The sequence below is a fragment of the Anomaloglossus baeobatrachus genome (assembly GCF_048569485.1).
Source record: "Anomaloglossus baeobatrachus isolate aAnoBae1 chromosome 5 unlocalized genomic scaffold, aAnoBae1.hap1 SUPER_5_unloc_19, whole genome shotgun sequence".
Classification (NCBI taxonomy): Eukaryota; Metazoa; Chordata; class Amphibia; order Anura; family Aromobatidae; genus Anomaloglossus; species Anomaloglossus baeobatrachus.
The window spans coordinates 692,223-764,311 of NW_027441794.1; the positions used below are offsets into that span (position 1 = coordinate 692,223).

Sequence of the window (72,089 nt, forward strand, 5' to 3'; positions counted from 1 at the left end):
GTACAAAAGAAGGGCAAGAATAGATAAAAGCAGGTGAAGGTATAAAAAGGAAGATGGAAAGAGATGGGATATAAAAGAGGGACGAAGGAGAAAAGAAAGAGAATAAAAAAAGAAAAAGAGCATTGCATTAGAGAATGATAGAAGGGAAAAAGGAGTATTCATGAAAAGGAGAGAGAGAAAAAGGAAGAGAAAGAAAAAGAGATAGAAAGAGGGAGGCAGGTGAGACTTTAGAGAGTTAAGGCACATTTATCACCATATGGCTCCCTTCAGCAGTCCCAAATTAAGTCTCTTCTTGTCCTGCTTGTTCACAAGCTGCTGCCTCTTTCTCCTCTTTTACCAGATGAAGTCACCATCTGTCGTTCCTGGCTGGTCTGGATCTCAATTGACTCCATGATGTTATGTTAGCAGGATCTGCATGTTTCGGATCAGTGGAAGTCTTTTTTTCCATTCCTCTCCTGTAATCCCATTCTGTAGTATCCTCTTCTCCGCTTCCGAAGGATCCCGGAAAGGGGTACTTTGCACGCTGCAACATCGCTAGCCGATGCTAGCGATGCTGAGCACGATAGCCCCCGCCCCCGTCGCACATGCGATATGTAGTGTGAGCTGCCGTAGCGAACATTATCACTACGGCAGCTTCACACGCACTTACCTGCCCTGCGACGTCGCTCTGGCCAGCGACCCGCCTCCTTCCTAAGGGGGTGGGTCGTGCGCCGTCACAGCGACGTCACACGGCAGGCGGCCAATAGAAGTGGAGGGGTGGAGATGAGCAGGACGTAAACATCCCGCCCACCTCCTTCCTTCCGCATTGCAGTCAGGACGCAGATAAGGAGATGTTCCTCACTTCTGCGGCTTCACACATAGCGATGTGTGCTGCCGCAGGAACAAGGAACAACATCGTACCTGCGGACGCACCGACATTATGAAAATGAACGACGTGACACAGATCACCGATTTTTGACTGTTTCACGCTCGCTCATCTTCTCTCCTAGGCTTTACACGGTGCGACATCGTTACCGGCGCCGGATGTGCGTCACTTTCGATTTGACCCCGACAATATTGCAGGTGCGATGTCGCAACGTGCAAAGTATCCCTTAGTATTGCTGGGTATAAAAGCTGAAATTTAATGTTTTTGTGATAGAGGGCAGTGCAGATCTGACTAAATGCTTTTCTTTTTTGTGTGACTTCTGCCGAATAATCACCAAATAGTAGAATCCTGTGTCCCTGAATGTGTAGTGTCTGTCTCCTATTCCTGAAGGCCCATAGAATTTCTTCTTTATCTTTGTATTCCAGGTATTTAATAATAACCTGTCTTGCTCTGGATATTTTACTTTGCCTGGAGGTATTGTCATTATTACTGTGTCGATCTCTTTGCTCCCTTATGGGCCCCACTCTGTGTGCTCTTTCTACCCAGCAGCTGTGTGGTAGACCAAAGGCCTGGGGTAATTCTTTATCAAAGATTGAGTTCAGATATTTTGTCGTCACTGACTCAGGCAGGCCCACCATCCTTAGGTTATTCCTCCTAGACCGATTTTCAAGGTCTTCTATTTTATCCTTCATGAGCTGAGCATTAGTGTCTAGCTCCTTAAATCTGCCCTCCAGTCTTGTCAAATTTTCTTTGGCATCAGAGACTCTTTGTTCTACCGCTGTCAGCCTCTTGTCAGGATGTTCCACGTCCTCCTGCATCCCCACCATAGCCTCTTTCACTGAGACTGCTAGTGCCTCCCTAATGTCTGCAGTCAGGTAGTCTGCCACTTCTTTTGCCAGCCTTGGGTAATTAATCTCCCCCCCTCACCCAGGCCCAGTGTCTCTGTACCGCTCTGATTTCTCTGGGTTCTTCTGTTATCCTGATTTCCTGCATCGACATGCTGCTGCAGCTGCCTTTGGTGTTCCACTCCCTCCTCCCCCTCGGTGACATCTTATCTCCACTCACTCCCTCCTCCCTCTGCTCCAGGCTTGTACAGCGTTCCTCCGCTCCTCAGGAGATAACGATCCATGCACTGACAGCTGGTGAGTTAGTGCAGCCTCTCTATGTCGGTCTGGGGTGTCTTTCGCTCCTTAAGGGTGCTTTACGTTTTAACCACTCGATCTAGCATTGGTGTACTCGGGTATGCGCAGTGCTCGGCACTAGAGTTGAGCGACGTTTGAGGTTCGCCAATTTCATGTTCGAGTGATTTTGGGGGGTGCTCGAGATCGAACTCGAACTCAAGCTTTTTGCTAAAATCTCGGCAGCTCAAGTTACGTTCGATAACGGTTCGATCAGCAAAAAGTCTAGCTAGTTACTAGCTGGCTTTTCACTGTAATAGTGTGAGTCACTCTGTGATTCACACTATTATCAAATTTCAGCATATAGTGTGCGGGAGGTTGGGGGTTTAGATCTGCGTTGCTGAGAGAATACCGATCGAATTTTTATTTTTTTCCCTAAGCGCGCGTGCAGTGGGGTGGGCCAGCATATCAGCCAATCCCACACACATACACAGCTAAGTGGACTTTTTGCCAGACAAGCAAGGGCATGTGTCATAGGCTGTGAATGTCACATGTCCTGGCATTATAAATATGGCCATTTTCCCTCACGGTGCCATTATCTGCCTCCTGCGTCTGGGTGACAGTCAGCGCTCACGCAGCTCCTGTCGCCGCTCCTGCTGTGTACGCTACACACACAGCGCTTTACAGATTAGGGACAGAAGCTTATTTCAGCCCTTTTCAGGGCTTATTAACTGGGGTTCAGAGCCATAGCTGACAGGCAGGTCCGTGGAAACGCTGTATACAGCTTTAGATAGCGTCTGTATACCTAAGCTCAGGGAATCTCTTGCTGCATTTCACCATTAGGAGGGATAGAAAGTGAGGCTTCCTTTCCTGTCCACTGACCCAGAGAACCCGGCCAGTGTACCCACCTCCCCACTTTTGCCACACTATTTTTATAGCAAACAGTCCTGAAAGTTAGTGGCATTCAAAAAGTGGCTGCTATACTCCATTAGTGTCCCACTAGTGCCAAGCAAGTTCCACCACCTCTGCATCCTACCCTCTAGCACATTTTGCTACGTTTTTTTATAGCAAACAGTGCTGAACATAAGTGGCATCCAAAAAGTGTCTGCTATACTAATTTTGTGTCCCACTTGTGCCAAGCAAGTCCCACCACCTCTGCATTCTACCCTCCAGCACATTTTGCTACGTTTTTTTTTTTTTTTATAGCAAACAGTCCTGAAAGTTAGTGGCATCCAAAAAAAGGCTGCTATACTCCATTAGTGTCCCACTAGTGCCAAGCAAGTTCCACCACCTCTGCATTCTACCCTCCAGCACATTTTGCTATGTTTTTTTATAGCAAACAGTCCTGAAAGTTAGTGGCATCCAAAAAGTGTCTGCTATACTCCATTAGTGTTCCACTAGTGCCAAGCAAGTCCCACCACCTCTGCATTCTACCCTCCAGCACATTTTGCTACGTTAGTTTTAGAGCAAACAGTGCTGAACATAAGTGGCATCCAAAAAGTGGCTGCTATACTCCATTAGTGTCCCACTAGTGCCAAGCAAGTTCCACCACCTCTGCATTCTACCCTCCAGCACATTTTGCTACGCTATTTTTATAGCAAACAGTGCTGAAAGTTAGTTATATCCAAAAAGTGGCTGCTATACTCCATTAGTGTCCCACTAGTGCCAAGCAAGTTCCACCACCTCTGCATTCTACCCTCCAGCACATTTTGCTACGCTATTTTTATAGCAAACAATGCTGAACATAAGTGGCATCCAAAAAGTTTCCGCTATACTAATTTTGTGTCCCACTTGTGCCAAGCAAGTCCCACCACCTCTGCATTCTACCCTCCAGCACATTTTTCTACGGTTTTTTATAGCAAACAGTCCTGAAAGTTAGTGGCATCCAAAAAGTGGCTGCTATACTCCATTCGTGTCCCACTAGTGCCAAGCAAGTCCCACCACCTCTGCATTCTACCCTCCAGCATATTTTGCTATGCTATTTTTATAGCAAACAGTGCTGAACATAAGTGGCATCCAAAAAGTTTCTCCTATACTAATTTTGTGTCCCACTTGTGCCAAGCAAGTCCCACCACCTCTCTATTCTACCCTCCAGCACATTTTGCTACGCTATTTTAATAGCAAACAGTGCTGAAAGTTACTGGCATCCAAAAAGTGTCTGCTATACTCCATTAGTGTCCCACTGCTGCCAAGCAAGTTCCATCACCTCTGCATTCTACCCTTCTGCACATTTTGCTACGCTATTTTAATAGCAAACAGTGCTGCCAGTTTTAGGGCCATAATTGCATAGTCAGGGATAGTCAGTGTTGGTTCTTCAGCTGTCAATAAAGCTAGACCACCTCTCAATTTTTGCTACCACATTTTAAGTGTCCAATCTTGTCGCTAATAAAATGAGTGGCAAAAGGACAGATGCTGGTGGAAAGAGGAACAGGCGTGTTGGAAAAGGAAAAAAGTTTGTGTCCGTGGGGAAGGTGGGAAAGCTCCATTAACATCTGCTGAAGATAGACCATCTTCCAGCAAAAGTAAGATGTCTACTACTTTCTGTGGACAATCCGATGTGCTCCCTTTTTTACAGAACAAAACAACTGGAACAAAGGTACATGATGCACAAAAAAAAGCACATGCTTGAATGGATCTCAAGTGCTCCAACAAGTGCCCTCCTCCACCTCAACTACCGCATCAAAAAAACAAAACAGTCCTCTGAGTTGTCATCCCAATCACACTTGCTTTCTCCCAGCTCTCAAGTCTCCACCCGCCCTGCACAGTATGGTGTAACAGAGATGGCTGAGTCTGCAGAGCTGTTCAGTCACACTATAGCCTGGGAATCAGAGGTCTGCTCCCAAGCTACAGTGAGTACAGACCAGGAAATGGTCTGCAGTGATGCCCAGAAGCTTTGTGACTCAGATTCAGGCTCTGATGACCAAGTTTCTGAGCATAATATAGACCCTCATTCACAAACTGTAACACCTGTTGGTGGAGACAATGAGGAACATACTGATGACGATGAGACGCAGATACCAGATTGGGATGACAACTTAAATATTCGGTCAGGGCAGGAAGAGGCTAGGTCTGAGGGTGAGGGGAGTGCAAACACAACGCTTGATGATCAAGTTCTAGATCCCACTTACTCTCAACCCACAGTCAGGCACTTGAGGAGGTCAACAGAGGCGGTGGAGGAGGATGCAACTGACGACGAAGTTACCTTGCGCCTTCCTGGACAGAGTCGGAGTACTGGTAGCACGTCTACAACTGCATCCTCAGCCACCACTCTGCCTCTGAGCACCAGTCGGGGTGGCTCTGCAGGTCGCATGTCCTCTAAGCCTTGCATAGCCTGGTCCTTTTTTGACCTTGCAAAGGATCTCCCAAATCATGTGATCTGTAAAATTTGTCGTGAATCTATAAGTAGAGGCAAAAACCTCAGCAGTTTGACAACTTCTTCCATGAATCGTCACATGAATAACAAGCATAAGTCCCAGTGGGAAACTCACCATGCTGCAATGCGGCCTAGCGGAGCGGGCTAACCACCGCCTGCCCTTTCCAGTGCATCCGCGCGCTCTTCATCTTCTATGACTGTGGGGACAGCTGTCACACCTGGTTTTCCACACACAACTGCAACCACTGTAACCGCAACAGGCAGTTTGCTTAGTAGGTCGTCAGTTGGTTTGGAAGGTGAAACATGTGCGGGTGTACAGCTCTATCAGACATCGATAGCACCAACTTTGGATGAAGGCAACATCATGTCTCCGCCTGCACTTTCCTTACGAACCTGCATTTTTCCAGGGACACCCTACTCACCACCGTCTCCACATAGCAGCCAGATCTCTGTCTTTCAGATGTGGACAAATAAAAGGTCATTTCCTCCGACCCATGACAAAGCTAAGAGGTTGACTTTATCCCTCTGTAAGCTCTTGGCTACCAAAATGCTGCCTTTCCGCCTGGTGGACACACAGGATTTTCGAGACCTTATGTCTGTCGTTGTGCCCCAGTACCAGATGCCCAGTCGCCACTACTTCTCTAAGAAAGGTGTGCCTTTGCTACACCAGCATGTCGCACACAACATCACCGCTTCCTTGAGAAACTCTGTGTGTGAATGGGTGCATTTAACCACCAATACTTGGACCAGTAAGCATGGACAGGGACGTTACATGTCGCTGACTGGGCACTGGCTAACTCTGGTGATAGATGGAGAAGGGTCTGCTGAACAAGTCTTGCCATCCCCACGACTTGTGCGTCAATCCGCTGTCTGTCGAAGTTCCTCCACTGCTTCTGCCTCCTCAACCTCGTCAGGGTCCTCCACCTCCGCCTCAAGCCTGCCTGGTCAGGCCACCAGCGTTGTAACTGCGCACAAGGAATCACGCACACCTCATTACTATTCTGGCAGTAGAGCGCAACGGCATCAGGCGGTCTTTACCTTGAAATGTCTTGGAAATAAGAGTCACACAGCAGCTGAGTTGTGGGCAGCTCTGGAGACCGAGTTTGGTAAATGGTTGTCTCCATTCAACCTGCAGCCAGGTAAGGCTGTGTGCGACAATGCTGCAAACCTGGGCCTGGGCAAGGTGACACACGTGCCTTGTATGGCTCATGTGTTGAACCGTGGTGTCCAGCAATTTTTAACACACTATCCCAGCCTAGATGGCCTTCTGCACAGGGCACGAAAACTGTCTGCTCACTTCCGCCGTTCAACCACCGCAGCTGACCGACTTGCATCGCTCCAGAAGTCTTTCGGCCTGCCGGTTCATCGCCTGAAATGCAATGTGCCGACACGCTGGAATTCGACTCTCCACATGTTACAGCGACTGTGACAGCACCGCCGAGCACTGGTGCAATACGTCATGATGTATAGCCTGGGCCAACGAGATGCAGAGGTGGGGCAGATCACCCTGATGGAGTGGTCTCAGATCAAGGACCTATGCACCCTTCTGCACAGTTTCGACATGGCGATGAATATGTTTAGCGCTGACAATGCCATTATCAGCATGACAATTCCAGTCACTTACATGCTGGAGCACAAGCTAAACACTATTTGTAGTCAGGGGGTGGGACAACAGGAAGGAGAGGAACTACAGGAGGATTCATATGCGCAAGGGACAACAACATCACCAAGGTCCAGACGTTCATCATCACCAAGGCGGCAGTCAACTGTCCATGGACATGGAAGACTCAGCAGATGAGGGAGACCTTGGTCAAATTTCAGTTGAAAGAGGTTGGGGGGGAGATGTCAGATGAAAAAGCACGGTTAGCACCTCTATGCCACAAACACAGCGCGGACTTGGTCCGCATGGATGCGCAAGACACATGAGCGCCTTCTTGCTGCACTACCTACAACATGACCCTCGTATTGTCAAAATTAGAAGTGATGATGACTACTGGGTTGCCACACTATTAGATCCCCGGTACAAGTCAAAATTTTGTGAAATAATTCCAGCCATAGAAAGGAACGCACGTATGCAGGAGTATCAGCAGAAGCTGTTACTCGATCTTAGCTCGGCTTTTCCACCAAACCCCAGTGGTGCACGGAGTGAATCTCCCAGTTGTAACTTGCCAAATATGGGACTGTCTCGTCATCAACAGTCTAACCATACCAGCAGCACCGTATCTGGTGCTGGTAACAGCAATTTTATTGAATCGTTTCATAATTTTTTTTAGACCATCCTATGGAAGGCCACCAGAGACCAGAAGTCTGACACATTGTCAACGGCTGGAGAGGATGATACAAAAGTATCTCCAAATGAACATCGATGCCATGACTTTGCAACTGGAGCCTTGCTCATTTTGGGCATCAAATCTTGAAAAATGGCCTGAGCTCTCCACTTATGCCTTGGAGATCTTGTCGTGTTCTGCAGCCAGCGTTGTCTCTGAGCGTGTCTTTAGTGCTGCTGGGTGTGTGCTGACAGATAAGCGCACCCGTCTGTCCACTGACAATGTGGACAGACTAACGTTCATCAAGATGAACAAGTCATGGATCCGTAAGGACTTTACTACCCTTGTGTCATCCTGGGAAGAGTAAAGGCTTGTGGATTTGGAATGTGCTTGATGCAAATCTACCTGTGAAGTGTACAACTGGGGCACAAGTGCTGCCACTGAAGGGTTGTCTGTCTGGCCCAATTTTTGGAAAAAAAGGGAGACTCCGCTTGGAGTAACCCTTGCATTGCTTTTAAAAATGATCCAAGATGAACAGATCTGGGATCAGCAAAGACATTGCTACCTACCCCGGTTTCATCCTGGGGAGAATAAAGGCTTGTGGATTTGGAATGTGCTTGATGCAAATCTACCTGTGAAGTGTACAACTGGGGCCCAACTGCTGCCACTGAAGAGGTGTCTGTGTGGCCCAATTTTTGGAAAAAAAAAGGGAGACTCCGCTTGGAGTAACCCTTGCTGTGTTTTTAAAAAGGAGCCAAGATGAACAAGTCATGGTTCAGCAAAGACTTTGCTACCTACCCCGGTGCCATCCTGGGGACGGTTAAGGCTGTCGTATTTTGAATGTGCTTATGTGCTTAATGCAAATCAAAACTGTGACGACATGGACTCTCATGGGTTAAAGTTTCTTAAAATCCAGCCAGACAGCATGATAGATTGTCTATAGACGGGGGAGAAGTCCCTCATTGTTTTTACAAGACTCTTGTTGACTCAATGTAATTATGTTGGCCACTGAAAGCCAAACATATTGTTCTCCAGACATTTCCAGTAACCATTGTATTGTAGTTGTGTATTGATAATCTAATTACCTTAGTAGCCATTGTCTAGTCGGTGACTTCCCGAATCCATGTAGATATACTGAGTCTTTCTATGCACATCATTTAAATGAACATTATCCATGCAGCTTGAAATTCATCCAATGGGAGAAGCAATCTTGTCCAACCAATCGATGAGGACGCAGTGTATCCTAAGGGAAGGTTATGGCTATAAAAGGGACTTCTGTAAGCCACCAGGGTTGATGAAGGTTGATGGATGCTGATGGATCCAGTCTAAGCTCTTTGGAGCTGACTAGAGGATCAGGATAGCTTATGGCTTCAATCTAGGGGCTCCGGTTCCGGTTGGAGACCATATCCACAGCCTAGGGATTTCGACCCCGGCTGCCAGGACTGTATTATCATACCAGGACTACCTAAGGAGGACACTCAGGTTGGGACAGTTCAGTCACCTGTTACAGACTTTGCAGACCTCACACAGCTTCCTGAATCTGGCATTATTCCTTTCTCGGTGGGTGCCCGCCAAAAGCGGGGTGCTGCTGGACTTGAGTAAGTGGCCCTGGAAGCTCTGAGGCATGGACATTCTAAATCCTTGTTGAGCCAGCGGAAGGGTGAGACACTGTTGCCTGTTACATTTGTGTGTTTTGCTGGTTATGTGTTATGTGCCGTTAATTGTTTGGGGATCCAATAAAGTCTAATTATTGTGGTTCCCTCACCCTGTGTTGTCTGAGTAGTGTTACGCCCACGGTTAAGGAGGCCGGCGTTCAGTTGGGATGAGCCCTGAGCCACGCTGTCTTTCTAAAGGCGGCGGGTTTTAGTGGACGAGAGCACCCACTGAGCCCCGTGTCTCCACAATTGGTGGCAGCAGTGGGATACTACTCTGCCTGGTTTACCCAGGGGAGCTGCAGCGGACTGGTGTTTTCGGACACCGTCCAGGGCTCAACAACCAGGGAGGCACATAAGCATACCCAGCAGGCCATAGGGGAGGCATTCAGGTTTCGGACGCTGCCATGTCCAACCCCACCAGCTCAGCCATGGGACAAGGACAAGAGAGGAGTTACGACCGCTGCAGTAAATGGATGCTGCAGGATCTGTGCCAGAGGCGAAAGATTATCTACTGGAACGCTGAGACTCGGTCAGACTTGATCCGGAAATTAGTACGTTGGGATGCCCAGAATGATGCAGAGGACGATGAGGATCCCGCCGATATTGACCCAGAGGATTTAGACTATGTGCCACATCATGGATCTAGTGACAATCGGGAATCAACTTGGTCCAAAATGGCCCAAGCCACAGCGTTGTTGGATGCATTGGGGCCTAGATCCTCAAGAGAAGAGAGGGCTTATGTTCTGGAATATGTTTATGGGATTCCAGCTGCAGTACTGCTAACACCAGCCGGTCGACAAGGATGGTCTCGCTACCCAGCAGAAGCTGCGCCAAAACAAAGGACTACAATCAGGGCCTGTGACTCGCCCAATCTATGGCGCTGTTATACATGTGGGCGCCATGGACATATAGATAGAGATTGTCTCCAAAACCGAGGCTGCATGCTTGGAGCCCATCTACCAGGTCAGCCGGTCAAGAGCCAGGGACTACGAGACACTGTTTCCTCCATTACCCTGGTAAGTCCAGTTATTGTTTCCCCAGAAGACCCTGTACCAGATTCCCAATTATCCATCTCCCTGGCTGAGGGCCAGCGCTCAGACATTCCTCTGGCATGTGTGCAGTTGGACCTAAGGACCGACCAGGGAGAGGTCGAGGTGGAGCTTGTGGAAAGCCTCCCCGCACCTGGTATTTTGGGGACCAACCAGGAAGCGATCGATGTGGGGATTGCGAACAGCCTCCCCATACCTGACATTGTGGAGACTGACCAGAGCAAGGCTGATGTGGAGCTTATGGACAACGTCCCCACACCAGTTATTTCGGGAAAGGACCAGGGAGAGGTTGATGTGAGACTTGTGAACAGCCTCCCTATACCTGTCATTGTGGAGACTAATCAGAGCAAGGCTGATGTGGAGCTTATGGACACCGTCCCCACACCAGTTACTTTGGGGTCTGACCAGGAAGAGGTCCATATGGAGTTTATGGACAGCCTCCCCACACCTGTTGTTTCGGGGACGAGCCAGGAGGAAGTTGAAGTGGGGTTCATAGATGGCCCCACCAAGCCTGTTGTTTCGGATACCACTCAAAGGGAAGTGAAAGTGGGGCTTGTGAATTACCTGCTCACACCAGTCATTTTGGAGAATGACCTAGGACAAGGACTATCCAGTCAGTTTGAAGCAGCCATCACCCACCTCCAAGCCAAGCAGGACCCTGATGTGGATCTTTCTAACATCTTTTCCAGGGATGGTTTGCATTCCCGGTCTCCATCATTCACTTCTGAGCCAAGAACCGTGAGTAAGCCTAACCACACTGTGGCTATTGACTGGGGGAGGATTGATAGTGGGAGATTTGTGCAGGCCCAACTCATGGACCCCACCTTAGTGCTTGTCCACAATATGGCTGCTCAACTTGTGGGAGGTAATCAGGGGGAGGTGTATAGATGCAAGCCTCTGTTGCTGACCTCACCATTAAAAAGGACAATGCCGTCAAGAGGAGAAGGATGATCAGAAGCCTATCATGTCTGGCTAATATTAAGAAGGGGGAGGAATGTGACGACATGGACTCTCATGGGTTAAAGTTTCTTAAAATCCAGCCAGACAGCATGATAGATTGTCTATAGACGAGGGAGAAGTCCCTCATTGTTTTTACAAGACTCTTGTTGACTCAATGTAATTATGTTGGCCACTGAAAGCCAAACATATTGTTCTCCAGACATTTCCAGTAACCATTGTATTGTAGTTGTGTATTGATAATCTAATTACCTTAGTAGCCATTGTCTAGTCGGTGACTTCCCGAATCCATGTAGATATACTGAGTCTTTCTATGCACATCATTTAAATGAACATTATCCATGCAGCTTGAAATTCATCCAATGGGAGAAGCAATCTTGTCCAACCAATCGATGAGGACGCAGTGTATCCTAAGGGAAGGTTATGGCTATAAAAGGGACTTCTGTAAGCCACCAGGGTTGATGAAGGTTGATGGATGCTGATGGATCCAGTCTAAGCTCTTTGGAGCTGACTAGAGGATCAGGATAGCTTATGGCTTCAATCTAGGGGCTCCGGTTCCGGTTGGAGACCATATCCACAGCCTAGGGATTTCGACCCCGGCTGCCAGGACTGTATTATCATACCAGGACTACCTAAGGAGGACACTCAGGTTGGGACAGTTCAGTCACCTGTTACAGACTTTGCAGACCTCACACAGCTTCCTGAATCTGGCATTATTCCTTTCTCGGTGGGTGCCCGCCAAAAGCGGGGTGCTGCTGGACTTGAGTAAGCGGCCCTGGAAGCTCTGAGGCATGGACATTCTAAATCCTTGGTGAGCCAGCGGAAGGGTGAGACACTGTTGCCTGTTACATTTGTGTGTTTTGCTGGTTATGTGTTATGTGCCGTTAATTGTTTGGGGATCCAATAAAGTCTAATTATTGTGGTTCCCTCACCCTGTGTTGTCTGAGTAGTGTTACGCCCACGGTTAAGGAGGCCGGCGTTCAGTTGGGATGAGCCCTGAGCCACGCTGTCTTTCTAAAGGCGGCAGGTTTTAGTGGACGAGAGCACCCACTGAGCCCCGTGTCTCCACAAAAACATCCTGTTTGCAACTAGGGCACAAGTACTGCCACTGAAGGGGTGTCTGTGTGGCCAAATTTTTGGTAAAAAGGGAGACTCCGCTTGGAGTAACCCTTGCGGTGTTTTACATGATTTTAGAAGGGCATGCCATGCCTATATCTGTGTCTCGTCCTCTTTTTCCTCGTCAAGCTGTTTTGTTTTCGCATAAGAATTTGTTCTTGTCACTTTCCCATGTGTTTGTGTTGTCTTGTGAGTTGTTTGTCACCTTTTGGACACCTTTGAGGGTGTTTTCTATGTGTTTTTATGTGTTTGTGATTGCCTCCCATTGTTTTCAATGGGGTTCGAGAGGTTCGTCGAACGGTTCGCCGAACCGAACTGGAACGCGGCCTCCGTTCGACGAACCAACTCGAACTCGAGCCTCTAGAGGTTCGCTCATCTCTACTCGGCACAGTGTGAGCCGCTTTCAGTGTCTCAATGGTTTTCACGGGGTAAAAACATTGCTAAATGATGTACTGTGTACAAAAAAGAAATCCCACTCTCCCTCCCCTGGAAATGCTCTGTTTATGACCGGTTGCATGTGGACGGAGACCCAAATTGCCCAATCAGTGACTTCCAATGGTGTTCAGGTCAAGTCCGGTTCACAAATTGAACTTTATCTAAAGTCCATCTGAAAAAGCTGAACCCAAACTTCAACGGGTCCGTATATCTCTATGCGTGGGTAGCCCCATTAAAAAAATAAACACTTGGCTATCAGACATATAAAATCCTTTCGTTTTTCAATTACACCATTTATACTTTGTAAAGGGATCATTTTTATGACATAAAGGGTCCAAATTATGAATCTGGAGCGTTTAACAATTGGCATATGTCTCCTTGTGCCATGCTAGAAATATTACTCCCTTCAGGGACTGGAGTGAGATTTCTGGCATAGGGAACACCACAGCTTGTCATGAATTTAAAGGAGGTGTGCTGTCACACCCCCTTCACACCTAAGCTCTGCAAATTTTGGAGTTAAAAAGCCAAAAGCCGCCAAAATTTGGCACAACTCAATTTATCCAAATTGTTGTGACTTTTCAAAGCTTTCGTACCACTTTTTTGGCATAAAAGCTTTGATGAATTGGGACCAGAGTGTTAACAACTTTCACATATCTAGGATGTATAGTGTGATTCAATTCTCCCCTGTCCCTGCTGTGGATAGAAGCAATACTGGCCGTATAATACAATACAAAGGGAAGGGGAAAAGAATGCCCTATCACTAGGGAAAGGGGGAAGTGGTGGCCCCTGACAACCTGCAGCTCACCCTCACTGTCCTCACCAACCCTATACAAGTTCCGCACCTGTCGCCGAGCAGGAATACCTCACCCTAGGAAAATCCTGATCTGGGCCCAAAGTAAGAATGGCAGGTATGAGCTATTTGTCAAAACCACTAACGCTAAGGGAGACAAAAGGAAACAATACAGGGGAAACACAATGCTACCACCTGAGCCCAGGTAGATATCAAAGGTTAAACACTTATCTTAGGAGCAGCTACCACAGAAGTCTCTGGAACAACAAGAGGAGACAACAGCTGCAGACCACAACCAGACACAACTATAAACTGCACCCAAAGCACCCCAGGGTGAGGTTTATACAGGAAGTCAGAGACTGGTAAGTGAAGGGAAAAACTTAGTTTCTCAGGGTCATAGAGTCTGCTGCTGAAGAAACAGAAACCTGTCAGATAACAACACATGCTGCTAATCTCTGGGAATTTTTTAACACTCGCTGCTACCGGATTGTCTGCCGGCCATGATACCTCTGTGACATCCCCTCACTATTTTTGTGCAAAATGTCTACAGCTCTGCCTCAACTCCTGAGATTCTGAGGCAAAATCATCACAATAGGGAAAGATAGGCATGAAGAATATATATATATATATTTTACAAACATTTATTAACAAAACAAGTTTTGAAATGCAATTATATACACTCTGATATACTGCACTTATTAGTAAATAAACCAGTGGGTAAACTGAGATTAGTGAATTATTTAAATATAATCCAGTATCAAAACCTTTCACAAATGTTCCTAAAGGTTCTTAAAATACCCAACTAAGGCTATGTGCGCACTGGGAAATGGAATTTTCTTGAGAAAATTCCGCATGCTCTCAAAGATTACCGCACCCGCGGTAAAAAACCGCGTCAAACCGCACCCGAGAACCGCATGCGGTTTGCTGCGGTTTCACCGCGGTATTGTTTGCGGTATTGCCGCGGTTTTGCCGCGTGCGGGTTGGGATGTGCTTTATTGCATTCAATGCAATAAAGCACATTGAAAAAAAAAAAAAGTCATTTAATTCTGAGATAGTAGATAGATAGACAGAAGAATAGATAGAAGGATAGATAGATAGATAGAGGACAGATCGCTGCATTTCCCACGGTCGGCAGTGAGTTCACATTACTGGCCGTGGGAAATGACCGGTAATTACCTCTGCTGTCTGCTGCATTCATTCAGCGCTGTGTCTGTGACAGTCGCGGCTGGATGTAAGCAGCGCAGGACCTGTGGATTACGCCGGAGCTTTGGTGCGGGAGGGGTTAATAAAACGGTGAATGAGGCTTGTTTGTTTTATTTAAAATAAAGGATTTTTCGGTGTCTCTGTTTTTTCACTTTACATACGGGTTGATCATGTCAGCTGTCACATAGACGCTACCATGATCAAGCCTGGAGTTAATGGCGGTGATCCACCACCATTAACCCCTTGTATTACCCTGCTGCCACTGCTACACGGCGGCAGGAAGAGCCGGGGACACGCCGGTGCTGCCGCATAATGCATGCGACAGTACCGGGGCAGCTGCGGCTGATATTCTCGGCTGCGGGAGGGGGAGTGAGGCGGGGGACATTAACCCTGCCCCTCTCCCTCCCCAGCCTGAGAATACCGGGCCGCCGCTGTGTGCTTACCTCGGCTGGAAGGTAAATATACAGCGGAGCCCACGTTCTTTGTTTTCTATATTTCCGTTTTCTTTCTATGTATGTTCTATGTCTGTGTCTGTGTTCTATGTCTGTGATGTCTGTGTGTGAGTGTGATTTGTGTGTGTTTACTCTCTGCACGGCTATCTCTTCCAGGCATAATGACATCACTTCCCTGCAAAACCGCAGACAGGCGATGTACATTACCGGAGGTAAACCGCGAAATACCGCAGGGAATAACGCAGGAAAACGCAGTGAACCGCACAGAATTTGCTTCCTGCGTTATTCCCTGTGGGATTTCACGATTAACATTGGAGTCAATGGAGTGAAATCCCGCAGCGATGTGCGGAAAAGAATTGACATGCAATTGTTTTTGCTGCGGGAATCCCACAGCAAAACATGCAGCTGTCAAATTCCGTCTAGTGCGCACAGGATTTTTTTTGCCCATAGGTTTTGCTGGTGATTCACTGCAGAGATGTTATGAACATTTTCTGCAGCGAAACATGCAGCAAAACCGCAAAAAATCCGCGGCAAAATCCGGTAAGTGCGCACATAGCCTTAGGCATAACATCTCTGCAGTGAATCACCAGCAAAACCTATGGGCAAAAAAATCCTGTGCGCACTAGGCGGAATTTGACAGCTGCATGTTTTGCTGCGGGATTCCCGCAGCAAAAACAATTGCATGTCAATTCTTTTACGCACGTCGCTGCGGGATTTCACTCCATTGACTCCAATGTTAATCGTGAAATCCCACAGGGAATAACGCAGGAAGCAAATTCTGTGCGTTTTCCTGCGTTATTCCCTGCGGTATTTCGCGGTTTACCTCCGGTAATGTACATCGCCTGTCTGCGGTTTTGCAGGGAAGTGATGTCATTACAGGAAGAGGAAGCCTTGCAGAGAGTAAACAAACACACAGAACACATAGACACAGACATCACAGACACAGATCAAAGACACATAGAACACACATAGAAAGAAAACGGAAATATAGAAAACAAAGAACGTGGGCTCCGCTGCATATTCACCTTCCAGCCGAGGTAAGCACACAGCGGCGGCCCGGTATTCTCAGGCTGGGGAGGGAGAGGGGCAGGGTTAATGTCCCCCGCCTCACTCCCCCTCCCGCAGCCGAGAATATCAGCCGCAGCTGCCCCGGGACTGTCGCATGCATTATGCAGCAGTACCGGCGTGTCCCCGGCTCTTCCTGCCGCCGTGTAGCAGTGGCAGCAGGGTAATACAAGGGGTTAATGGTGGTGGATCACCGCCATTAACTCCAGGCTTGATCATGGCAGCGTCTATGAGACAGCTGACATGATCAACCCGTAAGTAAAGTGAATAAAACACACAGAAAAATCCTTTATTTTAAATAAAACAAACAAGCCTCGTTCACCATTTTATTAACCCCTCCCGCACCAAAGCTCCGGCGTAATCCACAGCTCCAGCATAATCCACAGGTCCTGCGCTGCTTACATCCAGCCGCAACTGTCACAGACACAGCGCTGAATGAATGCAGCAGACAGCAGAGGTAATTACCGGTCATTTCCCACGGCCGGTAATGTGAACTCACAGCCGACCGTGGGAAATGTAGCGATCTGTCCTCTATCTATGTGTCTATCTATCCCTCTATCTGTCTGTCTATCTATCTATCCCTCTATCTATTCTTCTGTCTATCTATCTACTATCTCAGAATTAAATGACTTTTTTTTTTTTTCAATGTGCTTTATTGCATTGAATGCAATAAAGCACATCCCAACCCGCACGCGGCAAAACCGCGGCAATACCGCGAACAATACCGCGGTGAAACCGCAGCAAACCGCGGCAAACCGCATGCGGTTTTCGGGTGCGGTTTGCCGCGGTTTTTTACCGCGGGTGCGGTAATCTTTGAGAGCATGCGGAATTTTCTCAAGAAAATTCCATTTCCCAGTGCGCACATAGCCTTACTAGCAGAGTTGAGCCCGAATTTCCATTTTGTGGGATCTCAGTGTGCAGAGCGGGATCCCACAAATCTCTGCAGCTGCTCTAAGCATGAGACATTGCTCTCTCAACTAATCCATCGCTGTCACATACTCTTTTAAGGTTTTTTGCTGAGCTGCTTAAGAAGCTTGCTGCAGTGCTGGGGTCGTAGAGCTCACTCTTTCACTGACAGTGATCACTGAGGCTTTTGGGATCTCGCAACCTGGAAGTTCATTTTGGGGGACATTAGGGGCACTTCTAAACGTTTTGGTACTGGATTATATTTAGAAAATTCACTAATCTGCGGCTCTCCTCTGCTTTAGTAAATAAAAAAGGCAGCCACAGATTTGTGATAAGCACTATTTAAAGGGAAAGACAAAAAACACATTGCGCTAGAAAATTGAGGGATATTACCCCTGTAACAGTGTCAGTAGCAGATCCCCCCACAACAGTGCATCATGAACACATTTTTTGCTTCAATTTATTCCCCTATTTTCCTCCTTTAAAACCTAGGTGCATCTTATGGTCTGAAAAATACGATAAGTTTAAAAAGAAAGAAAATGGTTCTTTCCCTCAACAATTCTTACTTGAGCAATTGTAGCCAATTTTTGGATAAAACCCTTTGAATTATGGTACATCATGATGGCTTCTCCCGTGTGACTTATTTAACAACAGGACCTGATTAATGATAAAAACATTTGCTAAATTCTGAAAGCAAAAATAACTGCTCCGCTCTGTTGGTTTTCTGATGTTGGCAAGACTTGATTTACCAGTTAAACATTTCAATTATTCACAACATGAAAAAGGTTCCTGCCCTGTGCGGCTTCTTCAGATGTTTACCAAGATCTGATTTCTGAGAATTACATTTTCCACATTCAGAACATAAAAATGATTTATTTTGTGTGAATTTTTTTATGGTAAACAAGACGTGATTTCCTAGTAAAACATTTACCACATTCTGGGCATGAAAATGGCTTCTCCCCTGTGTGAGATCTTTGATGAGCAACAAGGTGTGTTTTCTGAATAAAACATTTCCCACATTCTGAACATGAAAATGGCTTCTCCCCTGTGTGAATTTTCTCATGTCTAACAAGAAGTGATCTCAGAGTAAAACATTTCCCACATTCTGAACATGAAAATGGCTTCTCCCCTGTGTGAATTTTCTCATGTCTAACAAGAAGTGATCTCCGAGTAAAACATTTCCCACATTCTGAACATGAAAATGGCTTCTCCCCTGTGTGAATTTTCTCATGTCTAACAAGAAGTGATCTCCGAGTAAAACATTTCTCACATTCTGAACATGAAAATAGCTTCTCCTCTTTGTGAGATCTTTGATGGATATTAAGATATGATTTCTGAGTAAAACATTTCCCACACTCTGAACAAGAATATTCTTTCTCTTCTGTGTGAGTGTTTTGGTGTTCAATAAGACGTGATTTCATGGTAAAAAATTTCCCACATTCTGAACATGAAAATGGCTTCTCCCCTGTGTGAAATTTTTGATGCTCAACAAGATCTGATTTCCGAATAAAACATTTCCCACATTCTGAACATGAAAATGGCTTCTCCCCTGTGTGAGATCTTTGATGAACAAAAAGATATGATTTCCGACTAAAACATTTCTCACATTCTGAACATGAAAATGGCTTCTTCCCTGTGTGAATTTTTTGATGCTCAACAAGATCTGATTTCCGAATAAAACATTTCCCACACTCTGAACATGAAAATGGCTTCTCCCCTGTGTGAGATCTTTGATGCGCAACAAGATACAATTTCCGAAAAAAACATTTCCCACACTCTGAACATGAAAATGGCTTCACCCCTGTGTGAGAACTTTGATGCTCAACAAGAGACGATTTCCGAATAAAACATTTCCCACACTCTGAACATGGAAATTGCTTATCCACTGTGTGAATTCTTTGATGCTCAACAAGAGCCGGTTTCCGAATAAAACATTTCTTACACTCTGAACATGAAAATGGCTTCTCCCCTGTGTGAATTTTTTGATGATTAGCAAGGGTTGTTCTCTGAGTAAAACATTTTCCACATTCTGGGCATGAAAATGGCTTCTCCCCTGTGTGAGATCTTTGATGTTCAACAAGATCCGATTTCCGAATAAAACATTTCCCACACTCTGAACATGAAAATAGCTTCTCTCCTGTGTGAATTCTTTGATGCTCAACAAGAGACGATTTCCGAATAAAACATTTCCCACACTCTGAACATGAAAATGGCTTCTCCCCTGTGTGAATTTTTTGATGATTAGCAAGGTTTGTTTTCTGAGTAAAACATTTACCACATTCTGGGCATGAAAATGGCTTCTCCCCTGTGTGAGTTTTTTGATGGATATTAAGAGTTGATCTCCTGATAAAACATTTCCCACATTTTGAACATGAAAATGGTTTCTCCCTTGTAGGAGTCGTTACATGTTCCACATCCCTTCTGCAACTTTCATTTTGATTAAAATTCTGTGATAAATCGGACTTTTGGACTTGTTTTAAAAGATCAGATGATAAAGCTTTCCGAGGAAGGACTGGAGGTATATCTGGAACAACAGCATGCTCTTCATATGTATCATGTGTGATACTTTGATCATCTGTTTTAAATTCTGACGATATTAGATTTCCATCTGAAGTCCCAATACAGACATCTGCTAAAAATAAACAGTTATTATTTCTCAATGATATTATCTTAAAAGTACATTTTTTGTTTTTAAACCATAACATCAGAAATTCTGAAAAAATGTATTCTGAATCTGTTGTCCAATTTCAACATCTTAAGCCTGCTTTACATGTTACGATTCAGCATACGATATTGTATGCGATCGTAACCGCCCCCATCGTATGTGCGGCACGTTCAATTTGTTGAACGTGTTGCACATACGATTTTTTCCTGTCACACGTACTTACCCGTCCATACGACCTCGATGTGCGCGGCAAACGTCCACTTTCTGGAGTGGGAGGGACGTTCGGCGTCACATCGACGTCACGCGGCAGCTGGCCAATAGAGGCGGAGGGACGGAGATGAGTGGGATGTAAACATCCCGCCCACCTCCTTCCTTCCGCATTGTCAGCCAGGAGATGTGGGACGCAGGTAAGATCTGTTCATCGTTCCCAGGGTGTCACACACTGCGATGTGTGCTACACCGGGTACGATGAACAATCTGCCGTTCCATTTTTAGGAATTGAACGACGTGCATGCGATGAACGTTTTAACGTTCAATCGCAATCGCACGTACCTGTCACACACTACAATGTACCTTACGATGCCGGATGTGCGTCACTTACGACGTGACCTCGCCGACACATCGTAAGATATATTGTAGCGTGCAAAGCGGCCTTTAGGCTGTTTTCACACTTGTGTTGTGTCTCACCTGCCAGGTCCGTTGCTGCGTCGAAATGACGCATCCGTCAATTTTTGTGTTGCTAACAGACCCAACGGATGCGTAATTTTGCTGAAATCTGTCAGCGGCACTACCGCCCCCATGATCACTGCACACACACCGGCACTACCACCTTTATCATCACCGCATATGCAAGCACTACCGCCCCCATCATCACTGCACACACTGGCACTACCGCCCCCATCATCACCGCTCACACCGGCACTACCGCCCCATCATCACCGCACACAAGCAGGCACTACCGCCCCCATCATCACCGCACACACTGGCACTACCGCCCCCATCATCACTGCACACATCGGCACTACCACCCCCATCATCATCGCACACACACCGGCACTACCAACCCCCATCATCACCGCACACACACAGGCACTACAGCCCCATCATCATTGCACACACACCGGCACTACCGCCCCCCATCATCACCGCACATACATCGGCACTACCGCCCCCATCATCACCGCACATACCCCGCCACTACTTCAGTGACGTACCCGCTGACAGAGCTATTCACTACAGTTTCTGCGTGGAGCTCACAGATTGCGGTGGTGTTTTACTGCCGCTCCTGTCAGCTTCTGATGTAGCAGAGATGAAAGCATTGTGGGACCTCATGTGGATTACGCCGGACCTGGAGGGGTATTTGGTGATAAATAAAGTGGTGTAAGATGGTGTTTTTTTGTCTTTTATTAAAAAAAAAGGATTTTTTCGGGTGTAGGTGTTTATTTACTTTCTCTTACAGGTTAATCATGGGGGGTGTCTCATAGATGCCTGCCATGATTAACCTAAGACTTAGTGGCAGCTATGGGCTACCTTTAACTCCTTATTACCCCGATTGCCACAGCACCAGGGCAATTCGGGATGAGCCGGGTAAAAGTCCTGGGACTGTCGCATCTAATGGATGCGGCAATTCCGGGCAGCTGCTGGCTGATATTTTTAGGCTGGTTGGCTCCCCATAACATGGGGCTCCCCATCCTCAGAATACCAGCCTTCACCCGTGTGGCTTTATCTCGGCTGGTATCAAAATTGAGGGGGACCGCACGCCGTTTTTTTTTAAATTATTTATTTATTGTACTGCATGAAAGAGACCCACCCACCGGCGGCTGTGATTGGTTGCAGTGAGACAGCTGTCACTCAGCGTGGGGGTGTGTCTGACTGCAAATAATCATAGGCGCCGGTGGGTGGGGGAAGCAGTGAATATGAGATGGAATAATGAGCGGCTGGCATTTTCTTTTTTTTTTTCCACTTTAAAGTTTTATTGAATTTTAAAACAATACATAAAGAGAATGTGACGCCCTGGTAAAAGCAGGTAGTCACAGGTAAGCACCCGCATTACACCTTTCCCACACTAGGAAACACACAGCCAACCATTAAAACCTAGTCACCCCCTTAGGGACAGATAGACATACCAGTGGGCATGGCCAGGTGGTTGGTGCATTCCCACCCAGGGGTTTAGACTGCCCGGGGCGGGAAAGCAAGCAGTGGAGTTTCAGAGTTCAGAGAGAGTGGAGGTCAGGCCTGTGTGTCAGGCCTGAAGTAAACTGACAGGTACCAGGGTAGGAGCCCTGGTGCCACTGGCTAGGAGGCAGACGGTGGTCTCCTTCGACAGGAGATGGGAAGATGGCTCGGCAGAACCAAGGTGGACCGGGACAGGGTTGTAGCCCACCGGTACCTACACCGGGGACCCAACCGGAAGCCGTGCACAAAGGGGGGTACTCGGACCCTGAAGCCAGAACCAGAACCTACTTGAACTGGTTAATTAACCGATTGAGGCCAGGACTAAATGTCCTGTCCCACCCAAAGTCCCTCATAGAAGACAACAGCCCACTGATTCGGGATAAGAGGTCACCGCCAGGGCCCAGAGATCCCACGGGCCAGCGTCTGTGGGCACGGCTCCTTAGGCCACATCCAGCCGGGAGCGGACTCCCGAGTTTCATACCGGGAAGATCCATTTGACACAAAAAGGTGCAGGAGAAGGATAGAGACCACCAGCCGGGTGGGGGATCCCGAACTCAACCGGCCACGGCACAGGCCACCACTACCTTGGTTTACCAGAGACTTGCGTGTTTTACTGCTGACAGTGAGTACACCAGCACCCCCTACGGTCGTCATCCCCCCTGCTCCAGAGCCTCGGGTCCCGGGGCCACCATCCCTGCCCATGGAGGGGTTAACATCTTTTTGCACAACATCTCCCCCCGGGTGCCCTGTAACAGCAGCGGTGGTGTCCCACCTCACCACACACCGTGGGTGTCGTCACAAACTTATTACGGCCTAGCCCGTACATCTACGTCCCCCCATTTTAATTCAGCGTGTCCGCGAGACCCCCGGGTCCAGAGACCCTCGAGCCACCACCCCTGAAGGTTCGGGCCCGAGCAGCAACCGGCTGCTGGCACGGGGACGGCACATCCTGAAACTTGGCGTCACAAACAGTATACTTACCCATCCACTTACCTTGTGGAAGTGCGCCTTGTCTTGGACAGTCAGCGGTGATCCGTTGCCGAAATTTCAGAAGTTGCCATTTTGTTCACCATTTTGGCGCAAAAAACTACAGCCCATCATCTTCTTCCCCGCGAAAAGGGCGCGAAAACCGAAGCGCCGCCCCCTGGTAACGCGGCCGGAAAGCGAGGCCAGAAGTCGAAAAACGAAACTTACAGGCCTGAAAGAGGAGTGCCGGCAAAAGACCAAGGGGGAGAAGCGGGAAGATGTCGGCTCCTAAACTTGATGCCGACCCCGCGCCGACCGCCGGAGCGGCGGCGCCCGCAAATGAAGCAGCCGGTGAGGAAGCTGCAGCTCCTGCTCCGGTCGCAGGAGCGTGGACCCTTGGGCTCTGGTAATGATTCCCCGTGTAGCAGCTGGCGGTGAGCCGCCTGCCACAGGAAGGATGTCGGCTCCGGCAGTCCGCAGTCCGCCCGGGAATGGCGTCTAGCTCAGAGACGGATGACAGCGGCTCCGAGGGTGATACGGAGGCCCCGACTGCCGCTGGGGGTATGATAATACCAATCTGTAGATACTGCAGACAGCCTGGTCACTTTGCCAGTGCGTGCCCTGAGAATGGCCGGTTTTAAAGGAGCTCACACCAAGTTTTAAAGTTGAAAGTTAACTGTTTAAGGGACTTGCGACCCTTGTTGAACGTCCTCATGTTCCGGAGGAGGCCATCTGCATGACAGGTGGAGGGTAGCAGGGCAGTTGAAGAGTTAAATGACACAGCGCTCCGTTCTTGTTGAACGTCTTCACCCCTGCAAGTTCTAAGTGGAGACGCCATCTGGGGTGGGAGCCCCAGGTGGAGGATGGAGCCCGGTATGGAGGAGCAGTCGTACCCGCACTGCCGGAAGCTGAAGACGGAGTCTTTTGGACAGTGCTGCCTGTGAGCGAAGGTGGCATTGGGGACTCGTGCTGTCCAGTGGTGGTCTGGGGAAAAGCTGCAGAAGGAGGCTGTTCCGGCAGCGGAGTTTAAATGTTATGATTGACCGTCCTTTTCATTTTGCAGCAGTCTCCGGAGAGGCTGATTGGAGGATGGGCCTGCGGTAGAGTAGACCGAGGCCCTGTCACCATTGGGACCAGTGACTATCCTCCGGGTCAGGGGTCCCCTGGACATGGGGTCCTTGAAAGGACTGCCGGGTAAGGAACTTTTTACCCAGCCCGTTTCGGCACCCGGACTTAACCTGGACTTTGGCAAGGGGTGCGCACCAGTGCTTAGCGGTGGCACCAGGGTTAGGTTTGTTTGGGTGGTAAAGGCGAGAAGGACCCGGTCCCGTCACGTCCCGGTTATGTTATGTAACGTTTAAGTAGCCTGCCTCCCATAAAGGAAGAATTCAAAATATTCTTACAATGTAAATATGTTATTATGTTTAAAAAATGTTTTATTCTTTTATCTTTCTGCAGTAAAAATAAACCGGTGGTGGTCGGACAGCCCACTGACGGTCTGTGTTTAACCAAGGGGCAGTGTGATGCCCTGGCAAAACCAGGTAGTCACAGGTAGGTCCCCGCATTACACCTTTCCCACACTAGGAAACACACAGCCAACCATTAAAACCTAGTCACCCTCTTAGGGACAGATAGACACAACAGTGGGCGTGGCCAGGTGATTGGTGCTCGCCCACCCAAGGGTTTAGACTGCCCGGGGCGGGAAAGCAAGCAGTGGAGTTTCAGAGTTCAGTGAGAGTGGAGGTCAGGCCTGTGTTTCAGGCCTGAAGTAAACTGACAGGTACAAGGGTAGGAGCCCTGGTGCCACTGGCTAGGAGGCAGATGGTGGTCTCCATCGACAGGAGACGGGAAGACGGCTCGGCAGAACCGAGGTGAACCAGGACAGGGTTGTAGCCCGCCGGTACCTACACCGGGGACCTGACCGGAAACCGTGCACAAAGGGGGGTACTCGGACACCTGAAGCCAGAACCAGAACCTACTAGAACTAATTAATTAACCGATTGAGGCCAGGACTAGAGGTCCTGTCCCACCCAAAGTCCCTCATAGAAGACAACAGCCCACCTAATTCAGGATAAGAGGTCACCGCCAGGGCCCAGAGATCCCAAGGGTCAGCGTCTGCGGGCACGGCTCCTTAGGCCACACCCAGCCTGGAGCGGACTCCCGAGTTTCATACCGGGAAGATCCATTTGACACAAAAAGGTGCAGGAAAAGGATAGAGACCACCAGCCGGGTGGGGGATCCCGAACGCAACCGGCCGCAGCACTGGCCACCACCACCTTCGTTTACCAGAGACTTGCGTGTTTTACTACTGACAGGGAGTACACCAGCACCCCCTACGGTCGTCATCCCCCTTGCTCCAGAGCCATCGGGTCCCGGGGCCACCAATCCTGCCCACAGAGGGGTTAACATCTTGCTGCACAACATCTCCCCCCGAGTGCCCTGTAACAGCAGCGGTGATGTCCCACCTCTCCACACACCGTGGGTGGCGTCACGAACTTATTACGACTTAGCCCGTACATCTACGTCTCCCTATTTTTATTCGCCGTGTCCACGAGACCCCCGGGTCCAGAGACCCTCAAGCCACCAACCCTGAAGGTCCGGGTCCGAGCAGCGACTGGCTGCTGGCACGAGGGTGGCACAAGAACATTGGTCCATGCTATCACAAATATTGCGAATCAAAAGTCTATACGATACAACACATTCGCAGACTTCATAACAGTAGGTAGATGATTGACATAATACATGGATAGTCATTTTAAACCACAAAAAATAATAAAACAAAGAAGAGAGGTTAAGGAGAGGGGCATTCACGATATATAGAAAAGAAAGAATAAGTTGGAGAAAGAGGAGGAGAGGTAAAGAGTAGAACGCGTCGGCCGGGTCTGATACATTGTCCGTTGGACCAAAACTTGTCAGAAAGGTGGTGTATGGTGACTGAGGGAGATAGGGCCAAAGTGCCTATTTTCCGGAGATTAAATTAGTTCAAGAAATGTTCTACCAGACAGGAATGATTCCCACTGAAACCATTTAGTGGCCGTCTCTACTGTCTGGCCACACGACTAGGCCATCACCATTTCCATGCGATGAATCACATTCACCTCCATTACCCACTCCTCTAGCGTAGGGGGAGTAGGATCCTTCCAACGCCGAAGAATCACTGTCTTGGTGCCTGAAGAAGGTGGCCCAAGAGGGATTTTTTATAGGCCTTTTGCGATACGTTAAAGATGTACAATAAAACTGCCTGTGGGCAAATAGGGACTGTGATCCCGGTGACCTCCTGTATGGCTGCTAGTACTTTGTTCCAAAAGACCGCTAAGCTCGGGAAGTACCACCAGATGTGGGACATGGTGCCCCCCTGCGCTCCACAACGCCAACAGGTATCAGGTACTTCGGGACACCACGCATGAAGGGAAGTTGGGACCCTGTACCACCTAGAAAGTATTTTATAGCTGCTTTCTTGCATCCTGGTGGCAACCACGGACTTGTGGGTCAGACGGAAACAACGCTCCCACTGATTCCCAAGGAACGTCTGATTGAGCTTTGCCTCCCAAGCCGCACAGAAGCGAGGAAGAGACGCCTCTGCTGCGCTTGTTATGAGCTTGTACACTTTTGATATTGCTTGACGTGTATCGGAGGACACAGTACAAAGGTTTTCAAAAGGTGTTTGGAGTGAGGGATGAGCCATGACAATGTCTTATGAAGTTATGAAGTGTTTGAGTTGAGCACAACAATCTCCAGGAGTGGTAGGAGGGATCCCCCCGGGGCCACCTGGTTCAATCTCAAGGGGTTCTGTTTCGTGCTTCCCAGAAAATTGTTGGATGATGCCCCCGGTAAAAACTCTGGGTTATCGGTTAATGGCATAAGGGGTCCTCTGGACTGAATCAGGCGATTGCGTAAAGATGTGGAGTGTACAGTTTTCAATATTTGTTTAGTGCTATAGGACATCTCAATCTTATGTTTGGTAAGGAGTGGCCAGGTTCACGGCAGGCTCGGCACTGTGCCAGACAAACCCAAAGCTTAGATCTAGAGCTATGCAAAAGGTCCAGAACTCTGGCGTGAACGGCCGCCATGTAATACCGCCTACAATCGGGCAACCCCGCTCCTCATGCGTTCTTGGTCCTAGTTAAGATGCTACTCCCGAGACGGGCGCGCATCTTTGACCAAACAAATTGATTGAATAAGCGCTGTATCCTAGCCCGGTAGGCTGCCGGAATGTAAACCGGGACCGTCTGTATCAAATACAGCAATCTTGGCAGGGCCGTCATCCTGAGAGCGCTAATCCTGCCGAACCATGAAAGAGTACCCCTTTGCCATGAGGCTAAGGGCCGCTTTACACGCTGCGATCTCGCTAGCGTGATTGCTAGCGTGCATACCTGCCCCCATCGTTTGTGCATCACGGGCATATCGCTGCACGTGGCGCACAAAATCGCATGGACTCATCACACATACTTATCTGCATAGCGACATCGCTGTGACCGGCGTACTGCCTCCTTTCTAAGGGGGTGGTTCGTTCGGTGTCACAGCGACGTCACTAAGCAGCCGCCCAATCAAAGAGGAGGGGCGGAGATGAGCGGGACGAACATCCCGCCCACCTCCTTCCTTCCTCATTGCCAGCGGGACGCAGGTAAGGTGAGGTTCCTTGTTCCTGCGGTGTCACACATAGCGATGTGTGCTGCCGTAGGAACGACGAACAACATTGTACCTGCAGCAGCAACGATAATTGGGAATAGGGGGGCATGTCACCGATTAGCGATTTTGCACGTTTTTGCGACGATTCAAAATCGCTACTAGGTGTCACACACGACATCGCTAACGCGGCCGGATGTGCGTCACAAAATTCGTGACCCCAACGACCTCGCTTTAGCGATGTAGTAGCTTATAAAACGGCCTTAAGAGGTACTTTGCACGTTGCGACATCGCTACTGCGATATTGTCGGGGTCAAATCGAAAGTGATGCACATCCGGCACCAGTAACGATGTTGCAACGTGTAAAGCCTAGATGCGCCGATAAACGATCGCAAAAGCGTCGTAAATCGGCGATCTGTATAGCGTCGGCCATTTCTATAATGTCGGGTCGACCGCAGGTACAATGTTGTTCCTCGTTCCTGCGGCAGCACACATCGCTGTGTGTGAAGCCGCAGGAGCGAGGAACATCTCCTTACCTGCCTCCACCGGCTATGCGGAAGAGAGGAAGTGGGTGGGATGTTAACGTCCCGCTCATCTCAGCCTCTCCGCTTCTATTGGCCACCTGCCGTGTGACGTCGCTGTGACGCCGCACGACCCGCATCCTTAGGAAGGAGGCGGTTCGCCGGCCAGAGCGACGTCGCAGGGCAAGTAAGCTGCCATAGCGATAATGTTTGCTACGGCAGGTATCACAAGATATCGCATGTGCGATGGGGGCGGGTACTATCGCACTCGGCATCGCTAGCATCGGCTAGCGATGTCGCAGTGTGCAAAGTACCCCTAAGTCTCCCTCAAGTTTTGACAGAAAACTGTGATAATTTAGTTGAAAGAGCCTGGTCAGATCGGATGTGATATTAATGCCCAAGTATCCAATACTGCCGTGAGGTGGCCATCTAAAGGGGAAGTTTGGTTTTATAGCATTTACTGTTGTTTGAGGCAAAGAGATATTTAGGGCCTCTGATTTATCAAAATTGATTTTAAAGTTGGACCACTTGCTAAAGCGGTTTAGTTCCAGCATTAGGGACGGGAGAGATGTGAGGGGATTACACAGATATACAAGGAGATTGTCAGCAAACGCGGCGCATTTATGCTCCCGATTGGCGATCCTAAAGCGGGCTTTACACATTGCGACATCGCTAGCCGATGCTAGCGATGCCGAGCGTGATAACACCCGCCCCGTCGCACATGCGATAAGTGGTGATCGCTGCTGTAGCAAACATTATCGCTAAAGCAGCGTCACACGTACATACCTGCTCTGCGACGTCGCTGTGACCGGCGATCTGCCTCCTTTCTAAGGGGGCGGTTCGTTCAGCATCAAAGCGACGCCACAGCAGTGTCACTGAACCGCCGCCCAATAGAAAAGGAGAGGCGGAGATGAGCGGCCGAAACATGCCGCCCACCTCCTTCCTTCCTCCTTTTCTGGTGGACGCAGGTAAGGTGATGTTTGTCGGTCCAACGGCGTCACACATAGCGATGTGTGCTGCCGCAGGAACGACAAACAACATCATACCTGTCGCTGCAGCGATATTATGGAAATGAGCGACGTGACAACAAGCAACGATTTGTGACTTTTTTGTGCTCGTTGATCGTCGCTCATTTGCGTTACACGCTGCGATGTCAGTAACGGCGCCGGATGTGCGTCACTAACGACGTGACTCCGACGATATCTCGTTGCCGATGTCGCAACATGTAAAGCCCGCTTAATTCCCTGTATATCCGGGTTGGTCCTAATGGCCGAAAACAAGTGTTCCATGACTAAAATACAGTTAGGTCCAGAAATATTTGGACAGTGACACAATTTTCGCAAGTTGGGCTCAGCATGCCACCACATTGGATTTGAAATGAAATCTCTACAACAGAATTCAAGTGCAGATTGTAACGTTTAATTTGAAGGTTTGAACAAAAATATCTGATAGAAATTGTAGGAATTGTAAACATTTCTTTACAAACACTCCACATTTTAGGAGGTCAAAAGTAATTGGACAAATAAACCAAACCCCAAAAAAAATTTTTTATTTTCAATATTTTGTTGCGAATCCTTTGGAGGCAATCACTGCCTTAAGTCTGGAACCCATGGACATCACCAAACGCTGGGTTTCCTCCATCTTAATGCTTTGCCAGGCCTTTACAGCCGCAGCCTTCAGGTCTTGCTTGTTTGTGGGTCTTTCCGTCTTAAGTCTGGATTTGAGCAAGTGAAATGCATGCTCAATTGGGTTAAGATCTGGTGATTGACTTGGCCATTGCAGAATGTTCCACTTTTTTGCACTCATGAACTACTGGGTAGCTTTGGCTGTATGCTTGGGGTCATTGTCCATCTGTACTATGAAGCGCCGTCCGATCAACTTTGCGGCATTTGGCTGAATCTGGGCTGAAAGTATATCCCGGTACACTTCAGAATTCATCCGGCTACTCTTGTCTGCTGTTATGTCATCAATAAACACAAGTGACCCAGTGCCATTGAAAGCCATGCATGCCCATGCCATCACGTTGCCTCCACCATGTTTTACAGAGGATGTGGTGTGCCTTGGATCATGTGCCGTTCCCTTTCTTCTCCAAACTTTTTTCTTCCCATCATTCTGGTACAGGTTGATCTTTGTCTCATCTGTCCATAGAATACTTTTCCAGAACTGAGCTGGCTTCATGAGGTGTTTTTCAGCAAATTTAACTCTGGCCTGTCTATTTTTGGAATTGATGAATGGTTTGCATCTAGATGTGAACCCTTTGTATTTACTTTCATGGAGTCTTCTCTTTACTGTTGACTTAGAGACAGATACACCTACTTCACTGAGAGTGTTCTGGACTTCAGTTGATGTTGTGATCGGGTTCTTCTTCACCAAAGAAAGTATGCGGCGATCATCCACCACTGTTGTCATCCGTGGACGCCCAGGCCTTTTTGAGTTCCCAAGCTCACCAGTCAATTCCTTTTTTCTCAGAATGTACCCGACTGTTGATTTTGCTACTCCAAGCATGTCTGCTATCTCTCTGATGGATTTTTTCTTTTTTTTCAGCCTCAGGATGTTCTGCTTCACCTCAATTGAGAGTTCCTTAGACCGCATGTTGTCTGGTCACAGCAACAGCTTCCAAATGCAAAACCACACACCTGTAATCAACCCCAGACCTTTTAACTACTTCATTGATTACAAGTTAACGAGGGAGACGCCTTCTGAGTTAATTGCAGCCCTTAGAGTCCCTTGTCCAATTACTTTTGGTCCCTTGAAAAAGAGGAGGCTATGCATTACAGAGCTATGATTCCTAAACCCTTTCTCCGATTTGGATGTGAAAACTCTCATATTGCAGCTGGGAGTGTGCACTTTCAGCCCATATTATATATATAATTGTATTTCTGAACATGTTTTTGTAAACAGCTAAAATAACAAAACTTGTGTCACTGTCCAAATATTTCTGGACCTAACTGTATATAGTAAAGGTGACAAAGGACACCCCTGCCGGTCCCGTTTCATATGGAGAAGGGTCCTGACAGAGTGCCGTTGATTTTAAGATACGCAGTCGGAGAATGATATAAGGCCATAATCTTAGACGAGAAAACTGGCCCCAGGACTATATGGTCCAGTGTCTGTGAAAGTGACTGCCAGGAGTCTGTCAAAAGCCTTCTCGGCATCCAAAGATAACAACATCAGTGAGAGCTTTTTAGTGTGTGCCTGTTGGATTAGGTCCAGGGTCTTTATTGTATTGTCCCTTGCCTCCCTGCCCGGGACAAATCCGACCTGGTCTAAATGAATCAGGTCAGGGAGCAGGGGGCCAAGTCTATTTGCCTAAAGTTTGGCATAGATTTTTAAATCTACATTAAGAAGTGATATTGGTCTAAATCTGCTACACGCCGTGGGGTCTTTTCCAGCCTTACGGAGGAGAGAGATATGGACCGTGGTGGAATGAGGCAGAAAGGGACAGACTCAGAAATTGAATTGAAGGAGAGAAGCATTAAGGATGCTAACTGTTCTGAAAAGGATTTGTAAAATTTGGAGGGGAACCCGTCAGGTCCAGGACTCTTATTACCAGGTGTGTCGCGAATCACCGCCAATATATCCTCCAATGAAAATGGGCTTTCTAGGTCTTCAATTATAGAGCTATTAAAATGTCTAAAAGGACATCCATCACTCGACTCAGGGGGCTCAACAGATAAATTATATAGCTTGGATTAAAAGTCGTGAAATGTATTTGAGATGTCAGGGGTGGCATAAAGTAGTTTGTCGCGTGAATTTTTGATGCAAGGAATGAGGGTATGAGCTCTCCCTTCTCTCAACGCATTAGCCAACAGTCTGCCTGGCTTATCCCCAAACTCATAAAACCTCGCCTTCCCCACCTGTATTAGGCGCTTATATGAGGAATCTAATAGTTTTTTTACCTCTATCCTAGCTTGTAGAAGAGCTTGTAAATTCGTGGCTGATAAGGCTCGGTTGTAATAATAATAATAATAATAATCTTTATTTCTATAGCGCCAACATATTCCGTAGCGCTTTACAATTCAGGAGGATCATATACATACAAGTAACAGTTATAGAAATACAATATTTAGAGGGGAAAAAATACAACCCTGCTCGTGAGAGCTTACAATCTACAATGAGATGGGGGGAGAGGCAAGGTTCAAGTGCTTATTTACAATGACAATCCAGCCATCTCACGGAAATGGGGCTGGATAATGGTTTCCTGGACCAGTGGGCCCGAGCCTTGAGATGCCTTTGGGTGCCATGGAGTTTGATGTGGAGCTATGTTGTGAGAGGTTGTAGAGGGACTATGTGAATCGAATCTGATTAGGGAGTGCGATAGGCCGCCCTAAAAAGATGCGTCTTTAGGGTGCGTCTGAAGCTGAGTAAGTTGTGATTTGTCCTAACTTCTTGGGGTAGAGCGTTCCAGAGGGTTGGTGCAGCTCGGAAGAAGTCTTGGATCCGGGAGTGGGAGGTTCGAATTAGTGTGGATATTAGTCGAAAGTCGCTTCCAGAGCGTAGAGAACGGGTGGACTGATAGACAGAGAGGAGGGTGGAGATGTAGGGGGGTGCTGCACTGTGGAGAGCTTTGTGGGCGAGAACAAGCAGTTTGAATTGGATCCTATGATATATGGGCAGCCAGTGCAATGACTGGCACAGAGCAGAGGCATCCGAGTAGCGGTTAGCCAGATAGGTGACCCTGGCTGCTGCATTAAGGATTGACTGTAAAGGAGAGAGTCTAGTTAGGGGGAGACCAATTAATAGAGAGTTACAGTAGTCCAAGCGAGAGTGGATCAGGGCCACGGTGAGGGTTTTTGTCGTTTCCATTGTGAGAAAGGGGCGGATTCTAGAGATGTTCTTGAGGTGCAAGCGGCAGGTGCGGGCAAGAGATTGTATGTGGGAGGTGAAGGAGAGATCAGTGTCAAGTATAACCCCCAGGCAGCGGGCTTGCGGCCTAGGACTTATCGTTGTGCCACACACAGAGAGGGAGATGTCAGGTTGAGGAAAGTTGGAAGATGGAGGGAAAAGAAGAAGTTCAGTTTTGGAAAGGTTAAGTTTCAGATAAAGAGCAGACATGACATTGCAAACTGCAGTCAGGCAGTCACTGGTGTTCTGTAGTACAGCGGGGGTGAGCTCAGGGGAGGAGGTGTATAGCTGTGTGTCATCAGCATAAAGATGGTACTGAAAGCCAAATCTGCTGATGGTCTGACCAATTGGGGCAGTGTAGAGGGAGAAAAGAAGAGGGCCAAGGACTGAACCTTGAGGGACCCCAACAGTGAGAGGAAGAGGAGAAGATGTGGAGCCAGCAAATGATACACTGAATGAGCGTCCAGAAAGATAGGAAGAGAACCAGGAGAGAACAGTGTCCTTTAGGCCGATAGAGTGGAGCATAGAGAGAAGGAGATGGTGGTCAACAGTGTCAAAGGCAGCAGAAAGGTCAAGAAGAATAAGCAGAGAGTGGTCACCGTTACGTTTTGCTGTCAATAGGTCATTGGTCACTTTGACAAGGGCAGTTTCTGTTGAGTGTAAAGGGCGGAAGCCAGACTGTAAAGGATCTAGAAGAGAGTGAGAGGAGAGGTAGCGGGTGAGGCGAGAGTAGACCAGGCGCTCCAAGAGTTTAGAGATGAAGGAGAGATTGGAGACTGGTCTGTAGTTGCTTGTGCAGGACGGATCGAGAGAAGGTTTTTTTAATAATGGAGTAATGATAGAGTGTTTGAGGGAGGAGGGGAAGATACCCGAAGAGAGAGAGAGATTGAAGATTTTAGTTAGGTGAGTGGCGACAACCGGAGAGAGGGACTGGAGTAGAGGTGTGGGGAAGGGATCAGTAGGGCAAGTTGTAGGACGAGAGGAGGATAGGAGCCTGGAGACTTCCTCCTCTGTGACTGGGTCAAATGTGGAAAGTGAGCTGGATGGGATATGGGGAGGGATGGGATTCACAGGGCTTGGTGGCTGGGAGCTGATCTCTTGGCGGATGTTTTTAATTTTCTCTGTGAAATACGAGGCCAGGTCATCAGCATGAAGGGCTGTGACAGGGGTCTGTACTTTGGGACTGAGGAGGGAGTGAAAGGTGTCAAAGAGTTTTTTTGGATTGTTGGCAAGTGAGGAAACAAGGTTGGTGAAGTAGGTCTGTTTGGCGAGGTGAAGGGAATAGTTATAGGTCCTTAACATGAACTTGTAGTGGATGAAGTTTTCTGGTGTGCGGGTTTTCCTCCATAGGCGTTCGGCGCTCCTGGAGCATCGCTGGAGAAATCGAGTTTGTGATGTGAGCCAGGGCTGTTTTACTCTGTGTTTGGTCTTTCTGAGGGTGAGGGGCGCTACTTGGTCTAGCGTAGTCCTGAGTGTGTCATTGTAGTGCTTTACAGCCAGATCAGGACAGGAAAGTGAGGATATAGGGGACAGTGATGTGTGTGCATGAGCTCCAGTACAGAAACCCTATGAAGAGCTTTTACTATGTCTTGCGCCCTTTCTCTTTTGATTCGGGACCCATGTTTAATAAAAATACCTCGTAGGTGTCACGCTCCCCGGATCCCGGCGCCGCCTGTCACTCACCGCTCCCGTCCCCGGTCCTCCTGCCCGCGGCTGCACCTCTCACTCCCCCTCCTGTGTGTCCTCCATGCCTCCCGTCCGCCGCTCTCGGGGTCCCGCTGCGACCCAGGACTCTATGCCTGGCTCCCCTGCATCTCCTTCACCTTCCTCTCTGCTTCCTGCACTGGTCTCCAGCACTCGGGCCTCGCGCATGCGCATTAGGGCGCGGGCGCGCTCACTCACCTCTTCTTAAATCGCCAGCGTCCCAGGAACAGGATATGGCTGATGTACAGGGTATATAACACTTCCTTTTTCGTGTGGGCGGTGCCTGTTCAACGTGTTCCTGTAGCTAGGTGTTCAGGTCCCTCTGTCTTGTGTACCCAGATTAACCCTGTCTCCTCCGCAGTGCCTGTCTGCCGTCCCAACTGTGTCCAGCATGCCGGTTTCCCAGGAGGTGTCCCGGTGACTGTCTGCTGTGGATCCTGCCATCTTCCGTCAGCTTGAACCCGTCACCGATCCTGGATCCCATCTGGATACTTCAGCCTGCACATCCCGCTGGATCCGGACCCCGTCTGCTATTACTACCCAGCACCTGTACCCGGTTCCAGTCATCCGTCCTGCCTACGGTTCCCATTGGACTCTTTTTTTTAAATCAAATAATTTTTTATTAACATTTCGGTTTAACAGGTAAATTCCGCATACACACAGGTATGCACAACAAACCCCTTCCCATCCCCCTCCCTCCCTCCCTCCCCCAAACAGGATCCCCAATCAGTATATATTTATTTGAATACTTTATATCCTAAGGTACATTAAGGCATGTATCAGTGATCGAACAGTAGCTACTGAGAGTATCCAACTGGAGCATCTGCAATCCAACCCAACATTCATACCCATTCTTATGCATTATGGCTTAGGACAGGTTTGCCGTCAGGGCTCTAGCCCAAGTCAGTGTCCTTGGAGCCAAATTCGGGATATCAAGCCACGGGGCCCACAACTCCTCAAATTTCCTATATGCCCTTCTTTTTTGATAAGTGTATTTCTCCATCCGAAGTGTGTAGTTCACCTTATCAATTAACTCTTTGATATCAGGGATCTTGCTATCCTTCCAGTACCGTGCAATGACTTTCCGTGCCTGGTACAGTATGCGCGCGATAGCAATCTTATGCCCCTCCTGGACAGGAAGTTCCGCCGTATAGCCAAGAATACATGTCAGTGGTTTGCGGTCCATACGGCAGTAATAGACCGAATCAATAAGGTCAAGGACCCCCACCCAATATCTTCTCAAACGTGGACAATTCCACATAAGATGAATTAGATCCGCATCCGGAGCTCCACACTTCCAGCAGCACGAGTCAGGGCTGACACCTATTTTGAATAAAAAGGCCGTAGTTCTATATTTCCTATGTACTAAGAACACTTGTGACAGCCTCTGTGACTCACTGACCGACACCAGTGGAATATTTTGCAATACCTCCTCCCATATTTCCTCTGAAACGGCCCCTATGTCTCCCTGCCATCTATCCCTAAGACCGCAGGTCACCCCCCTATATTTGGCATCTTGGAGGTACATGTGATACCAGGATATTGCGCCCTTAGTGTCCCCAGCCGCCACCGAGGCGTCCAACAACAGCGTCCGATTCACCGGCGACATATTCACAGATACCGATTGTACCTCGCACGCATGACTCACCTGAAGGTATTGGAAAAACCTGTTGTTCAGAATCCCAAATTCCCCTTTAAGCACTTCAAACGTCTTAACCCGCCCCTCCTCAAACAGTTGCTGTACCTTCTTGATCCCTTTCCGCTGCAATAGCTCAAACCCACATAGTTTGTCCAGTTCAGGAAGATTCGGGTTTCCCCATATGAGTGAGCACATAGTGACTACCCCCACCTTTAGTACTTCTTTTACTTTTACCCAGGTCTTCCCCATTTCTCTTAAGGTATGGTGTTCGGGGGCAGGGGTTCTCAGAAATCCCCCTGAATCTAATTCCGTAGGTAAGGCTCTCTTCCTCAAAGTATGACGCAATACTGATACTATTGACGATGGGGTTCCCATACCCTCCCCCTCCCAGTTCTTAAAATGTTGTAACTGGGCTGCCAGATAATAAAGAAATGGGTCTGGAACCGCCAGCCCCCTCCCCCCCCCCCCTCATTTTAGACTTTTGAAGGGTTTGCAATTTTATCCACGCAATTCCCCTTTTCCAAATTAACTCTCTGAAAATACTGTTGATTTTGTGAAAAATCCGTTGAGGTAACCAAATTGGTGCATTATGTAACTGGTACAGAGCTTGTGGCATTAGAATCATTTTCACTAAATTAGCTCTGCTAACCACCGACAAAGGGAGTTTACACCACGCCTTGGTTTTCTGCTGAAATCTGCTCAAGAGAGGGGTAATATTCAATTTCTCAAAGTCTGCCACCTTCTCACTGATCAAGATTCCCAGGTACTTAAATGAAAGAGTAATCATCAACTGCCCTACCAAGTTCTCAGGGGTAGGGGGGACGGGTCCCAAAGTCATCAAAGATGATTTCCCCCAATTAATTGTCAGACCCGATAGTGCGCCAAAACGATCAATAACATCTATGGCTTCTCTTAGGGAGTTTAGCCAGTCATCTAAAAAAGGAGCATATCGTCCGCATAGAGTGCGACTTTCTCTGTTAAGTTACCATGATGGAAACCTTTCACGCCTCTTGATGTTCTCAGGACCGCGGCAAGTGGCTCAATGGCAATGGCAAACAACAGTGGGGACAATGGGCATCCCTGCCTAGTCCCTCTAGAGTCTAGGCAATGAAAACCCCTCTGACAACAGCCCGTTTACCTTTACCCATGAAATAAATCTTTCGCCAAAGCCCATTGTATCCAATATCACCCATAGAAAATTCCACTCGACACTATCAAATGCCTTAGCAGCATCCAGAGAGACCACCGCTTTAAACTGATCCCCTTCCGCTGGTAGCTGCAGATTTAGATAGAGCCGTCGGATATTAATGGCCGTATATTTATTTGGCATAAAGCCCATTTGGTCAGGATGTATAAAGGAGGATATTATCCGTGCTAACCGGTTAGCCAAGACTTTTGCCAGAATTTCAACATCCACGGGGAGAAGGGATATCAGGCGGTAGGATTCCGGCAGACTGGGGTCCTTATCCTGTTTAGGAATTACCACAATTATGGCTTCGTTCATGGAGGGTGGCAGCCTTCCAATCTCTAGTGCCTCATTGAACACTTCCAGCAGCTGGGGGAGTAGTACTGAGCCATAAGACTTAAAGACCTCAGCCGGCAGGCCATCCGCACCCGGGGACTTATTACTAGACATTGATGACAACGCAAGCTCCAGCTCTTCCAGACGAAATGGGGCATCTAATGCCCGTGCATCGTCCTGCAGGAGAGTCGGTAGATCTCCCTGCATCAAAAAATCTTGTATATCCTCCACAGCAGGGGACACTTTAGAACTATAGAGCTCCCAAAGAATTCCCGAAACACCATTGTGATGCCCTGGGCAAGCCAGGGGTCACAGGTAATGACATCACCGCACCCTACACCCCGGTTAGGTACACCTAAGCTAGACCAGAAATCCTTGTTGCCTTCCTCCAGGGGCTGATGTCCACACCAGGGGGTGGGACAGGCGGTTGGCTCCGCCCACCGAGGAGTTCACAGTCCTGGAGGCGGGAAAACCAGGCAGAACAGGAAGAGAAGGGTTTTGAAGTTGGAGTTGAGTGGTAGAGGAGCAAGTGAGAGGAGTGGGAGTGAAGCTAGGAAAGTAGTAAAAGAGCAGCCTGAAGTTGGTCCAGGTGTGTGCCCCGGACAGAGACAGCAAGGTTAGCAGACGGCGGTGACCGTCTGCAGGAGTGGCCTATCGGAGGTGCCGTAAGGACCGTGGACGGGTGGTGGCCCGGCGGTACCGGACCGGTACACAAGGAGAAGCCAGCACCATTGGCAGGGGCCTTTCGGATCCCGGCAAGGCTAGGAGTCGCCGTGAATTTGCCAAATCCGTCAGTGAAGGGGACCTCCGGGTCTCCAAACAACTAAGTCCCGATTGAAGGCAACCGTCCAACCGTATGAGAGAGACACCGCCACCGCCAAGGCACCAGTTTCTCAGGGCCAGCGCCTGCGGGCAAAGAGGGGCTCCTCCGGCCCATATCCAAGTCGGGGAGCGGGTTACCGGTGGGAACCCATCGCTACCAACATTACACAAGGTGCAGGGAAAGAGACAGTCACCGTTAACTACCGGGGAAAAGCAACAGCAGCCGTCCGTGGGAACCGTCTTTCCAGCCGTGTGTTTTACCGAGAACTGTGTCACCATCTCAGGCTGAGTGAGTACCACCGTGCCGTGAGGCACAGCGCTGCCCCCCCCCCCCCCCCGCGACCCTGCACCTCACCAGGCCCCGCACCTGGCCTTCCATCCCTCATCCTCCACCCCATCACTGGGCCCCGGGACAACCAACCCCTACCCACGGAGGGGAGAACTAACAACTCTGCTGCTCCCTGTCACCGCTCCTGAGATCCCCATACAGAGCAGCGGTGGTGCCCACACAATCACCACAACCGTGGGTGGCGTCACGGACAATAAATCCCCCAAACCAATCCCCTTTTCACTCACAGGCGAGGAGCGCCGCTCGAGTCCCCGGGATCCGGCCCATCGCTCGAGCCACCGAGCAGCAGAGGCCGCAGCAGCGGCAGCCGGACCCGAGCAGTGGGAGAGCGCAGCGTCCCCTCCTCTGCCCGCGACAACTTGGCGTCACGAACAGGATCTTACCGCTCTGCCGTTGGGTAGAGGTGCGCCTTGTTACCGCTGGAGGTGTCCGGCCAGAAAATTTGAGAAGCCGCCATCTTTGGCGCGAAAAGTTCCCGCTCGAGCGTCTCCTCGAGTAGTGGAGGCGCGAAGGCCAAAATCCCGCCCCGATAGAGGAGGAGCCGGAAAGAGGCTAAGGGGGACGGAAGCAAGATGTCTGCGCCCGACGGAGCTGCTGGAGGAGCGGCGATCGCAACCGCAGTGGCACCCGTGGATGGGAATGGGCCTGCCCAGGTCCCGGCCGCGCTGGCAGGGGGTGCCGCGGTCCCAGCTCTCGCTCAGGTGATGCCGTTCTCCTTGCCCTATGTGCCCGGAGCTACCTGGCTACCGCAGTACGACGGGAAACCTGATGCGTTACAGGTCTTCCGGAAAAAGCTTAACCCGCTCCTGGAATTGTACCCCCTGACTGATAAGCAACGTGCAGCGGTAGTGCTGGGCCAGCTAACCGGCGCGGCTGAGCAGGAGGCGGAGACCTGGGCCGAGGGGGACCGGTTCTCTGTAGCCACCATCTTTGAGAAACTACAGACTGCCCGAGACCTGTACCGAAGCTGAGCTGAGGATGCAGTTTTACCAATGTTGGCAATGGTCTGTGGACAGCATTCAGGACTACGCTTTACGTCTGCAAACCGCCCTCCGCACACTGAAGCGGGTGGACACCATCAATGAGGCGGACAGCAACAAAATGTTAGTAGAGCAATTTGTGCAGGGGATGAGGTCCTCTGAGGATCTCAAACAACTCCGGCTGTGGGCCCTAGAACACCCTGATGTGGACTTTGCTGTGTTAAAGGAACGGGCCATTAAAGCTCTGCAACCCCCAGCTTCGGAAGTCTTGGAACCAGCCCCGTGGCCAGTTGAGACGGCCCCCGTCATGGTGGCCCCTGCCCTACCAGCCTCTCCAGTACCTACAGCTACAAGCAGCACGATGGAAGAACTGGCTGCCCAGGTCCGCCGCATGGATGGAGACCTCGCCAAGATTCTCGCCGCACTCCAACCTCTGACCAGATCCCAGCCTCCAACCAAGATACAGCTCGCCGACAGCCCTGAGGATGTTCCCTGGATGCAGCGGAGAAGTGCTAACAACTCGCGGAACAGACCTCCAACCTGCTACAGGTGCAGCAAGCCTGGCCATTACTTCCGACAGTGCCCGTTAAACGAGCAACCCCTGGGGCCATGGGCCAATCCTCAGGAGTAGAACCCCGTGGCCCCCCAGACTGGCGGGACTGGTATATCGGGGCCCGGCCCATCATCCCCGTGGCTGTGGACGGCATACCGGTGATGGCTCTCTTGGACACTGGATCACAGGTAACCACCATACCATACACATTGTACCAACAGTATTGGGGGACAGACGAGCTGGCTCCCCCAGATACTAGTATAACACTGATTGCTGCTGATGGACTCCCACTGAACCAAGTGGGGTATAAACAAGTGACCATGACGGTGGGGCGAGCTGAACTGCAACACCAGGGTATGATTGTGATCATGAATGAACCCAGTGATCATAACCCGAAGATAGTGCTGGGAACCAATGAGATGGAGCACTGTATGAGTGATGTGTTGGCCCTACTGCAGCAGCTGGCCGCCACGGCGGCGGGGAGCCGACAAAGAGCTGTGCAGCGTGAGATCCGTGCCTTGATGTACCGCCAGCATGTAAACTCGACGGGAGGGGAGATTGGTGGAGTGAGAGTGTTGGATGTTGCCCCGTTGACTGTGCCCCCTAGGAGTGAGATGATGATTTGGTGTAGGGCAGCAGTAGGGCCTCAGGGGCGTGACTACCCTGCCATGATAGAGCCCATGCCCTCCGAACACTGGCCCACGGTAATGGTCGCCCGAGGGGTGGTAGATGTAAAGAAGGGGAGAGTGCCCGTGAGGGTGCTGAACTGTGGGGAGGAAGAAGTCAGGCTTCCCCGGTATGCTACACTTGCCAAGTTGCTCACCCTAGATCCCCACACCATCCATGAAGCAGCTCCTCCAGTTTCACTACCTACTGCCAGCACTCACCCGCCCCAAGGGGAGTCAGAGGAGTGGCACCAACAGCTACACGTGGGCACTGACGATACTCCTACACATCACAAAGAAGGGGTATACAGGGTGGTACGGGAGTACGAGCACGTTTTTAGCAAACATCCCCTAGACTTTGGGCAGATTAAAGGGGTCCAACACCATATCCCTACCGGTGAACATCCCCCTATCAAAGAGAGGTACAGGCCCATTCCCCCTGCACACTAGCAGTGCGCCAAGGACATGTTGAGGAATATGAGGGAGGCAGGGGTTATCAGGGACAGCTGCAGTCCCTGGGCCGCCCCGTTGGTGCTGGTTAAGAAGAAAGACGGCACCATGCGGATGTGCGTGGATTACCGGAAGATTAACCAGATAACACATAAGGATGCCTACCCTCTGCCCCGTATCGAGGAGTCCTTGTCCGCGCTGAGAACCGCCAACTACTTCTCCACCCTTGACCTCACCAGTGGGTACTGGCAGGTGGCCGTGGCGCCCGAAGACCGAGAGAAAACTGCCTTTACCACCCCTATGGGACTCTGTGAATTCAACAGTATGCCGTTCGGGCTGTGCAATGCCCCGGGTACCTTCCAACGGCTTATGGAGTGCTGTTTGGGGCACCTGAATTTTGAGACCGTCCTATTGTATCTGGATGATGTAATCCTGTATTCACAGACATATGAAGCCCATCTGGAACACCTAGCCGAGGTGTTCGCGTCCCTTGCCAAGTACGGGATGAAGTTGAAGCCCTCCAAGTGTCATCTGCTGAAACCCAGAGTGCAGTATCTGGGGCATGTGGTGGGAGCAGAAGGTGTCGCCCCCGACCCCGAGAAGGTCACTGCCATCCAAGACTGGCCGAGGCCAACCACAGTGAGGGAAGTAAGGCAGTTTCTGGGTCTGGTAGGGTACTACCGTCGCTTCATCAAGAGATACACGAAGATGGCTGCCCCCATGCAAGACCTGCTCGTGGGACAGACCAAAGGTGGTAGACCCCTCAGAGCCCCACTGGTGTGGGAAGAGAGGCATGAGGAATCCTTCCATCAGCTGAAAGCGGCCTTGACCGGGGAGGAGATCCTAGCGTATCCTGATTACAGCCACCCGTTCATCCTCTACACCGATGCCAGCAATGTGGGCTTTTGGGCAGTCTTGTCCCAGGTCCAGGATGGGAAGGAAAAAGTGATTGCCTATGCTAGCCGAAAGCTAGCCGAAAGCTCCGACCGAGGCACTTTGGCCACGGTTTCCCGGGATCATCTGAAAAGGTGCCCGCCAGCATTGAGGGCAACGGGTGAAGTACCGGTTCCTCCACCAGCAGAGAAGGCAAAAGAGGTAATCCACACCGTGATGGGTGACTTCTCAGCGGACTGTCCTACACAGAACGGCGCGGTGATTCTTCCAGTGATACTATTCCCACAACCCATGGATGAAGAAATGATGGAGGTGGTCAACCGTGAGCCAGAGCCAGTGCCAGTGCCCAGGGATGAACCTATGCCCAGCTCCCCTATGCCTCCGCCTGTCCCACACAATAACAGGGAAGAGGGACTGATTGTTCCCTCTCCCCCGCTGCCTGTCACCACAGACACTGGACCCCGGAGGTCCACTCACCCCAACCTAGGTAGACCCCCACTTAGGTACAGGGAAACTACTAATTAGAGGGGGGGTGAACATGTGTGTTAAAGGTTTTAAAGTTGAAAGTTATGAGAAAATGATAAGTGATCAACTGAGGAAGTCATCTGATTTGGAACCGGTCGCAGCCGGCAACTGGTCCCCGTTGGGACCCCCTTCACCTTGCATAGAAACTTCTATGAACAGGCCCGAGAACTTGCAGGGCAACCACAAACTTGTGGAATGTAAATAAAAATGTTTATGGCTTTACCGTTGCCGCCTCCAGAGAGGCAGATTAGAGGGAGGGCCCGGAGTGGAGCAGGCTGGGGCCCAGCCACCACCGGAACTGGTGGCTACCCTCTGGGGGTTCCAGGGGCTCCCCATGGATGTGGGTCCCCTGGAAAGGACAGATCCCGCTCGGGTAACTTGGTACTGGACTGGGGTCAAGGGGTGCTGCCTATTTCTTAGGGGCAGCATCAGGGCCAGGTTGCTTGGGTGGGAGAGAGCGGAAACCGTTAACCGTTTGAAACTGTTTGCAACGTTTAAGAAAAGTGCCTCCCGTTGTGGGATGATGTTAATATGACTGTATGTGTTACCGTTTTTTATCTTTTTCAGAAAAATAAAACCGGTGTTGGACGGGCAGCCCGCGGACGGTCTGCATTTTGCTAAGGGGGAATGTGACGCCCTGGGCAAGCCAGGGGTCACAGGTAATGACATCACCACACCCTACACCCCGGTTAGGTACACCTAAGCTAGACCAGAAATCCTTGTTGCCTTCCTCCAGGGGCTGATGTCCACACCAGAGGGTGGGCCAGGCGGTTGGCTCCGCCCACCGAGGAGTTCACAGTCCTGGAGGCGGGAAAACCAGGCAGAACAGGGAGAGAAGGGTTTTGAAGTTGGAGTTGAGTGGTAGAGGAGCAAGTGAGAGGAGTGGGAGTGACGCTAAGAAAGTAGTAAAAGAGCAGCCTGAAGTTGGTCCGGGTGTGTGCCCCGGACAGAGACAGCAAGGTTAGCAGACGGCGGTGACCGTCTGCAGGAGTGGCCTATCGGAGGTGCCGTAAGGACCCTGGACGGGTGGTGGCCCGGCAGTACCGGACCAGTACACAAGGAGAAGCCAGCACCATTGGCAGGGGCAATAAATCCCCAAAACCAATCCCCTTTTCACTCACGGGCGAGGAGCGCCGCTCGAGTCCCCGGGATCCAGCCCATCACTCGAGCCACCGAGCAGCAGAGGCCGCAGCAGCAGCGGCAGCCGGACCCGAGCAGTGGGAGAGCGCAGCGTCCCCTCCTCCGCCCGCGACACCATCATCCCCTCCCTATCAGATCGTGTCAGTGAGCCATCACTCTTTTTCAATTCAGCAATGAAGGACACTCCCTGCTGGGCCCGCGACACCACTGCCAACAAATGTCCCACCCTTTCTCCTTCTTCAAAATAGCTTTGTTTTTTAAAGAATAACTTATCCCCTGCTGTTGTCAACATATGTTGGGATAGCTGTGTCTGTGCATGTTCCAGCGTGGCCTTATTACCGTCTGACGGATGTGTAACATAAAGTAATTCAGCCTCCTGAACCTCTTTCCGCAGAGTGTTCCCAAATTCTCTGGACACGCTCTTAATCCCATTTACCTCTTTAATCAGGGTACCCCTAAGGAACGCTTTCATTGTGTCCCATACCATAGCCTTCGAGGCCGACCCCACATTATAAGTGAAAAATTCCTCAAGTAGGGTGGGAATCTTACTACTCTTAAGGCTGCTTTACACCAGGCAATCTATCGTGCGATAGATCGTCGGGGTCACGGTTTTTGTGACGCACATCCGGCATCGCTGGTGATGCCGGCCTGTGTGACACCTCCTAGCGACGAAGTATCGCTCACAAATCGTGAGTCGGGTACTGCTCGTTAGGTTCCATAATATCGTTTACTTTAGTTGACCATCGTTTCCGTGGTAGCACACGTCGCTCCGTGTGACACCACGGGAACGATGAGCAGCTCACCTGCCTCCCGCGGCCGCCGCCGTCTCTATGTGGAAGGAAGGAGGTGGGCGGGATGTTTACGTCCCGCTCATCTCCGCCCCTCCGCTTCTATTGGCCGGCGCCCGTGTGACGTCGCTGTGACGCCGAACGTCCCTCCCACTCCAGGAAGTGGACGTTCGCCGCCCACAGCGAGGTCGCACGAGAGGTAAGTATGTGTGACGGGGTTTACTAACTTTGTGCGACACGGGCAGCGATTTGCCCGTGACGCAAAAAGGACGGGGGCGGGTACGATCGATTGTGAAATCGCACAATCGGTCGTACCGTGTAAAGCAGGCTTTAGGGAATGAAGTTAACCAAAACGGATTAAACCTCCAAGGAATGGTACTCCCCCCTCCCTTATCCCTAACTGTATCACAACCCGAAGTGGAGTATGGTCTGAAATGCTACGAGGTAAATACTCCACTAAGCTCACCGCCCTTGCCATTTGCGCATTGCCCAGGCCCATATCAATTCTTGAGAGCGAGCCGAAAGAGGCAGACAAACATGAGTAAACCTTCACCCCCGGGTTCCGTACTCTCCATAAATCCATCAACTTCACTTCTAACAGCAGTTTCCCAAACGGCGTCAGTCCCCCACCCTCTCCTTACCCCATTTTGTCTAATTCCACATCAATTATGTTGTTAAAATCTCCGAGGATCAACAAGGGCAACAAGGGTGCTTGCGCCGCAAAGTGAAGAGCATCCTGAAGGACTTGTCCCGAATATGGAGGAGGAACGTAAACCACCACTATTATGTATACCATCCCTGCCAACTGTGCCAGGAGACAAATATACCTCCCATCCACATCTATTTTGACCGATTGATAGACAAAGGGTACATTACGATGCACCAACAGACTGACCCCCCTGGAGTAGTTTGAAGTGGCATTGAAACTATGACTAATCCACCCCGACTTCAACAGATGAGTCTTGTCTTTAGTCAGATGAGTCTCTTGCAAACATACTACTGAAGATGGGAAAGTCTTCACATAATCCAACACCGCCCTGCGCTTCACCCTATCATTCAACCCTCTCACATTCCAAGTCAACATCATCACCTGTTCAGCCATTATGTCACAGCAAACCAAATAAGTGCAGCTTGGACTGTCCCCCAGACACCCTCATGACGTCTGGACCACCGATATAGCCTTCCATTTTGTAGACAAACATAGTTCCCCTACTCCCTCTCCCACCCTCCCAACATCCTAACAACCATAACCAAAAACAAGTTGACAGTAGGGTCTATCAAAATACTCCTCTCCAGTAGGAGTCCAGACCGAGAAATAAACTACTGTCCAAAACCACTACTCCCACCCTTTGGGGAACGTGTGCAACTCAAAGGACCTTTTTTGTCCATGGCAAGCTCCTTTTAAAACTTTACATAAGGCTACTTTTTAAGTATAACATTGTAACCCCCTCCCCCCCTCCCGCATCAAACCTTATCATTGTTATAACAATATCTATATAGAAAATAGAGTGGGAGCGGAGAGAGAGAGAAAAGATAAGAGAAGAAGAGGAAGAAAAAAAGAGAGAGAGAAAGAAAAAAAAAAAAGGGGGGGGAGGGGATGGAGGAGGAAGGAAGAGGAAAGAATATAGGAGAGCAACCAATAAAGCCCGTGGACCACAGGAAGCCCCGGGAGACATACTTGCATTCAGCAATGTAAAACAACCGTGGCAAACTTCTCCCGACACTGTTCATAGAACTAAGCTTTTCATTCCCTTTTTACAACCCCCCCTCCGTCCCCCACATGAAGCCTCAATATTGCGACATCCCTGCATCTCAAATATAGAAATAGGAAGGAGAAGAGACGAGAGACTATAAATAATAAAAAAAAGAAAAAAAAAGAAAAAAAAGGAGGACCCCACTCACAGAGGGGAGACTAAGAAAGCCCATGGACCATAGGCAGCCCCGGGGGACAAACTTTGAATTTAGCATTACAATATAATCAATCCTTCATGTAGAATTATTACCCAAGTGTAGTTGTCCATCAGGCGAGGCAGTCCACGTCGCCACTTCCCACCAACCATTTCCTCTCCTCCCAGCCACGGTTCCGGAAGATGACCTTTTTCAGCAGCAATGTCAACTAAAACCGGGGCTGGTAGAGAGCTACAAGCAAAGGGAAAGGGCTCCATCTCCCAATGAGAGAGAAAAACAGACATACAACAAAAGGCAGCTTCATTCAGCCAGTGGGCTCCGCTGCCTCCTTGACTCCCGGATGGTTTTCTCATGTTGGTTCAGCCATTCCATTACGTCTTTTGAAGCCTCAAAGAAATGTGTAGAATTCATAGCCACCACTCGGAGTCGCGCTGGGTACAGCATTGAGTAGGGAATATCCAGTTGGCGCAATCTGCGCTTGATGTCCAAGAATTGTGCCCTCTTCTTTTGGACCTCTGCTGAGTAGTCAGGATAGAGCGGCACTTTCTGACCATTTATGGATAGATTTGGGTTGTTTTTAGCTGCTCTCAAGATAATGTCTCTATCTCTGTAATGCAGGATCTTCATAAGCACCGTGCGAGGGGGGCCCCCTGGTGGAAGGGGTCGGGTAGGAACCCTGTGAGCCTGTTCAATCGCAAATAACGGCGTAAGTGTGTCTTTTCCAAAAGTCTGTGTAATCCAGTCTTCAAAATACTCAGCAGGCTTTGTTCCCTCCACCTTCTCCGGCACCCCTACTATGCGTATATTATTTCTGCGCAGGCGGTTCTCCAGATCATCCTGTTTGGCTTTGATGGCATCGATATTTCTGCCATATCCCTGCACCATCTGCGTCATGGGCCACAGTACATCATCAATTTCGCTCACTCTCTCCTCCAGGGCTGTGGTTTTTTCAGCTTGCCGCTTCAAATCTTGTGTCACACTAGCCAAATCTCTCTTAATACAGCTCATTTGGTACGTGAGGTTATTGAGGGAGGTGTTGCAAATTCCATGACATCTGATAGAGTAGGTTCTCTTGGGGGAGCTGCAGCTTCCTGTGCAGAAGAATCTGATTGCAGGAGCGCCCGCCGCAATTTATCTATTGGGGGTGACGGGGGAGGCGAAGATGAGCTCCCCTTCCCATCCTCCATTGTGGCCTGTGGGTCTTGTAATTCCCGGGCATTTTCCTGCCGCTGCCTCTGCTGACCAGCATGGGATGACCCCGAAGCTGTCTCCCTATTACCAGAGTCAGATTCCGAGGAGCTATTCCTGGCATATTGGGCCAAGCGTCCTGCAGCAGCCTTCTGCTGTGACGCAGATGCAGCTCTGCCTCCCTTTCCCGCCACTCCAGCACCAGCAGCGCCATCTTGGGTGGCCTTCCCTACAGCCCTGGGTGGTCCCATCGCTTCCTCTCCCTTCTCCCTGTCTTGCTAAATTCTACTAAAAAGGGGGCTGAAAGACCGTACTTACGAAGCGCTCACTGATATCCTAATCAGGCACGAATACTAATATTCTTTATAGCAAGATACTATTTATTTTAATAGCATATGAATAGTCAATGCTACATATAGGCATAAGAACTATTTTTTAGTCATAGAATCTTATACAATAACAGAAATATGCATCAACATTACCGTTTGTTGCAGCAATCCTTCTCATTGGAGGGACTCGATTTAATGATAAGGAAACAACAACGCGGCCTCTTGCATCACAGGAACAGTGCGTACGTACACTTCAATGTCCTGGAAGGTTTCCCTAACATTAAGCGAGTCCGGTGTATTTTTATAGGAAAACTTTGTAGGTTGTGTTTAAATGGTCACCAGCATGTGACAGCTGAGTCATGTTCATATAACTTGACCATAAACTGCTGTGGGCACCAGCAGCTTCCTGCACATTTACTTGTACATCCTGCCAGTTGACAACTGACCGACCATAGTTGACCATAGTTTTAGTGAAATATTGCAATGAGCCGTAAATTTTATATGCAAGCTTCCTTATACCTGTCTTTAAGCCAACCACAAGTTTCCGGTAAGTGGAACTGTAAATGTTACTTCCTCATTATCTTAAGATCTGTTTGACATGTATTCTTTGGTCATAGTGAGATAGGTTAATCCAGAGGACATCTCTTTGATACTGAATTATTGATGGATCAAATAATATCTGGGATCACTATATCTTTTGATTATGATCCCTATCTAAATCACATTCAGTCTTCAGTCATATCACATTGGTATCACACTCCCCCACTGCTGGTGTGTAATCCCAGGGGCCCTCTCTGCAGCTTCTCACTCACCACCGCTGGCACTGATGTAACGTTGCCTCTGAACCTCAGGGAGAAAATGGAGGGCACTAGGATCCAGTTCACCTCAGTCTTCCCTCGGCGTCTTTCAGGCTGAAATCCCCAGACTGACAGTGCTCCTCTTTCTGCCCGCTACCAGGATCAATTGCTGCAGCTCTGGCTCCCTTAGCAGGTAGGCTCTTTTTCCACCTCCGCACCAAGCCCCCTCCTTACTTCCTTGCCACCACAGGTCACCGTTTGTAAAATGGCTGCAGCTGATTGAAAGAACAGCAAGGCACTGTAACTCCGTCCCTCCTCTCAGCTCTCCCGGTCGCCACACCGCACCCCCGACCTCTCCACTGCTTGTGTCTCTCTCCAGGGACCTTCAAGGGGTTAATTACAGTCTCCCCCGCTGGGATATATCCAGGATTCAGGATAACGGAGCTTGCCAGACACGCGTCCTCCTAGCTCCAGGCCATAGCCACGCCCCCTCCCATTGGACTCTTAGTCATCTCCCTTAGAGACTTCTGTAGGACCCGTACTCCGTACCCCGAGTGTTCCGGATACCGTGCATCTAGGCCCTCTGGTGGGGTGATCGGACAGTCCCTGTATAGGGGTTAGCTCCGGGTTGCCTCTCTGGGGGAGTCCGGTGCACGGTCCCGTGAATCCACCTCCAGGATGTTACAGTAGGACACATTTCAATGCTTCCCACTTATAAGTGGGGGCTGTGTCATCCACTGAGTGGTCCTCTATGAACCTTGTGATAGAGGTCTGAACATCGGTAACACAGAGCTCATCCAGCAGCAACGACTCATTCAGCCGCCACGACCCTCTGGGGCCGAGAGAGAAGGAATCTCAATCGTACAATAGGCCGGCGCGTGGTGTGACCACAGTATGTTATTAATCCCAGTATGTTGGATCAAGGGGAGGGCATTGTGCTGTAATAGTATGTAGCCTATACGAATATATGAGTCCTGTGTGTGGGAATAGAAACTATAGTCTCTGTCCGACGGGTGTTTTAGTCTCCATGTGTCTAACAATTGAATGCGCAATAAAGCTTTTTTGATACCTTTAATGGTAGTGTATGTAATGCTGCATTTCCCCCTAGAATTATCCAATGTGGGGTCAAGGGTAACATTGAGGTTGCCGCATAAAATTGCTGTACCTTGTATCAAGGGGATCGTGGCGTCGACCAAACGAGCAACAAAGCTGTCCTGCTTTTGATTTGGGGCGTATGTATTAATTATTATGAATGTTTGGTCCCCCACCTTCAGCGAGAGGATAATATACCTTCCAAGACTATCTGTCGTGCACTTTAAGATTTGATGTGGAAAGGATTTATGAATGGCTATCGCCACTCCTTTAGAACGGCAATCTGGGTTGTCTGAGGATACCCATGTCTGGTAATACTTATTTTTAATAATGGGGCATGTTCTTGTTTGAAATGGGTCTCCTGGAAACATACTATTCTCACCTTCCGTTTATGGAGGTGGTAAAGTATCTGTGTCCGTTTCTCCGGAACGTTGAGGCCCTTGGCATTAAAGAAGCGATGGTTAGGTCCGCCATCTATAAGAGGATGAGACATTAGAGATACATGAGAGAAGGAATCGAACACGATCAGCCCGGCCGCCAAAGGTAGAGAGAAGAAAATACTTGAGGTGGGTAGAGTGTAGCAGGGGAAAAAACAAAGAGAACAGCAGGCATAAAGACCTTGCACAATAGTCTAAGGCGGACTTTGCACATTACGACAAGCTGATGCTGCGATGTCGAGTGCGATAGTCCCTGCCCCCGTCGTACGTGCGATATCTTGTGATTGCTGACGTAGCGAACATTGTCGCTACGCCAGCTTCACATGTACTCACCTGTCCTGCGACGTAGCTCTGGCCGGCGAACCGCCTCCTTACTAAGGGGGCGGGCTGTGCGGCGTCACAGCGACGTCACACAGCAGGCGGCAATAGCAGCGGAGGGGCGGAGATGAGCAGGATGTAAACATCCCGCCCACCTCCTTTCCTTCCTTCTCATAGCAGCCGGGACGCAGGTAAGGTGATGTTCCTCGCTCTTGCGGCTTCATACACAGCGATGTGTGCTGCCGCAGGAACGAGGAACAACATCGTACCTGTCGCTGCACCAGCATTATCGAAATGTCGGAGACTACACCGATGATACGATCAAAAAGGTTTTACAGACTACGACATCGCAAGTGACGCCGGATGTGCGTCACTTTCGATTTGACCCCACCGACATCGCACATGCGATGTCATAGTGTGCAAAGTAGCCCTAAGTCCAAACAAATGTTCCTAGGGAATATATCCGCCTCATCTAGGCAGGACAGAGGATCCCAACCCATTTGTAGAAAAAAGATGTCAGACATAACCGAACTGAGCTCTAAATATACTTAAAACTTTAAAGATAGCCATAAACACCAGTAAAGGTATCAAATGCTTATGCAACATGGGCGATGAATAGACTTTAAGGCAACATGTAAAAGCCCTTCAACTTAAATAACTGTAGGTAGTATAGGTCATAAAGGCACGCACAGCCTCTGAGCTTATCTATGTTGTCTGCCGAGGACGGGCTGGTCTGCGACCCCTTTCGCCTCTCGGGAGTAGCCCCCTACTGGACTCTGCAGGTGGGATCGGCCCGGAGGTGCCGGTTCATCCCCTGGGGACCCAAGGCTGGAGCAAAGTGGTAGGCCATGCTGAAATGGAGATTGTAGGCAGATCCAGGCTTGAGATGAATGCCGGAAAGTCCTCTGGGGAACATAAAAGACCCACCACTGTGAGTCCTTCTGTACCGATAGGGAAAAGGGCAATCCCCACCGGAACGGTAGACCCTTCTCTTTTAAGACATCCAGAAGGGGTTTAAGAGTAGAACGTTAAGCTAGGGTGTGCCTTGAAAGATCCGGCATTATTTGAATGGCAGAGCCATTGTATGATAAGTTCTGTTTCCTCCGAGCAGCTTGCAAAATGGCCTCCTTGGCGGCAAAAAAATGCACCCTGCACACAACATCTCTTGGGCAAAAATCCTCTGTATCTGGGGGATGCAGGGCCCTGTGGGCTCTGTCAAGTTCAAGAGGGGCTCCTGGTGGCCTCTTTAGTAAGTTATTAAAAATTGAATGGAGGACTGCAGGAATATCAGGAGTGGCAATGGATTCAGGAAGGCCCCTAACACGTTCCTTCTGTTTCTGTTCTCCAAATCATCTACATGCTGTTGGAGGGCAAATAATTGCTTGGACTGGTTCTTTACTGTCTCTTGGATAGATTGAATAGAAATTTGAGAATTTGATTGCCGCTCATCAAGGGCATAGACCCTATGGGTAAGGAAAGTTCAGTCCGCAATTGGATGAATTCCTGTTTACACTCTGCTACCACTTGATTGGCCAGTGCTGCAATATCATTCTTGGTGGGAATCGCTTGTAACAATGACCGCAGATCTGCCAAGGATGCCGGATGGTCCTTGCCCATTGAGGCAGCAGTATGAGACATGTTGGGATATGCACAGAAAGAGTCCTGTAGAGCTGGACCATATATCAATTTCTGCGTACCTTGGGGGTTGTTTATGCCTTCCCATGCCTGTGGCATTGTCGTAAGTCGAAGTGTGGGGGACCCGAGCACCCTGGGCCCTCTGTTCACGGGCATCAGTGTACCCCTATCCAGATCCCCATCTGGGCCTGTCAGGCTCTCTGCCCAGGAGGAACCCATAAACCAGCTCTCTGAATGGGTGGGGGATGTCTCCCTCTGGGGGATTCCCCTGGACTCATTAGTAGCCACCAGGGGACTATGTGGCCCCTCTCCGTCCCCAAAGCCCACTGTGGAGCTTGAGACCTCTAATAGGGGAGTGGGGCTGAGATTGTTGCCACAGTCCCTAGCTTGGGCCCCCTTCACCAGGTCCTACCGCAGTCAGAGCGCCTGAGAGCTGCAAACAGGCCATCCATCGGAGTTAAATGCAGCCCTTTCCTCCCCCCCTCCACAGCACCTGTATGCAGGGTTGATGGCTTCTTCTCCCCTTTTGCTCGGCGCGTTGACAGCTTCCCCATAGCCCGGGGCTGCAGCGGTGAGTCAGCGCCTGTGCCCGAGCGCATGTGCACCCTGCTATCACCGGCCGCAACCGTCCGATTCCCACGGGCGCCGACCGCAGGTGGGTTGTGAGGGCTCTCCGGTCCCAGCAGAGTCACAGCGGAGCGTGCGGCAGGTGAGGCTATGGCTGTGGATGTCCCATCCTCCAACGCTGAACCGCCGGCCTGCTCTCCATGTACGCGGCCGCCATCTTGTAATGGCGCCGCTGGATTTACCACCTCGCTCTGCGCGGAGCTTCTGCTGCTTCCTGCCGCCACCATGGATCTGACTGTGGGTCCCTCTGCATCACGGGGGCTCCCCGCCGCTTCTCCCATCCTCCGGGTCTCCAGAACCGCTGCAGTTTCGGGCATCGGATCCAATACTAGTTCAGGATCTGCAGGTCTCAGCTCCCGCCCTGGCTGTGATACTGTCCCAGGCTCCCGAGAGCGGGTGACATAAGATCCAAAGTTGCTCTGGGATGAGGGTGGTCATCTTGGGGTGCGAGGCTTGACCTTTTTGGTTGAAAATTTGCCCATTTTAGATGTAAAAACCAGCTTTATGGGGGATTATAGAGAGGAGCTCAAAGAAACAGCGTCTTTACTTAGTCATGTTCGCCTACGCCTCCCCGCGGTCGGCATTTTCAAAAGCAGGAGAAGCCGCTAAAGCAGTGTGACAGCTGTGCAGTGCCGCGCCGGTGATCGGTGAGTATGAGAGAGGGGGTGAGAGGGAGAGACCGACTGACAGAGAGAGATGAGTATGAGAGAGGGGGTGAGAGAGAGAGACCTATCGACAGAGAGAGATAGAGAGCGAGAGAGACCAACCGACAGAGAGAGACCGACCCACAGAGAGAGAGACCGACAGAGAGAGAGAGTCCGACCGACAGAGAGACCAGGAGTGATTTTAAACTATTTAGATAGTTCTCCTGGACATGCTGAGCATGCTCATTAGAACCGATCCGGTACCGCCGGGCCACCGCCCGTCCACGGTCCATACGGTTCACTCCAATTAGCCTCTCCTGCAGACGGTCACCACCGTCTGCCAACCTTGCTGTTTGTGCCCGGGCCACACACCCGGACACCGTCAGTCTCTTTGCTCCTTTACCACTCTACTTCCTTCTCTTTCACTCTCCTCTCACTATCTCTCACTGCTACCTCAACTCCTCAGAACTCCACTGTCGCTTCAACTAACTTCCTTTTCCCACCTCCAGGACTGTGAACTCCTCGGCGGGTGGTGCCAACCACCTGGCTCCACCCCCTGGTGTGGACATCAGCCCCTGGAGGGAGGCAACAAGGATTTGTGTTTGGCTTCGGTGTGCTTGACCGGGGTGTAGGGTGTGATGGTGTAGTACCTGTGATGACCTGGCTTGTCCAGGGCGCCACATAAGCAGTCCTATAATCAGCATATAAATACTGGGGCTGCTAAGAGAATGGGTTAGTTTGCTCTCCCTTTCCCCTAATGCCAGTCTGTCTTCTATGAAATTGAATTTAGACTTCTGTAATTAAGAGACCTTTGGTTACATCATGTCAAAACCCAGAGCAGAAAGTCTAAAAATGTAAACACAAAATTAGTGCAGAAAGTACATGAGTAGATATCTCTTACTGGATAGAGGTGGAGGAAACACATCCTGAGGAACATCGGGATCTTCTTGGTTACAGTCCTGTGCGAGAAGAGGACGGGGACATCTCTCTGGTGTTGTCCTCTTACTGGATAGATCTGGAGGAAACACATCCTGAGGAACATCGTGGTCTTCTTGGTTACAGACCTGTGGGAGAAGAGGACGGGGACATCTCTCTGGTGTTGTCCTCTTACTGGATAGAACTGGAGGAGAAAAATACAGGGATTGAATTCATTCCTTACATACAGATAATTATAGGCTGTGTGTATTTAGTCCTGTCTATTACCTGGTGATGTGAGGGGCTGTGGAATCTCCATCATGACGTCCTTGTACAGATCTTTGTGTCCTTCTAAATACTCCCACTCCTCCATGGAGAAATAGACGGTGACGTCCTGACACCTCATAGGAACCTGACACATACAATGATACCGTCACCCCCGATCCCTTCATAGCGTTACTGTATAATGTCCCAGCATTCCCAGCAGTGTCACCTCTCCAGTCAGCAGCTCAATCATCTTGTAGGTGAGTTCTAGGATCTTCTGGTCATTGATGTCCTCATGTATCGGGGGGTGAGGTGGAGGCCCCGTGATTGGGCTCAGGGGTCTTCCCCATCCCTCAGACACAGGGGCCTGACAGCGCTCACTAGAGGTCTTCTTCACTACTGTGTAATCCTGGTTATGGAGAGACACAGTAATAAATCTCACACCAGACATTTCCAGAGTCCTCACCTCTCCAGTTCTGTCCATCTGTTATTCCCATAGATAAGAATGATGTAATGTGACGTCATCAGAATCTCTCACCTCTCCAGTAAGCCGGAAGAGGATCTCTAGGGTGAGGTGTAATATCCTCTCCGCCATCTTGTCCCTGTCCATATCCATCCTTCACGGGGCAATCAGGAGAATTCTCTTCTATAGAAGATCTCCACTGAGAGGATCCGATATTGTAAGGACCTGAATGGGAAGGAGATGAGCCGATATGTAAAATACTGCAGATAATAATGGAGGTAAGAAAAAAATGTTATCATGAAATGTGCTATTTAAGTAGTAAAACTGACCCATAAAGGTAGCACATTATTTTTATAGCAATATAAATACAATGAAAAGTGATCAATTATCCATATTGCACCTAGAATGTTATCAATGAAAATGTCGGCTCATCAAGCACAAAACAAGTCCTCACTCAACTCAATCGATGCAAAAATAATAATGTTACCGGTGTCGGAAAATGGAGACACAAACTGATTTTTTTTACAAAAGTGATTTTTATTCACCACTAGAGATGAGTGAACCTGAAGTTCAGTGTTTGGTACAAACTCAGACTTTTCCAAGAAGGTGCAGAGATCGGATGCTTTACGAATGTAAACCACTCTCGCGAGCATCGCTGTGCTCGGGTGCGCTCGGTGCTCAGCCCGGTGTGAGCCGCCTGCAGTGTTTGATCGGCTCGCACTGGGGGTAACAGCGTGATCGGATGTAGTGTGCACCCACTATTTATTCACCATTTCACCATACTTGAACTTTTACTTAAACTTTATCCATTTAAAAAAAAAAAATCCTTCATATGGCATGTGGGCGGAAAAATAAAAGCAATTATTACTCCCGGAATAAGAGCAGGAAAATACAAAAGAGTAAAAACAAAAAATGTCCCAGTTTTTGGTTAGGAACAGAGCAATGGAATTAGGTATTGTTGTTTCTAACAGAAGCAGAGGGGCCCAGCATTGATTCATATGGGGCCTGTCCGATTTCCTTTTGTTGTTTATTTTAAGAATAAAAAAAAAAATTCACATGGCTCCTGTTCAGCCCCCGTGGATTACTGACCTGGCCTCTACATCAGGGGTCTGAGAATCGTTTTGTTCATCTCAAGACTGTAGTGATACGGCACAGTGAGAGCGCTTGTACGGAAATCTGATCATGGAGACAAGTGTGACCGTAGCAGGGTCCCATGCACAATTTACCACCTATTTCTTGTATTAAGGCAGCAAAAGAGTGAAAATTAACCCGATTACAAAATGTGCCCACATTATATTTCACTCCTAAACTAGAAAAACTATGTAAATAACAAAGATCAGCTATTCTTTACTAGTTTTGGAGATCGTAGACTTTAATTGTTCATGCCATCTAGCACTTACTCTGCAGTGATGTTCTACAATGTGAGAGGAAAATGAGAGATGCGTCTTAAAATCCGAATATAGCTTACCGGGAGGTGGAGAATTGTCCGGAGGCTGTCTGTGTGGCTCTGTGTGCGGGCAGGCGGATGGGTTCGTGATGGTGCATGCGGGCGGCCGGTTGCCTGTCAATGCCGGCGACCAGCTGTCTATCTGTCCCGATGGCCGTTTGCCTTTCTGTGCGGGTGCGCTGGCAGGCGGCCTGCTGGCTGCCACTCTGTGCGGCTCTGTGTGCGGGCGCGGATTGGTGTCTGTCAGCGCATACGGGCAGCCGGGTGCCTGTCAATGCCGGCGGCTGGCTGTCCCTGTCCCGGTGGCCGGCTCCCTCTCTGTGCGGGCGGGCTAGCAGGCGGCCTGCTGGCTGTCACTCTGTGCGGGCGGGTGGCTGTACAGACTGCAGTAGCAGTGTGGTGGGTGTCCCAGTCTGTCCGCGGTCCCGGCTTCAAGTGATGGTGCCGGGAGTCAGCGCGTGCGCAGATGGAGCTCTTGGATGAAAGCTCCATCTGTGCACGCAGCGCTCCGGGAGTCAGCTCATGCACAGATGGAGCTCTTGGATGAGAGCTCCATGTGCGCACGCACCGCTCCAGGCGCCATCATTTGAAGCCGGGACCACAGACAGACACTGGACACTAGCCGCACCGGCCTGCTCCACCATTGATCCGCCGCCTCCGCTGCCACCACTGACCTGCCACTGCCACCACTGACCCTCTGCAATGCTGCCACCACTGACTTGCCGCCGCTGCCAGCACATCCTCTGCCTCCTGTGACCCCGCTCCACCACTGCTGTCACCCCCCTCCGGTAAGACAACACCGGAGTATAAGAAGGACACCATTTTTTTTTTACTTTTTTATCTCTAAATTTGGGGTGCGTCTTATAAAACGAAAAATTCGGTACTTCCTGTTCCAAGGTAACTCACTTTTTAGTACCTGCATGGAAATGACAGTCAAACATGTGCACTAGTAGTACAGCCTAATGATATCTACGGAAGTCTGGGAGACCGATGCCACCTGAGGAGGTATGGCGTGTGAATATCTGATACTTAATCCTGGCTCTAGAGTGTCCCCACATAATTTATGCAGGGTGGACTTCAAAGTGGGAAAAAAAACTGGCGAGTATTGGGACTGCTTGGAAGACACATAAGAAATGAGGGAGTATATCCATTTTGAATTTATTAGTACGCCCGAACCAAGAGATGATTTTTTTATGATATGCTAGAAGATCCTTTACAGTATGTGACAAAAGCGCCTGATAGTTCATGGAGTAGAGGGAGTCTACATTAGCAAGGATGGAGATACCTAACAAATTTGATTGCCCTGGACTGCAACTTAAAAGAGAAGTTAATTTTGGCCATAGATACCTCCATGGGGCTCAAAGTAACATTTAAGGCTTCTGATTTCCGTAATTGACCTTAAAGTTACTTAGATTCCCAAATTATTTTAACTCAAACAACATATATTATGACAGCATTCAGCTTTCAGTCATATGGATGGCACCGATGAGATTTTAATCACCGCTCAGTATACCGTGCTCTGGGCACTGACTGACAGCAGGTTCCAATGCTGAGTGGCTGTCAGTCACTGCAGGGGGAGGGGGGCAGGGTATATTCCGTATTTTTCGGATTATAAGATGCACTTTTCCTCCCAAAAATTTGGAAGGAAAATGAGGGGTGCGTCTTAAAATCCGAATACAGCTTACCGGGGTGCTGTTTGTGCGGCAACCGGGTGCATTCTGGTGGCCAGTTGCCTGTGGCTGCGTGCAGGCAGCCGGGTGCCCGACGGTGCCGGCTGCCTCTCTGTACATGCGTGCAGGCGGACGTGCGTGTGGACAGCCGGGTGGCCATTGGTGCCGGCTACCTCCCTGTACGTGCGTGCGGGCGAATGTGCGTGCGGACGGGCGGCCGGGTGCCTGTAGGTGCCGGCTGCCTCTCTGTACGTGCATGTGGGCAGCCGGGTGCCCGTCGGTGCCGGCTGGCTCTCTGTACGCGTGTGCGGGCGGGCGGGCAGCCGAGTGCCCGTCGGTGCCGGCTGCCTCTCTGTGCGTACGTGGGGGCGCCTGTGCGGCAGGTGTCCCAGTGTGTCCGCGCTCCCAGTTTCAAATGATGGCGCCGGGAGTCAACGCGTGCGCATATGGATCTCTTGGATGAGAGCTCCATCTGCGCACGCGCCGCCCCGGGAGTCAGCGCATGCGCAAATGAAGACTTGGATGAGCGCTCTATCTGCGCATGCGCCGCTCCAGGCACCATCATTTGAAGCGGGACCGCGGACACACTGAGACACTTACTTTACCGGCCTGCTCCACGTGTCACCCGCCGCCACGGACCCGCCGCGGCTCCCACCACAGACCCGCCGCGGCTCCCACCACGGATGCCGACGCGGCTCCCACCATGGATGCCGCCGCAACTGCCGCCACTGACCGCCGCTGTCACCACGGACCCGCTGCGGCTGACGCTTCTAACCCGCCGCGGCTACCAGCACAACCTCTGCCTCCTGTGACCCCGCTTCACCCCCACTGCTGCCCTCCTCCGGTAAGAGGACACTGGATTATAAGACGGACCACATTTTTTTTTTTACCTTTTTTTAGCTCTAAATTTGGGTTGCGTCTTATAATCCAGTGCGCCTTATAAAACGAAAAATACGGTATGTGGTAATAACAGACATTTCCCTTATTTTCCCACCAGTATCGCTCGACACCAGCAATAAAAACTCAATGCTGAAGTTGGTTTCTTATTGGTCCAGTTTCTTATTCGGGGCTGAAGTTGGTTTCTTATTGGTCCAGTTTCTTATTCGGGGCTGAAGTTGGTTTCTTATTGGTCCAGTTTCTTATTCGGGGCTGAGGTTGGTTCCTTATTTGGATTTTTTCTGTTTTTTCTCTTTTTAGGTTTAACAACAAACGTAAAAAAATCACAATAATAAAGTAGAATACAGCGAGGAGCCCGGATGTGAATACTCTTAAAAGCAGCTACAAAAATTATAAAACTGGCACAAAAATGGGCATAAAAGTGGGCACCGAAAAACATTTTTTAAAGGGTTAAATGACTTTGGGTCACTGATCTCACACCATCATTATTTAGTGATGTCTCACATCAAATTCAGGTCACTCCAGCCCGGCCCAAATGGGTTCTGGGCATCAGAACTGGCAGCAAAGTGAGCAAATAGCCAATTTTCACAGATTGAATAAGTAGCTGATGTTTTGTAAAGTTCACTTCCGGCTGATGTAAATGGGTTTGTGTCACTAATTAGTAATCACAAAGGGAAAGCCGCCATTGTTCTCTGATTTCAGTCTATGAGCAAATTATTATGGTTTTACCTATATCGATCAGTGGCCCAAGGCCATTTAGCCCTTTCCATAACGCCCTTCGGTGCCAGTTAGATGCCCATGTTTGTGCCAGTTTTATGATTTTTGTTGCTGCTCCTCAGTGTATTCACATCCGAGCTCCGCACTGCAGGGTTATATTGTTGTCATTTTTTTATTTTTGTTGTTAAACCTTCTATTGAATAGATTGGTATATGGGAATGCCTTGGATAATTGAGTTGGAGGCTATATTCCACTTGGGAATAATATATGCAGTGACATCAGCCATTTTTATTAAATGTATTTGGGTGTGTTTTGTTTTTTTCTCGTTCCTCCATTCAATAAATTGGTGTATAGGAATGCTTTTTGCTAGTCTAAGTAGAGGGAGGGTCGACAGTCTATGCTGGTGTCATGATTTTTGGGTAGGCTGCCTCACATTTAAGTTACAATGTTCACAATTAACTTAGTCAAGTAACAGGTGTATATGGTTTTATCTAATGGAATAGGTATATAAGGATGTTTTATGTATTGTTCACATGCCTATGATTAAGAACTTTGTTCGAAACGCTTCAGGTGTTTATGGTCTTTGTCCCCACATGAATTTTTTATTCTTGACATGCAAATAAATATTGAAGATTTTAATGAAGAGACGCCTGGTGCCAGAATTTTCCTTTTTTAAAAAAAAAAAACACAAAAAACTCCTGCCGAATACGAAACCGACTTCAGCATCGTTATAAAAGCAAACAAATAATAAAGACGACGACAGAAACAGAAAAATGAAGCCGAGAAAATACTGGAAAAAGACACAAAATTTACTGGAATGTCCGAACACGAAAAAAAGATTTTCACAGATCATTAACCTGAATGTACAAAACAATAGGATAAATGTAAAAAGTTCACATTTATTAAATAATTTATAATATAATATATCCAGATAATAGAGCTATAGTGGCAGAATTTATTGATAACAATAAATTAAATTAAGCTATCTATATTGAATATAGATAAATGCTGACATAGTATGATATATATATATATATACCATTCTATCTGGAATTTTCCAGAGGGTTACATCATGTGTAACATGCATTCAGCAGAATCACCCTACATGGATTTGGACAGCTGTATATAAACATGACACGGTGGGAGGGGCGCTCTCCCTCTTGCACATGTCGCCAGCTGTGCCAGAATCCATCCAGCCCACCCAAGATGAAGTAACACATGCTGTCAGGCCTACAGCATATCATCCTTGCCGTCCATTCAGGAACTAAGGAAAGATGGATGAAGATTTTTATTGATTTAGTATGGACTATTATTGAACTCTTTACGTAAGCTAACAAAGAATATTGTTTTTTTCTTTCTGTAACTGAATTTTTGGCAACCATTTTATTAGATTTATTAGATATAAAATACATCTATTTATTTTTACATTTTTTGAAGTTTGTCTTTCATGCGTTTATCACGTATTCGAAGAAAATTATATTTAAGGGATATATTTTTAACAATAAATAAAGTTCTTTAAAAGAACTGAAGTCCTCATTGGTTGATACCTTTTAATGGATAACTAAAAAGATGGTAATAATAGAAGCTTTCCAGACTACTCAGGTCTCTTCATCAGGCTCAGTATAACACAAGATCTGAAGAGTTGCATATTTATACACAACAGGACATAGATTAGTGCAGTAAATAAGAAATGTTATGTGAAGCAGAGCGATCAGTATGGGAAGGGGGCAAACTGTTGTGGCCATAAATATTGCAGCACTTCATAGATAAGGAGTGTGAAAGTTTTATTGTCCTCTGATTGAGGTCTGGTCCAGAGTTGTGATGCCCCCAGATGCTCTGAGGAGCACATTTCTTAATTGATGTAAAAAGACATAAATCCATGTGACACCTTCATTCCTGCTCTGAATGTGTCACCGGTCATCATAAGTTTGTATTCCCATAGTCTTCTGTCTCTCTGGGATTTGAAATTTCCTTTCAATACCAGCAATTTCATGTCCATGATGCTGTGATCAGGGTTACAGAAATGTTTGGCCACAGGTAGATCTATCCTTTATTCTCCAATTATGTGGTGATGAGAATTCATCCTTGTCCTGAGCTGTTGTCCTGTCTCCCCTACATACAGACCCCAGCTGGACATTTGCTACATATAATCAAGTACACCCCATTAGTTGTGGTGCAGCTGAAGGTCTCTGGGATCTTGTAGTCCTGATGTGATCTGGGAATCTTTATCTTGTCTGTTGTCAGTATAAATGGACAGGTCTTACATTTTTTCTGGTTGCAGGGAAATGTTCCTGGTGTTGTTGGAGAGGACAGGGAGCTTCTGACAATGCTGCTTCTTAGATTTGGGGGCTGCCTAAAACACAGAAGTGAAAGGTCTGGAAAAATAGATTTTAATCAGGCATCTTTTTGCAGTAATGGTTGTAGTTTCCGTACAGCTCCTCTTAACACCTCCAGATTTGGATTGTAGGTGATCACAAGAGGGATCCGGTTGTTTTCTTCTTTAGTTTTATAATGTAGGAGATGGTTTCTTGATATTCTGGTGGCTCTTGTAATCTGGTTTTCAATTGTTCTTGGGGGATAGCCTTGATTCAAAAAGGTCTTGCTGGGGCCCTGAAGGTGATTGTCTCTATCTGTAGTGTTGGAACATATCCGATTGTACCTGATGGCCTGACTGTACACAATAGAGTTTTTTATGTGTTTTGGATGGAAACTGTCCCATTTCAGGTATGTTGGACAGTCAATTGGCTTCTGGTACTATTTCATTGTTCCGTTTGATGATGGTGTCCAAAAAGTTGATTTCAATGCAGGAGTAGTTGAGTGTTAGGTTGATGGTGGGATGAAACTGACTAAAGTGTTTATGGAAGGTCTTCAGCTGCTCCTCAGACTCTGTCCAGATGATTAAAATATCATCGATGTACCGGTAGTAGGCCAGAGGCCTGATAGGACAAGAGGATAAAAAGTCACTCTCAAGCTTGGCCATGAAAAGATTTGCATATCGTGGTGCCATTTTGCTTCCCATTGCAGTCCCAGTCTCCTGTAGATATATGTTATTGTCAAATGCAAAGTAATTATGGGTGAGGATGAATTTTGTAAGTTTTACCACAGAATCAGCATCAATTCCTGTATTTTCCAGGAAGACTTTGCAAGCATTTATTCCATCCTGGTGTGGAATATTTGAGTACAAGGATTCCACATCCATAGTGGCAAGGAAAGTTCCTTCTGGAAGAGGACCTATTGCTGGTAGTTTCTTCAATAAGTCAGTCGTGCCCTGGATGTGGATGGTTGTATCCCTTACCAAGGGTTTAAGTATACCCTCTACCCATCCAGAGACTTGCGCAGTGAGGGTGCCCACACATGAAATGATGGGTCTTACTGGGTTTCCAGATTTGTGAATTTTGGGAACATGTAGAATGTGCCTATTCTTGGACTTACCGGTATCAGTTCATCAGCTTTTAAGGATATGTTAGGCAGACAAGAGACCAACTTGTTTAGTTCCTCGTAGTAGTCCTGTGTAGGGTCAGACTCCAATCTTTTATAGTAGCGTGTGTCCATCAGTTGTGTGTGTGCTTCCTTCATGTAGTCTGATTTGTTCTTCATGACTATTGCACCCCCCTAGTCTGCAGGTGTAATTATGATTTGATTTCTTTGTTTATTTTCAAAGATTTTATGGCCCTTCTCTGCTGGGCACTGATGTTGGATGGTTGCCTCCTGTGTGTGTCTAGGATAGTGGATTTTACCAAACGTCTGAAAATGTCTATATAGTTATCCAAATGAGGGTTGCGTCTAGGTGCAGATGTCCAATCTGACCTTTTCTTGGTTGTTAAGATCCATCTTCCTTCAGTCTGGGTGGATTCTAAATCATCTGCATCGTTAAAATATTCCCTCAGGCGTAGTCTCCTGAAGTAATCTTCCATGTCCCTGCAGAGTTCAGTTTTATCTAGAGCTTTAGTAGGACAAAATGAAAGTCCCCTAGAAAGCACAGCAAGTTCCACTTTGTTGGTTTATCATCAAACTACGGAACAATAAAATAGAGACATCCCTGTACAAGAAGCCAATTGACCATCCAACATACCTGAAATGGGACAGTTTTCATCCAAAACACATAAAAAAACTCTATAGTGTTCAGTACAGTCAGGCCATCAGGTACAATCGGATATGTGGGTCATTCCACATCAAGTGGACCAGTTTTAAAAACCGTCCCCACTCGACCTTCTCAGATTTTGCAAAATTTATAATGATGTACATGTATGTTTGAAAAGAGGTTCTGTAGATTTTTAGGGCCAGATCTCAAATACATTGGGCACTGTTGACCTTTCACTGGAGGTCCCACCAAGCCTGCGGCTTCAGCTAAGAGGATTTTGCAAACTTTGGCACATAGCCATTAGAGTTCTATACTGGCTATGATGCTGAAATTTGGCATACTAGCTCAACTTTTGCTATTAAACACGATAAAATTATTACCGGCTATGACAAAACAATATTTCGGATGCAATTTTGTGTCAAAGTAGCTTGTAAAACGTGTCGCATAAAATTTATGCCAAACTTTGCCCATATATAACTCAAGACCAAAAACCAATAGGAACTGGTGCTTTACCCTGTACAACAAACATCTTCATGACTTTGCATTGCTGCAATATCACGGTCAAAGCATATGTATTTGTGGAAATATTCACACCCACATATGATGACAAACTTTAAAAAAACGAATTTTACCTATTTTTAGGTCAAATTTCTCAAAAAGGGTACCCTTAAAATATATTAATTCTGATATCATTAGAAAGAGCACATTTTTCTCTACAAGGATCAATGGGGTTTTTTTTGGAGTCTCTCAGTTTAAGAAAAGAAAAATGCCACTGAACATGGTGTTATTTATTAATACGCAATGAATGGTAACTGCACTATTTAAACCCTTGCGTTGGTCCATGGTGGTTATACCACAACCAATTCACTAAGAATTGGTCTTATAATCCTATTAGCAATTGTAATAATGCTGTCTTTTGAGAATTGGCAGCCCCATTGCCTAGGAGCCATGGCCGATAGCCGTGCAAGGCCAGCCGCGGGCGGTCTCTATCACAGGTTCCGAAGCCTGAGGGTGGGTGTCTTTGCCTTGGATCCCAAGCCTAATATTGGGTATCTTTTGTTGATTCCCAAGCCATAATGTTCAGTCTAAGTGGTCTGGAATTGTTGCTTCAGCGATGGATCTGCAGCCCAGTACAAAAATTTCAAAAATGTTCTCAACTTGTGCCACCGCAATGCTGATTTCAATATCAGCGCTGAATGGAATTTTTTTGGTACCAGTCAAGGAAAGTCGCCCTGTGATGGGATTGGAGGGACAGCAAAGAGGTTGGCAGCTCGTGCCAGTCTTCAACACCCAACTGAAAACCAAATACTGACCACGGTGGATTTATTCAACTTTTGCAACGAGCAACTGCATGGAATCAAGGGTTTTTTTGTTCCAAAAGAAAAAATTTACAAAATACGGGTAGTTCAAGAGGAAAGGTTCAAAGATGGAAATACAATTGCTGGAACAAGAGAAAATCACCAGTTTGTGCCAATTGATGGCCATGGCTCCTAGGCGATGGGGCTGCCAATTCTCGAAAGACAGCATTATTACAATTCTTAACCCCTTCACGACCGCGGGCAGTAAAATTACGTCCTATTTTAACGTGACTTAACGACCAGGGATGTAATTTTACGGCCTAAAGTTCATTTGATTGCCGTGGCCATAGCAACGGCTTTCAAATGATGTCCCCTGCTGTTTCTTACAGCAGGGGACCTTTGCTTCACCCCAGGGGGGGTGGCATCGCCACCCCCCATCGACGATCGATGTGATTGGCTGTTCAAATCTGAACCGCCAACCACATCTTTCGCACTGATTTCGGTAAAAATAATGCCGGAATTAGTGCAATACTATGAGATCCGGCTATGATGTGCTGTAGCAGGTACAGCAGATCATAGGTGGATCTCAAACATGCCGCCCCCCAGCCCCTGCAGCACTGATTGGAGCGATCGTGCTATGACGCGCCATCGCTCCAATCAGTGTGCAGTGGGGCGGTCTGATCTGCCGGTGGCCGCCCTCCCCAGGCCTGTGCTGGTCTGGGGACCCTCCCCAACATGTCTGCAGCGTGCAGCACTGGCTGGTACTAGTGATACCACGCCACCGCTGCTGCCACGTCACGGAGCAGGAGCAGGAGCGGTGAGTATTGTGCTCACCTTGCAGCCCCTGCGCGCTCTTGTGATTGCTCCTGCGCGCTTCCGTAATAGCCCTTGCTCGTGCCCCCCTGCAATCTGCCCCCCCGACATCCCGATCTGCCCCCCCCGACATCCCGATCTGCCCCCCGCCATCTCTATTCTGCAGCTCCTCCGGTATCTCCCTCCTCCTCTGCTCTCCTTGCAGCCCCTGCGCGCTCTTGTGATTGCTCCTGCGCGCTCCCTTAATGGCCCCTGCCCGTGCCCCCCTGCGATCTGCCCCCCCGACATCCCGATCTGCCCCCCCGACATCCCGATCAACCCCCCCGACATCCCGATCTGCCCCCCGCCATCTCTATTCTGCAGCTCCTCCAGTATCTCCTTCCTCCTCTGCTCTCCTTGCAGCCCCTGCGCGCTCTTGTGATTGCTCCTGCGCGCTCCCGTAATGGCCCCTGCCCATGCCCCCCTGCGATCTGCCCCCCCGACATCCCGATCTGCCCCCCCGACATCCCGATCTGCCCCCCCCGACATCCCGATCTGCTCCCCACCATCTCTATTCTGCAGCTCCTCCGGTATCTCCCTCCTCCTCTGCTCTCCTTGCAGCCCCTGCGCGCTCTTGTGATTGCTCCTGCGCGCTCCCGTAATGGCCCCTGCCCGTGCCCGACTGCGATCTGCCCCCCCCGACATCCCGATCTGCCCCCCGACATCTCGATCTGCCCCCCGACATCCCGATCTGCCCCCCGACATCTCGATCTGCCCCCCGACATCCCAATCTGCCGGCCTCCCCCGTGATCTCTATTCTGCAGCTCCTCCGGTATCTCCCTCCTCCTCTGCTCTCCCCCTCCCCCTCTGCTCTCCCCTTCCCCCTCTGCTCTCCCCCTCCCACTCTGCTGTCCCCCTCCCCCTCTGCTGCCCCCCCCTCTGCTGTCCCCCCGACCTCTGCTGTCCCCCCGACGTCCTCTTACCTGTCGTCACCGGCCGATCACATCTGCCTCCATCGCTGGGTCCTTCTTCCTGGGTCTTCTGCTCAGCTGTCCAACTTCCTGCCTGCTGCTGCTGTAAAGCTGTTCCTCCTGCTAATCCTCTGGGTACTGTGAGTATAACTTTTTTTTTTTTCTTTTTATTCCTCTATCCCCTGTCCATTTTTACACCTCGTGCGTCCCGCCGAGCGCTGATCAGGGATGCAGATAACGTATCTGCATCCGTGGTCAGTTTTCGGCGGGACTTTTTTTTCCCGTATCCCCGACGCTTTTTGTATCGCATCAGTCCGTGCGTCCCGCCGAGCGCTGATCAGGGATGCACATAACGGATCGGCATCCCTGCTCAATTTTTGGCGTGACAAAAAGCATTGGGGATACGGAAAAAAAAGTCACGCCAAAAATTGAGCAGGGATGCCGATCCGTTATGTGCATCCCTGATCAGCGCTCGGCGGGACGCACGGACTGATGCGATACAAAAAGCGTCGGGGATACGGAAAAAAAAAGTATCGCATCTGTCCGTGCGTCCCGCTGAGCGCGGATCAGCATCCCTGCTCAATTTTTGGTGTGACTTTTTTTTTTTCCGTATCCCCAGCGCTTTTTGTATCTCATCCGACCGTGCCTCCTGCAGCGGCCGATCAGTGCACTGCGTCTGTGCGTTTGAAAAGTCAAATGGCATTCCTTGTCTTCTGAGCCCCGCCATGCGCCCAAACAATTGATTTCCACCACATATGAGGTATCTGCGTACTCGGGAAAAATTGCACAATACGTTTTATGGTGCATTTTTTCCTGATACCGTTGTAAAAAGAAAAAAAAAAAAGCTACCTTGTTGCTGCAAAAATTTAAAAAAAAATAAATAATTTTCACGGTTCAACGTTATCAACTTTCAGTGGAGCCCCTGGGGGTACAAGGGGCTCACTAAACATCTAGATAAATTCCTTGAGGGGTCTAGTTCCAAAATGGGGTAATTTGTGGGGGAGCTCCACTGTTTAGGCACCATAGGGGGGGTCTAAAAACGTGACATGGCGTCCGCTAATGATTCCAACCAATTTTGCTGTCAAATGGTGCCTTTCTCTTCTGAGCCACGCCATGCACCCAACAATTACTTTCCACCACATGTGAGGTATCTGCGTACTCAGGAGAAATTGCACAATACGTTTTATGGTGCATTTTTTCCTGATACCCTTGTTTAAAAAAAAGCTACCTGGTTCAAGTAACAGTTCTGTGGTAAAACAAAAGAAAATTGTATTCATGGCTCAACATTATCGACTTCTGTGGGGCCCCTTGGGGCTCACCAAACATCTAGATAAACTCCTTGAGGGGTCTAGTTTCCAAAATGGGGTCACTTGTGGGGGAGCTCCACTGTTTAGGCACCTCAGGGGGTCTCCAAACGTGACATGGTATCCGCTAATGATTCAAACAAATTTTGCTGTCAAATGGTGCTCCTATTCTTCTGAGCCCCGCCATGCGCCCAAACAATTACTTTCCACCACATATGAGGTATCGTCGTACTCAGGAAAAAATGCACTACAAATTTCATGGTGTATTTTTTCCTGATACCCTTGTGGAAATAAAAGCTACTTAGTTGAAGCAACAGTTTTGTGGTAAAAAAAAAAAATATTTTCACAGCTCAACTTTATAAACTTTTGTGAAGCCCCCAGGTGTTCAAAGTGCTCACCAAACATCTAGAAAAATTATTTGAGGGCTCTAGTTTCCAAAATGGGGTCACTTGTGGGGGAGCTCCATTGTTTAGGCACCTCAGGGGTCTTCACACCTGACATGGCGTCCGCTAATGAGTGCAGCTAATTTTGCGTTCAAAATTTCAAATGGCGCTCCTTCCCTTTCGAGATCTGCCATGTGCCCAAACATTTGATTTCCACCACATATGAGGTATCTGCGTACTCAGGAGAAAATGGACAATACATTTTATGTTGCATATTTTCCCGATACCCTTGTGAAAAAAAGCTACCTAGTTGAAGCAACAATTTTGTGGTAAAAAATTTTTTTTTTCTTTTCACGGCTCAACGTTATAAATTTCTGTGAAGCCCCCAGGTGTTCAAAGTGCTCACCAAACATCTAGAAAAATTATTTGAGGGCTCTAGTTTCCAAAATGGGGTCACTTGTGGGGGAGCTCCATTGCTAAGGCACCTCAGGGGGTCTTCAAACCCGACATGGCGTCCGCTAATGAGTGCAGCTAATTTTGCGTTCAAAAATTCAAATGGCGCTCCTTGCCTTTCGACCTCTGCCGTGCACCCAAACAATTGATTTTTACCACATATGGGGTATCAGCGTACTCAGGAGAAAATGCACAATAAATTGTAGGGTGCACTTTCTCTTTTCTCCCTTGTAAAAATGAAAATTTTATGGCTAAAGTAACATTTTTGTGTTAAAAAGTAAAATTTTTATTTTTTCCTTCCACATTGCTTTGGTTCCTGTGAAGCACCTAAAGGGTTAATAAACTTCTTGGATGTGGTTTTGAGCAGTGTGAGGGGTGCAGTTTTTAGAATGGGGTCACTTTTGGGTATTTTCTGTCACCTCGGCCTCTCAAAGTCACTTCAAATGTGATGTGGTCCCTAAACAAATTATTTTGTAAATTTTGTTGGAAAAATTAGAAATTGCTGATGAACTTTGACCCCTTCTAACTTCCTAACGAAAAAAAAATTTCTTTCGAAAATTGTGCTGATGTAAAGTAGACAAGTGGGAAATGTTATTTCGTAACTATTTTGTGTGACATATCTCTCAGATTTATGGGCATAAATTTTCAAAGTTTGAAAATTGCGAAATTTTCAAAATTTTTGCACAATTTCCTAAATTTTCACAAATAAACGCAAAAAATATCGGCCTAGATTTACCACTGACATGAAGTACAATATGTCACGAAAAAACAATCTCAGAATCGCCAGGATCCGTTGAAGCGTTCCAGAGTTATAACCTGTCAAAGTGACACTGGTCAGAATTGCAAAAAATGGCCCGTCATTAGGGTGTTTTAGTGGCAGGGGGTGAAGGGGTTAATAGGATTATAAGACCAATTCTTAGGGAATTGGTTGTGGTATAACCACCATGGACAAACGCAAGGGTTTGAATAGTGCAGTTACCATTCATTGCGTATTAATAAATAACACCATGTTCAGTGGCATTTTTCTTTTCTTAAACTGAGACTGCAAAAAAACCCCCAATGATCCTTGTAGAGAAAAATGTGCTCTTTCTAATGATATCAGAATTAATATATTTTAGGGGTACCCTTTTTGAGAAATTTGACCTAAAAATAGGTAAAATTCGTTTTTTTAAAGTTTTTCATCATATGTGGGTGTGAATATTTCCACAAATACATATGCTTTGACCGTGATATTGCAGCAATGCAAAGTCATGTACATGTTTGGTGTACAGGGCAAAGCACCAGTTACTATTGGATTTTGGTTTTGAGTTATATATGGGCAAAGTTAGGCATACATTTTATGTGACACGTTTTACAAGCTACTTTGATACAAAATTGCATCCGAAATATTGTTTTGTCATAGCCGGTAATAATTTTATCGTGTTTAGCAGCAGCTAGTATGCCAAATTTCAGCATCATAGCCAGTATAGAACTCTAATGGCTATGTGCCAAAGTTTGCAAAATCCTCTTAGCTGAAGACGCAGGCTTGGGGGGGGCCTCCAGTGAAAGGTCAACAGTGCCCAATATACTTGAGATCTGGCACTAAAAATTTACAGAACCTCTTTTCAAACATACATGTACATCCTTATATATTTTCAGCAAAATCGGAGAAGGTCGAGTGGGGACCACTGGTCCACTTGACACGGAATGACACATGTTCCAACACTACAGATAGAGACAATTATCTTGAGGGCCTCAGAAAGACCTTTTTGAATCAAGGCTACCCCCAAGAACAATTGAAAACCAGATTACAAGAGCCACCAGAATATCAAGAAACCATCTCCTACATTATAAAACTAAAGAAGAAAACAACCGGGTCCCTCTTGTGATCACCTACAATCCACATCTGGAGGTGTTAAGAGGAGCTGCACGAAAACTACAACCATTACTGCAAAAAGATGCCTGATTATAATCTATTTTTCCAGACCCCCCACTTCTGTGTTTTAGGCAGCCCCCAAATCTAAGGAACATCATTGTCAGAAGCTCCTTGTCCTCTCCAACAACAGGAACATTTCCCTGCAACCAGAAAAAATGTAAGACCTGTCCATTTATACTGACAACGGACAAGATAAAGATTCCCAGATCACATCAGGACTACAAGATCCCAGGTACCTTCGGCTGCACCACAACCAATGTGGTGTACTTGATTATATGTAACAAATGGGCAACTGGGGGTCTGTATGTAGGGGAGACAGGACAATAGCTCAGAACAAGGATGAATTCTCATCACCACACAATTAGAGAAAAAAGGATAGATCTACCTGTGGCCAAACATTTCTGTACCCAGATCACAGCATCATGGACACGAAATTACTGGTATTGAAAGGAAACTTCAAATCC

At 48.5% G+C, this 72,089-nt stretch overlaps 1 protein-coding gene across 2 annotated transcripts; it reads right to left on the minus strand.

Moving 5' to 3' along the window:
* Positions 1-17,195: 17,195 nt before the first annotated feature.
* LOC142258941 (uncharacterized) lies at positions 17,196-55,793 on the minus strand. Of its 2 annotated transcripts, none has more exons than XM_075331495.1 (3): positions 55,259-55,793; positions 54,957-55,175; positions 17,196-19,880 (listed from the first exon to the last, which is right to left on the minus strand). In XM_075331495.1, exons 1-3 carry the CDS (start codon positions 55,389-55,391, stop codon positions 18,124-18,126), a joined length of 2,109 nt encoding a protein of 702 aa, XP_075187610.1. In that variant the 5' UTR covers positions 55,392-55,793; the 3' UTR covers positions 17,196-18,123. The 2 variants fall into 2 exon arrangements, with proteins under 2 accessions (XP_075187610.1, XP_075187609.1); XM_075331494.1 differs by having other exon boundaries at positions 17,196-19,883.
* Between the last annotated feature and the right edge of the window lie 16,296 nt (positions 55,794-72,089).

Excerpts from the sequence above, each read along its gene's own strand:
- LOC142258941 (XM_075331494.1), bottom strand. The coding sequence starts at position 55,391 with ATGTGTCAGGTTCCTATGAGGTGTCAGGACGTCACCGTCTATTTCTCC. Across the intron at positions 55,176-55,258 it reads ACAGCCCCTCACATCACCAG|TTCTATCCAGTAAGAGGACA; the intron begins GTAATAGACAGG and ends TTTCTCCTCCAG. Across the intron at positions 19,884-54,956 it reads GTTTCCTCCACCTCTATCCA|CAGATGTCTGTATTGGGACT; the intron begins GTAAGAGATATC and ends GTTTATTTTTAG.